This window comes from Cyprinodon tularosa, unplaced genomic scaffold (genome assembly GCF_016077235.1).
Source record: "Cyprinodon tularosa strain WSP-4 unplaced genomic scaffold, ASM1607723v1 ctg1031, whole genome shotgun sequence".
Classification (NCBI taxonomy): Eukaryota; Metazoa; Chordata; class Actinopteri; order Cyprinodontiformes; family Cyprinodontidae; genus Cyprinodon; species Cyprinodon tularosa.
In genome coordinates, this window is record NW_024037818.1 from 1 (window position 1) to 52,190 (window position 52,190).

At 36.2% G+C, this 52,190-nt stretch overlaps 1 protein-coding gene across 1 annotated transcript; it reads left to right on the forward strand.

Annotated features, from left to right (window-relative positions):
* Nucleotides 1–6,548: 6,548 nt before the first annotated feature.
* On the forward strand, nucleotides 6,549–50,575 carry LOC119780981 (tetraspanin-4-like). Its single transcript, XM_038281266.1, has 5 exons — nucleotides 6,549–6,569; nucleotides 17,296–17,397; nucleotides 22,405–22,536; nucleotides 43,504–43,587; nucleotides 50,064–50,575. Exons 1-5 carry the CDS (start codon nucleotides 6,549–6,551, stop codon nucleotides 50,130–50,132), a joined length of 408 nt encoding a protein of 135 aa, XP_038137194.1. The 3' UTR covers nucleotides 50,133–50,575.
* The last annotated feature ends 1,615 nt before the right edge of the window (nucleotides 50,576–52,190 follow it).

Consider the following 52,190-nt stretch of genomic DNA (forward strand, 5'->3'; position numbering starts at 1 on the left):
AGGATCGGGGGCCATCTATTTGATTGTGTATCTGTTTGGTAAAAAAAAAATTTTTTTTCAATATAATATGTTCAAGATAAAATAAACAGATGAAACTAAAGCAAAACCACTAAATAATAAAAAAGAAATATTTGGAAATCTTGAATGGCTGGATTTATCAGAATAACAGACTTTTTTAAACAAAATGTCAACAGTAGTTAAGAAGTAAGAGGTTTGTAAAGATTATGATAAGCTTTTTATGATTAGGGTGTCGTTGATGGCTTTATAATTACTTTTATGATGTTAAATTTTAAGTAATTTTATTAGATATTTATCTTCTTTGCCATTTGAAATTTAATTCGAAGCAGCTATAATTTGTACTTACCCTTTTAGATTTCACTTAAAATACACAGGGTACATGGAGATTATCTGGCTCTGATGCCACAGAAAAAGATAAATGTTAGCAAAATAGTTCTTTAAATTATATTTATGTTTTTAGGTTGTCAGGGTAGGAGTTCCCTTTCAATTTCCCTAGGAAATACATCTAATTTCCAACTTGCATTCAACTTGGAAGAAAGCAGAATGTTCAAATGTTTATTTTCCTCACTCTATGTTGGAACTAAGATCCAGTTTTCATAGTGACTTATAATCAACATTTGTGATTATTTCCTCTACAAAACCAGGATCTATGTCTAGTGTCATTTATGCTTTGACATTGTTTTCTTCACCCCTTGGCTACCTACCACTTCCTACACAAGCTTCAATACAAAATGCTGTGAATTGTTTGCAGGTAAATTTCAAACACTCACGTGTGACTATATGAAAGGCTTCAAGTGAGATTTCTCCACATCATTTATATTCTGGCAGCAGCCATCGAAACATTTCAGGTTGTCACAATACCAAAATGCAGGTCCCCTGTCAGAATATATTTCAAGCCTGGAAAATTTTCATTTCAAGCAGCCTGCAGAAATGCAATTAAGTAAACACCCCTGGATAATCATAATACTAAAACATACCCATGTCAGGGCCATGTTAATACCAGTGACAAATTGAGATTATCAGCAAACAGACAAGACATTTGTTTGTGAGGACCTGGGTAAAAATGTCAAGGGAATTTGAAGTTTGACTGCAGGAGATAATGTCAGAGAGTTGCCAAGGTGGTAATTACACATAATTTAATATGCAATAGGGTTCAGATCCCCATAATGAAGAAAGACACCAGATTGATGCTTTCAGAAAATCTGGAAAACATTTTTTTTGTGTGTGTGTTTCCAGTTTTGCCAATATACTGTATCTCTGGGAATCAAAGTACTAGAGCTAAATGATAATACAACAGCTTTGCTTTCATAAGCAGACCATTACGGTTGTTGCCGTAAGGTTCTACTATGTTCTACTTACTTGTAAAACTTGATTGAAAATGATTTAGGGAATAAACTTGTAAGCAACAGACACCTATGGTGATTACACAGTATTATCCAGAGTTGTATATATCTGTAGCTGCAGCTATATGGTATACCAGGTTTAAAAGAATTAGTTTGACTGTATTCTTTAAAAGCAAGACCAATACCCATAAACGGTAAACGTTCACACTGTGCGAAATATGCTTTTTGTACTCTTTTCATTGTGTAAATGAGCACATCTAAACCATTGCATTATGAATAAAAAGTATCATTGTATTTACCAGTATTTTTATTTTAATCCTTCTCAATATTTTTCCCCTACACTGCCCATCTTGAAAATAAAATATGAAGGGCAATTTTTGTTATCAGCACAAATTAAGTATATTTTATTAACAATTTTGTTTGCTAGTTTGAATTTTTTATGCTGTAAGGTAATAGCTTCAAATGTAACTTCTCGCAGCCATTAAGTGGCTCACCCACTCTCATTCTGTACTGTTTGCCAGCCAGTTACCAAGTTCACTAATGCTAACCAATTGCTTAGCAATTCAGACAAAAAGCGGGTACATCTTGTGCTCATTCTGAGCACCTTTTCTCCTTTAAGTCTACACCAATGTTTAAAAGCTTTACCAATGTTCAACCTCATGGCTTCTTTTTTTGGCTTGGATCTGAGAAATGTAATATCAACTCTCCGATGCCTAACTTACATTGGTATGGCGTACAGATAGTGGACCCGATCAGCCACCTCCTTACCCTGAACGTGTTGAGTTCATGTCAATGATATGGTCCCATCTGAACAAAATGGGTTTATTTCACAGCCTTCCCTGAAACAGATGTTTACTGATATATTTAATGTCACACTTCACTCTAAGATTTTCAAGCATAGCATGGTGTTGTGTTTCTTGAGGTGTTTGGCGTGGTCCCAAACACCCATGAGATCATCAGCAATCTTCTTTCATGTTGAGATTTTATCGTTCCCTTCTTCTTAGACCTTCATCACTGCAGCTACTTGCTGTAGGTCTGGTAGCCAATTCCAGCTATGAGCAGATCTGCTGTATTAACGCTGACTTTGTCCAACAACTCTGTAGTCTTGCCAGAGGCTGCAACACACCAATAGCATAAGACTCCTTCATCAAAAAATTAAAAAGTAGTCCAAGTGTTCTAAAGCTTCATTTGGTGATGTGTAGCCATGAGTAGTCATATTGTTATTCTTCTGTGGGGGAAGCTTCTGAAGATGTGCTTAAATCCTCTTAATACCAAATAGACATTTCTGTTGCTGCAGCAAATGGTTACTATTTCAGTATCTTCTACTGCATACAGGAACATAGCACTAGCCTAAAACAGATCCTCTGTGCAACAGTCAGGGCATGATCTTCTATGGGGTCCTGAATTGTTGGCTCCAGCAGTTTGTATGCATACAGCACCTACCATCTCCAGAAAACTGTAATGCTGATGCGGGTAGTATTGGGGGAAAATTCTGATTGATTGTAAAGAAAGACACGTGTGTTTGGAGCTACTTAATATTCTGGTTTTATGGACAGCATCTTCACTTTCTCATCAGCCATTTATCTAGTCCCCTGAACTCAGAAATAGTATATTGAAGGTATTTTGTTGAAACTTAGAACCACATCCATCTTTGAAAACACAGTTAAACAGTACCACTGTCTAGATAGAAAAGACAGAAAAGTTGATAAAGGTAAAAGCTACCCTAATAATGTTAATAATGAAAGGATTTGACTTTCTTTCTTTTTTTTTTTTTTTTTAACAGTGTCCTGTCTGGCAATAAGAATAATTGTCTTCATGTTAAAAAAGTGCCCAACAGATTTTACTTTCACAAGTGGAGCAGTACGGCTATCGCCATAGTGTTCTTGTCAGGGTCCTGGTCTGATTGTTCCTGTTTTCCTTAGTTATCCATTTGTTGTCCTCTGCTGCCCTCTTGTGTCCTCCCTTGCTCTGTTTCTCTGTCCTGCCAAGCACCTGTTGCCAATTTCCTCGTCAGCTCTCTCTCTGTCTCTGTCCCCTTTAAAAGCCCTCCCTGTTCAGTTCCTGTTTGCTGGATCCTCGTCAAACATCCTGTCTAACTTCTGTCTGTGTACCTCGTCTCTCCCTGGCTCCTAGTTTGGATTTACCACTGATGTCTCCTTGGTTCAGGTTCATTTGCTGTTTTCTTTTGGACTCTGATTCCTGCTCCTGGATCTGTGAACTTTAATAAAACCACTTTAATTCACCTCTGCCTACTGGTCTCTGCGTTTGGGTCCTCCATACAAACACCGATTCCTGACAGTTCTGCTTGATTTATGCATGTAAATTGCTTTATTATAATTATGCAGGGAGTTTTACAGATTATATGGACACTGCAATATAAGTGAAACAGGAAAGGAAAAACAGAAAAAAAAGCAGAAAAGATGAAACAAAGAGGAGATAAAAGGGAGATAACAATAAAAAATGTTCAGTCTGTTTCATCACCTGCAAAGAGAAGTAAAAAGAACAGCACAACCAATGGACATGGTACAAGACATACAATGAAGTAACACCTAGATACTATCGCGGAAGTATAAGTAGTATTATTTAATCTGACATGTATTCTGTGTTACCTAAACATAAGCAGTGTTGGGCACGTTACTTTGAAAAAGTAATTAGTTATAGTTACTAGTTACTTCTCCCAAAAAGTAACTGAGTTACTAACTGAGTTACTCCACAATAAAAGTAACTAGTTACTAGTAAAAGTAACTATTGCGTTACTTTTGCGTTTCTCACCCCCGTAACCCTCCCCACCCAGCCCCCACCTTCTCGCTGTGTGTTTCCAAAGCCAGCTGAATAGAGCGGACGACAAAGACAAGAACCTGCAGAGAGTTTAGCATTTATTGCAAGTCAATGTAAATGACATCAGGGGGGAACGCCATGTGAAGTTTTTTAACAGGGCGTTCAGATCTGGTGAAATTAATGACTGGGGATGTCTAATTCTGAAATCCTGTGTGTTTGGGTTGTTATAGATACTGCAACATCTATCTATCTATCTATCTATCTATCTATCTATCTATCTATCTATCTATCTAGATGTATACTCTGTGTGTGACATAAAATATGGATTTCCATCCCTGCCACAAAGGCCATCAAATAATGTTTAAAATAAAAAATACAGTAGGTTGAAAAGTCAGAGTATCCATCCATCCATCCATGCATGCATTCATCCATCCATTCATCCATCCATCCATCCATCCATCCATCCATCCATCCATCCATCCAAGCATCCAGATTTCTCCCTTTCTCCATATAGGCTATCATTTCTGACTGTTATCAGGTTAATCATTTGATCGTTCACGCTCTCCATAGTTCTCCTGTGGCGCGAGCACAGGGCGACTGTTGCGCGCCTTTAGCGAGCATGCGCGTTTCCTGTCGCTTGCGCTGTGACTCTTGTCGCCTGCGCTGTGCGGAGATGCAGAGGAAACCGTATCTGATGAGGAAACGCAGCTCGACGTAACACCGGTATTTCCATCAGGAAAAAGCTGTTTTGCTGCTGGATTCATCCTCACTCTCCATCTCTCTGTGTGTGCTGTACGTTAACACCCGCCAGCAGAAACACCCACCTACCCAACTGACAGACGGAATCTCACCATACATCAGCCATTCTCATCCTCCCCTCTCTCATGACAAGGCGCGCACCTCTGGATGACCTAAAAAATAATCTCTAATATCTGTTAAACAAAAGTAGCACAAACAATATTTTTTTCTGCACAAATCTGCACTAACGTTGCACTAACCATTCAGTCTATTTGCAGAGTTTTTTGACGTGGGTGGGGTGTCAGCTTCACGCAGCAGCGCACGAGTCCTATCATGAAAAAAGGTTCATAGTGCGACCTGAGTAACGCGCAGTAACGGGGTGTCTGCAATGGTAACTGCATTATAGTTACAGTCAAAGTAATTAGTTAGATTACTCGTTACTAAAACAAGGTAACGGCGTTAGTAACGCCGTTACTTTCAACGCCGTTAGTCCCATCACTGAACATAAGAAGGATTTAACTTTCTAACAATATGTATATGAATAGTTTTTAATGTGGGCTGATACAATAATACTAAAACACAAAGATAAAGTAAGTTATCATAGTAACTGATGTTTTACTGCTTTTGTAAAACCCAGTAGAGTTTTAATTGACCTAGCATATCCAGAAGATCCCAACTTATTTCATTATCTCGGTTTCGTTAAATAGGCCTTGGAATAAACGGTTCAGAGTAATAACTGAGTAGTTGCAAACTTTGTAACTTTGGCATACGGTATGTTATTGTGTATGTACGTATAGTTTGTTTCCTGTCTTTCTGTAATAAACTCCTGTACTAAATTCCCATTAATAATTTGATTTTTGTTATTTATCAATCTTTATTATTTCTCAAAATATAACAAAAATTTTAGAAAATTACTGATGATTTTGGATTTTAGATTATATGTCGGGAAGAGATTGGGAAGGATTTAATTAAAAAATATTGTATGTCTTTTAAGTCAAGTATCTGTAGTAACATCCTATGATTGACCATCCTATGAAACTTGACCATGACCTGGTTGACTGAGAATCTTCACAGATATTATTATTATGGTGATATTTATGGTAAGCAACAGTAAATTCAATTAGGAAAAACTCACAAGGTAAGAAAAAGACAATTAGAAGAATTTTATTGATACAAACACTTTAGTCTTTGGTGCTCAGACCTCGGCATGAAACATTAGCGCTGAGTTTTGCTTTGATATGCAAAATCAGGAGTATGAAAACAAGGATGTTTCCCCCTCCAGGCCTGAAACTGGTGGTGGTGCGGAGATAGATGAAGTAGGATAAGTCCGTAGACTGCTGGTTGGCGAGACGGTGTTCTTGAGCTTAATTGGTGAGATCCAGTTGACTGCGTGAGCTGATACTAGTGCTTCACTCGGGGACGTGGGAAGATGGAAGTCTAGCTTGGATAAACACAGGTCGCATGAACCTGTCCATGCTGAAGTGACAGTGGAGAGGAAAAAATACACCTTTGGGAAGAAACCTCTGGCAGAACCAGGCTCAACATGGCGGTCTTCTGCTGGGCCTGTTGAGATGAGACAGGAAACGCAGTAAGTGTCCGGGACAAATTACACTCCGATAGGGACGAAGTAGAAGAAGCAGCATGGAAAAGTTAGAATGGGCTTTAGCTATGATGGTGGAGAAGGGGATGGAGGTAGGTTGAATCTGAATCGAATTCAGACATAGCGCAACCACTGCAGGTGCTTTGGGTAGCAGACGGATGCTAAGAGATGGATGCTGATTGGGCTTTGTAGAGGTGTGGTTCAAAGCTGATTAGCCTGTGTCGGAGGCGTTTAAGGACATTCAGGGTAATCAGGTTCTTCTATTGAACTTAGGCTTCATATTAACCTATGTGAATTATTCTGATGTTGGTGTCACTGGAACTTACAGGAAAAGTTTTCATGGCAAAGAGCAAAGCTCACTTAAATTTTTGGATGTCGCAAACATCACAGAAGGAAAGTTTGAGTCAGTGGAATGAGAAGACATGATTTAAACTTTGCAATATGTATAGCAGCTTTTTTTACATTTATGGAAATAAAGAGAATATCATGATACAAGAATATTACAAAAAGAATCTCAATTCAACAGACTGATTGTAAAACTCATTCTTCTTCTTTTACTCGGAAAACAAAAGTTCCAGTTTTTTCCAATCTTTTTCAGACATTTTCATTATCTTTCTGAATAGGCAACTAAACATACTTTTATCAATTTGGAAATAATACCAAAAAAAAAATACATCTAAAACAACTTCCTATAAAGTTTATATGTTTACATGATTGTCTGAGAATTAAAAGATTAGTTGTTTTTTTCCTAGCAACCAACCTGTTCTGTCATATAGATAGACTTTTGCCTTTGCAGACTTGCCTTTTTCCATTGGGTGCAAAAGTCGCAAAGAGCAATTTATCTTCAAGAATATTCATTTTATTTCAGAAATAATTATTCTCAATCCTGCAACTTAACAGAAAAGTTCAATTGAATCTGATTACATTTTTTACCTCCTACCTCAGCCAGTAGGTGTTTAATTCAGGCATAAAAAATTATTTTCACTACTTTAGGGAGAACTTAGTTTAATATTTTATGAGTGAAAATAAAAGGAAGGTCACTTCTACACTGTAATTTCTTTAGAAAATGCTGCTATGGTGCGGTAGCAGCTTTTAGACATTTCTGTGTATGAGAAATGTTAAAAGCACAAAAGCTGAATAAAGGAATGGAAGATTGAAAACATAAGAACAGAAGGAAGGACACTAGAAAATAGTCACAGGGAAAGATGGAACAAAAGCGTTTATACAGATCAAACGGTAATAAAGTCTTAAAATATAGGTATATATCCCTGATTATTCAAACCCTGTACCTACAAACAGATATCATTAAAGTTCTATACTTTTCCAGAATGCATAGAACATCAAATGTTTACCTGACTTTTTACTAACCTAAAATGTAGCTGCAGCTTATTCTCAGTATGTCTTAAACACATCAAAATCCTAAGTTAGAAAGAATCTGTTCTCTTATCAGATGTCAACATAATAGATTATGTTAATCGCCCGATAAGGAACTTTATGACCCTTTTATCCCTAAGTTTAGAAGGTAGAAGGGGTTTCATACTGTTATACAGACTTGTCATACTGTTTCAGTATGACAAGTCCTGAGAGATCTGAATGCCAGCATTATGGAGAATTCATTCAATAAAAGTACAAAGATGTGGCTCCTTGAAGCCTCTAGATTAGAGACACTTCTGGACACACTTCTGTCTGCCGACAGAGGTCACTTCTCTCTTATGCTCGAGCTAAAAAAGAATCTGAAGGCTTTAGAAAATGTCTAGAAGAGACGCTTTTGACAAATATATAAATAACAAATATTTATCACAGTGACAGCTCTGACTGGCCAGGGTCTGGGTAGTCAGTTGGTGACATTTCTAGTTTAGGTTGATCTTTTTAGTATTTTCCTTTTAAATGCCTAATTTAGAAAACTGGTTTTAATAAGTCAAAGGAACGTAACCAACTGCAACCAGATTTTCAACTACAGATAGTACTTCAAATAATAGTTATATACATTTATGATCTGGTGTTAAAATGTTAGAATCCCACATTATTCATTGCAAATAGCTGACTGTTTGAGGAAAAAAAATATTTATTATGATTGAAACAAGGATTAACTTTATACCAAGTGATATACTGAAGCAGGTCAGCTAAAGTGACCCACAGTACAAAAATGTTTTGGATATTTCCCAGAATGTAAAGGTTGGTTTAGTCTGCAGCCTTCTTTAGCTTTTTGTCAAAGACTTAAGTCAATCACATCCCAGTTGAATTAAACTATAAACCAAAAGATGCTTTTACTGCATTTAAATGTGGTTCCTTTGGGATACTTTTCAAAGATAACTTATTTTTATAAGACACAACACAACAGAAAGAATGATTATTTACATCATAAATATACATATTTACCCCTGAAGACTTAAAAATCTTTTTTTTTCTTTCATGAATGTCTTGTATGGTCTGTCTTGTTTACTGCTTAATCTAAAACACTTTCACCTGTCATTCCTGGACTCCATTCATAGACTTCCAGATAAAAAAAACCAGCAGACTCAGAGACAGAGTCCCCTGAGGGTTCCGGTTATTTTGTTTCCATCATGCCTCATTCACAGCATCAAGAACTGAAAAAGAGGTGATGAAACGTCAAAGGATAGAAATACATCTGCTTTGATGTTAAACAGCTGACAGACTAAAGCCACTCGATGTCAGTGAGATCCACCTGTTGATACCAATAGCTGGAGGCGAAAAACTTGAAGAGAAATTCTTCTATACATTCAAAACCTTTTTTACAAGACTTGTGCAGTGACAACACTAAGACATTGTAATCTTATGAGCATTTTAGGTTTTACAAAAAAAAAAAAAAAAAAGCAAAAAATGAATCCAAAAGTCTCCCAATGAAATATTATGAATCCTGAACTTTTACAGCTGCCTAACATCGACGATGCTTCCCTGATTAGATCCTTGCAGGTTTCAAGCATTATAGCTCTGACTCTGCTGGCTTACTGCTTCTCTCTGTTAGTGGCATTGATTGTGTACTCAAGTTTACCAAGTTTGCCAAGTGTTAATCAGGCACTGATTAGAAGGAGTAGAAGAAAAAGAGCTTGGATTGCAATTGATTCTCCCCAGATAAGGATGGAGATTAGTCACTGAAAGGGGATTGCCTGGTGCTTTAATAATTAACATATGTTATTGCTATCCCAGAGGAAAGAATTTAAAGTTAGAGAAAGAGGCCCTGAAACCTTGACACTCGTTTGCTTAATTTATTATCTTTGCAAAGATTTCAAGACTGTTTAGAGGATTGTTTAAGAGAGAAGTTGTCTAGATGTATAGATACGGAACAATCTGATGTATAACCCCTGTCCTGCATACCTTTTATGAAGAGTTAAGGTTTTGTCGTAGCCAGAGGAAAACAAAGCTGACCGGTGTTTAGAGTCATAATAAATGCCCTTGAAAAATATTGACTTTGGGTGGAATTAGTTCAATGTTATGGGAGTTTAATCTTGGCTCCCCTATTAGAAAGATAAAGTGGTGCTATTTGCAAGAAATCGGCTCTTGTCAATGGGCATGGACGTTAAGGACAAACAAGGTTGCAGGTATTTCTTTCCCTATTTTTAACACTTTTGTTCTGTAGGATTCAAATAAAGATGGAAATAAGTATTGCTCTCATTAAATATTTCAGCATTATCCCATAAAATTCAAGTAAGGCTGTTGACATTAAATGGGGATTTAATTATGTCATGTTAAATCCGCATACCTAAGGTGCCTTTTTGTCATACACCATATATATATATATATATATATATGTATATATATATATATATATATATATATATGTATATATATATATATATATATATATGTATATATATATATATATATATATATATATATATATATATATATATATGTATATATATATATATATATATATATATATATATATATATATATATATATATATATATATATATATATATATATATATATATATCCATGCAGTTAGATTTGTGTTATTGATAAAATAAATCCAATGCAAATAAACTTACCTTGCCTTGATTTACATTTTTTTTTTGCTCTCATTAAATATTTCAGCATTATCCCATAAAATTCAAGTAAGGCTGTTGACATTAAATGGGGATTTAATTATGTCATGTTAAATCCGCATACCTAAGGTGCCTTTTTCTCATACACCATATATCTATATATATATATATCTATATATATATCTATATATATATATATATATATATATATATATATATATCTATATATATATATATATATATATATATATATATATATATATATATATATATCCACGCACTTAGATTTGTGTTATTGATAAAATAAATCCAATGCAACTAAACTTACCTCGCCTTGATTTACATTTTTGGCAGAAATCGACAAACCAATAAAAACTAAATTGAAAAATGTTCTCGTATGCCCCAGGCAATAAGGTATAGCATGCCAAATGCACAGTTTTTTCTTAGATTAAAACTGGCATTTTTCTCTTATTTCCCGTCATCAGAAGTCAGTGCCATCTAAAGTCATATAATACTGACTTTATGCTCGCTAACACTTATTTTACAATATCTCTCTAAGAAGTTGTTTTACTGTATCATCTGTCCTTCAAAGTGTTTCTAACTTATGCCTCCCTTGAGTCATTCTTGACTCATCTGTCTTTGGACTGTTTATTTTTTCCCCTGCACCCATATCATCCTTCCTTCCCTCTCTCCTCCTAATCTCGTCTCTCCTCTGTTCTTCTCCCCAATGTACATCTCTTATCCTTCCTTCTATCCCTGCCTTATAAATAATTGATAGCCCGTCTTTCCTTAGCCTTGTGTAGCTAAAGGGCGAGTGAAGTCCTGAGGACAACATCGATGCTAAGCCACAAGTGTAGTCATTTCTTGTCTATATCCAGCAGTTTTGCAGGAGTCACTCTTAACTAATGACCAGCTTAGATTTAAAGTGAGAAAGTTTATTCCTGTTTGAAAAGAGTAGGCTAGAACCTGAGAACTTCTAGCTTCATTAAGACTTCTAAAACTTACTAGTTCTTCTTTTAGATTTTACCTTTCAAGGGATAAAAAATCTAGTCATCTGTCACTATTTAACCCTATCTTCTGCCTCTTCTTTTCTCAGTGCAACTACGGTACTAGCCATATTTCAATCCAAATGTGATGTGAATTTTTAACAAACTTTCAAAAATTGTTGAAAAAAATGAAAGTTTTAACAAGATATGTTTCCATCCATTGAAGTGAATTAATGAGGCCATGCAAAGCGTAATATCGTTATATTACGTCACGTTACCCTTGACTGAACTAAACAGGAAGTAGAGTTAGAGGTTTCAATAGACCAGAACCTATTCACAAAAGGTCCCTGAGAAATACCCTTAACCTTGGAATGCTCGCTGTGCACTACAGAGTGTGACAGAAAACTGCTCCCTCAGCAATTGGTCAAATTACAAATTTCCCCATGGTAGGATGGTAAAAGAATATTTTTTTTACTCTGTCCAAATTTGTACTCTATGGTTCTCTTTTTTTCTCTGTTGTCTAGTCATGTTCCTTCACCTTTTTTCCACTCTTATTGCTACTCTGAGTTACTGATCTTACATACTCAAAATCCTCCCTATCCATAAAGCTGTTTCAATAACGTCATGGCTCCACTTGGATCCCTCTCATTCGTTGAAGCTCATGTACTCTGTCTTGCTAAGGCTGTCCATTCCCTTTCTTTAAGGCAAACTTCCAACTCTATAGATTTTCCTCCACCTGTTCCCTTCTCCCACCAGAGATCAGAGTGTCATCTGCAAACACCATTGTCCATTGAAAATCCTGTCTAACCTCATCTGTCAACCTGTCCATCACAACAGAAAACAAGACAGGACTCAGAGCCAAACCTTGATGCAGTCTCACTTCAACCTTAAACTCCTCTGTCACATCTACAGCACACTTCACCACTGTCTTGCCTCTCCCATTCATTTCCTACTCTTCCCTAAAGGAATATCTACATTATCAGATTGACTCACACAAAACTACTAATTCTCTACAGACATCTTGCCATATGCTTTCACAAGATCTATAAAATCACATTGTAGCTATGCTGACCTCCACTGTGGGACACTAAATGCCTTTTCTAACTGCATGTCATCAGGATTGACTATCTTTCAATTCTTCATCTTTTTTAATGACTTCCTTACCTCATTCTTACATATCCCTGCTACTTCCTCATCCACATTGTTCAATCCTTCTGCTTTACGTTCTTTGTAATTTTCTCAACTTTTTAATGACTCCCCATGCCTGTTCTTTGGGTTCAATTTGCATGTTTACTGTCCACAGTCTTTGTTCGGGTTTTTTTCTTTTGAGTATTCAGTTTTACTTTGCTTGATGTTTTCTAGTTTTATTGGTTAAATTTCTATTTTGTTGTGTTTTTGGATATATTTGAGTTCTTATGCATTTATTTGTTGCCCTCTGTTCCCCTTTTGTGCTGGTCTCCTTTTCCCTAGCTCCTCTCTGGATTCCTCTCTTCACACCTGCTCCCAATCTGCTTGTTAGTCCTCTCTTTGTTCAGTCTACCATAAATACTCTCCTTGTGCAGTTCCTCAGTGCTGGTTCCTCGTCTTACTTCGTCTTACCTCATCTTACCCTGGCTCCTCATGATTGTTTTCCCCTGATCTCTCCATGGGTCTAGTTTATTTTACATTTTTCATGTTGGATTTTTGGATTCCTGCCTCAGTTGTTTGTGAACATTCAATCAAACCTTCAAGAAACTCACCTCTGCCTCCCTGCCTCTGCATTTGGGTCCTCTAACCTCAACCAAACCCTGACAGTTTACTAAGCCAAAATAAGGCTTTGTTTGGTTTACTCTATAAAGATTGGAACTCAAGGCTAATTCTGACATTTTTAATTGAAAAAGCTTCCTGGATGGAAAGCAAGATGTCTTCAAACTTGGAAAACAAAGTCCAGAGGATTGTTTTTTAACTTTTTTGGAAATTTGTAAGGAATTTCTTCAAGTTTTCCATCCCAATTATTAGACCTTTCAGTACCTTTCCATCTTCATCCTTAATCGCCTGATGAACATACTTCCAATGTCACTCTATGCCTTGCCAACCTGTACTTTATTTTTTCCCCCCTTAAAACTAAACATAGCAGCTAAAGGTATATTTCTCCACCTTAATTTTTTTCCAAGAATTTTGAAAACTCTTTTTTAAAAGAATTTAAAAAGCTATTGATAAATATAAGCCACTTTCTAAAAAGGAATAAGCAAGGATTTAGATAACAGAGAAAATATCAACACCTCCATAAATAGAAATTGATAAACGAAGGAACAGAATTAATTTATTCCACACAATCCAGTAAAATAGTTCATTACAAATTTCAAACGTATGGAAAATATATTATATAATTAATGATATATATGATTACATGGTATGAACAGTTCAGTGATTTATGTCTTAAAGGGGTATAAAGTAGTGAAACTCATTTAATCATATCCCTTCTTCTCTCCATAGCTCTAAACAACAATCTTCTGATTGAGTCCATAGTTTGCTAAAATGAATGTGTGACGGGGCAGCGCGGTCCCTCCCGCTGATACGCATGCACGCACACATACATACACAGAGAAATGCACGTGCGCACACACCCATTCACCTGCGAGTCCCTTCCCGTGTATGATAGTTACAGATCAATCGCTTTACTCACTTACATTTGCCTCTTGTGTGATGTGGCACGACCAAGGGTGCACACTTGGTGATGCTCATTAATCGGAACTCATACATTTACACTTAAACACATACACACGTTTGCACTTACCCTTGGAGCGTTGTTTGAGAGAAAGTGGGCGGGGCATTTTCAGGGTTTTTCTTTCCTGTTTGTTTTTCCTCATAAAGGAAGTCAGTGATTTCCGCTGGCCAATTTAATTGTATTTTTTTTAAGATAGTAACTTCAGAATGGAAACAGAAAATTATTATTATTTTTTTTTTTCTAGGAATAAATGTTTTTTATTTTTATTTATTTTTTTTCCCTTATTATTATTAAAACCAATACTCAATTGTTTGCTGATCTAATTGTAGGGCGGGGCTTAGGATTTATAAGGAGAGCTGCTGACCTTACTGAGTCAGTCTGGCCTGGTTACAGAGAAGGTAACATTGCTGTGCAGCACAAAAGGTATTTTTGTCTGAAATGATGTAAATACTACACTTGTTTCCATATTATTTGTTTTTTTTGCATTTTCCCCTGCCTCTCTGCTCTTATTTTTGGGAGGTGTGAAATAAATATGATAAACTGAAGACGTCGACATGCCCTCCATGATTTTTTTTCTCATGATTTTGGAGTCAAGTTGACCGTATCGAGGTCTAACACAGAGGCTGTTAGGAAGAACCCACGACAGAATGAAAATGCTAATTCACAAATAACAGAACAAACAAACTACAAAAGCACACATAGAAGAATTAAGTAATACTGCAGCCTCTTTCTTATTAAGTAAATAACTCAAGTGGTTTGAAACACAAATGAACACCTAAACCCAAGCCATCATTTATCATAATAATCATAATTTTTATTATTATCTTTTTGCAGTAGATATCTGTAGATTTAGATAATCAAGTGTAGATATTGAGTATGTTGCTTTCTTATTAGCTTTTTTTTTATCATAAGTTTTAACCTTTAGCAAAATTATGTATCTTAAATGAGGCCAAGACCATCAATAGCTGAAATGATAACATTCCATTAAATACTAACTATTTTATGCCACAAACACTCAAAAGAAATAAAAAAATATCTCTGGAGAATTTAGAAAAACAATAACTTGATTAAAAATTACTCTATTTGGATTGTTAGAATCCATTCCCAGCTGGATCATTCAGCAAGACAGATTACTTAGTCCTTATATAGTGGATCGCATGTGAATGCACCAGACCTAAAAACTGCAGGTATATATATATATATATATGCATACACATGTTGTATCTGAGGAAGAGGGAGGCCAACTCAAGACAGACTAATAGATTTAACAACTTCTTTAATACCTTTCATTCATAAGTATTCTTGTTTTTTTCCTTTTAATTTCTATAGTCACTGATTTATGTTAACTGAAAAGATAAAGCTGATTAAATCTGCATATAAGATGTATCTCTTTCCAATCAAATAAATGAATTAAATGAGCCAGCTGTGTGAAACAACTTTCTAGTCGTTTAATGATTTTTGTAGTAAATTGAGCAAAGTTTCCACCAGAAGGCTCAACATTATTAATGTCATAGAATGTTATGGAATTTAGTTTTCCAAGGTTCATAATGTCCATTTGATTGATCAAAACTTTCACAGCATTATTCAACGTGTCACAGCACAGTGTCAGTTTAAAAGTGCTTCATTTTTACACAGTTTCAGAAGACCATAGTGATATCTGTGCTCTATGATGGAAAGCAAAGCAGTTGCAATTATAGCGGTTTCATTAAACTCAAAGATGAGGGCATGTTATTGAGGGTTATGTTATTGTTGGTTTTTAATTTGTAGTAATTAATAGAATTAAGTCTGTTTGGGAAGTAGTTTGAAATGATATGAAATCTCCTGGAAAATATAATACAGGAGAGGAAACCTTTTCCTAAACCAAACACAAGAAGTTGTAGACACATGATTGCTAAACACTGTGATCTCACACGAGCAAATATATGCAAGTATTTTAATCATTCCTTATTTACATTCTTGTTCTCTTGCTCGCTGTCTGCTTTGCCGTTCCCTGCAGTGACTCGGTGTGTTATTTGGCACATTGTTTTTTATTTGGGGAATCCTGACATAACCATGACCCACTTATGAAAAAACATATTGCTTTCTGAACAGAAACTTCAGCTTTTTTTTACTGAGGATCTGCAGCTAAAAGGCTCGTGTTGTTCAGCGGCATGAGATCCTGTCAGATATAACGATGTATTTTGAAAGCATGAACCTGAATATGAGCTGTGGGGGAGCAGTTATTTATATTATAAAACAGCAAAAACTCTATTATTTTAAACTAGTAGAGGTCAGTTTTGTTGATGCTTGATGATATCACCTTTCAAATTTGCACAAGACCAAGCCTTTTGTGTGTATTTGGAACTTTTTTCCAAACCATTTATGCATGCTGCTAAATCTATCAATTTGAATGAGTGGGTTTTTGAAGAAATTGTCAGGCAGTTTCTGAATGTAATCAGGTTCACCCCGTGACGCTCCTTAAACCTACGATTTGTTTTTGACGACTTAAAAGCTTACAGAAAAATCTGGTTTTGTTAACTGTTATCTTGTTTGTTTAGTTTCACAGGGCCAATTTGTGGGTTTAAACAAAACCCACATTGAGGTGTATTTATTTGCTTTAATCAAACAGCCGCTAAACAACATCCCATAAAATCGAGTTTGGTCCCAGACTTCTAACCTTGATTTATTTGTTCTAACACAACATGAAAATTTGAAATTCTTTACCTGTTAGCATATTGTAGCCAACTGCTATTTTTCTCTCGGGTTACTGGATTAAGCTCAAAATATTAGAGTTAAAGCTCACAAATGTTCCATGTTTTGATGAGAAGCAGCAATGTAATCGGAATTTAACCTTTTTCCATAACAATAAAATGCCTTTATTGCATATTATTTGGCTAAATGCAACTTTATATATATAAATACTAATAGATCTAATACACTGTTTTGGTTAGTTTCTATTAGTTCCCCTTCTAGCAGATGGCACTGTACTTTTTGTCACCACTTTAGTCAAAACCACTTGCTGCCACAAAAAAAAGTCAAATGATAACATCTAATACAACTCAAGCAAATGCAATACAGATGTTTGTTAAGTTTTCTCTCTAAAGCAGCTCTTTCTATCTCACCTTGTTTCCCCCAGATTGATCACTACGCTCAGAGGGATTTGAAGAAGGGCCTGCAGCTTTTTGGGACTGAAGGCAATGTTGGTTTGACCAACGCCTGGATGATCGTACAAACTGATGTAAGATGTGAAATGTCTTTACTGAGTGCATGAGATTGTTGGGTGATAAAACACTTAAGTCATCCTGCATAAAATACTTGCAGACCATTCAATATTAAACTTGGCACCATTTAGCTACATAAACAAGAGACTTGCTGTCACAAGCTGAGATACTTGAAATTTTGTGTGCATTATTCATGTGACAACGGTTGTTTTTACTTCGTGACATTGTTTTAGTTTTGAGTAGTGACACACTGAAAAAACATTTTACAATGCATGTCCACATGGTGTGTATATTTATAGTATAATTTGACTAAACATCTAAAATCACACATCAGTGTTTAAATGCAAGTTTTTGAGTATAAAAAGGAGACTTTGATTAGTCATTTTAAAACTAATCCCACTGCTATTATCACGTCATTAACAATTCAGGTAAAAAAAGAAAATATTGATTTCTGCAACTACAAAAAAACTAGAAACTGTGTTTACATGGTTGCAAGGTGTTCACCACCTTAAACTAATGGAATAAACTGCAATAAAACACCTTTTAATATTGTTTTAATCCTCAGCCTTCATGAGTTCATGGCTGCAAACAGTTATAGTAATTGTGATTATTCTGAAGAAAAAAAAAAATTTGGCCATACTAATAAGAATTGCTTTGCATTTGCATGTTTTAGTTTCTGGGAAGATTGACAACAATTAAAAATTATATTTTATTGATAAAAATATGAATCAAGAGATTTTAAAAATAACACTGCATCATATGTCACTGTCACTAACCAACAGTAAATATGGGACAACAATGAATTAAAGAAACCAGACATTTCTCCATATCAATGAAAACATTTTGAACATGTGACAAGAAGGTCCTATATTAAAATTTCAAATGCATGTATGTTTGGGTCAAAAACAACACTGTGCATTGTCTAAAGGAGTCCATACCTATAGCTACAAATCTTGCCTTTGCTGTTTCAGTAGAAAATTTACAGATAATCTGGGATTTCATTTGTTAGGGTCACAGTGCCCTGATATAACTCAAAATCGATTGCAGAATTTGCTTAGAACAGAAAAATTAAAGCTTTCACTGGAAGGGGAGGGTATCAAGACATGTCTTTTGATCATAATTTGATAGTGCTCGAGAATTTTAGCTAGGTAGACTAACCAAATATTATCAAGTCAAGATAGGAGATGCTGATGGATCCATAATTACAAAGACTGCATCATTAAATTAAGTCAAACTGATTAACTTTTATATTCTTATACCTTTTTTTTTTCTTCCTCATATACTTGTTTGCTTCTTAACTATAATGAGAATGCCATTTTTTTCTTTGAAAAAGTCTAACAGGAGTGCACACTCTGAGAACCTCTGTACACATGTGAAAGTAGTTAGGCTTTTTGTGCTTTCATTATCTAAGAAGCCTGGTGAAAAGCAGGCAGGGAAAAATGACACAAACATTACAAAGCTAATCTCTGTTTCCAGCTCTAACTTTGATGTGCTTTTTCCATTGTGTTTTTTTTTTTTTATTCCTCTGCAATAACACACAATATGAGAAGCCTTGATTGGGAATTAAGGTGGATGCACCATGTAAAAGAAAAAACCCTCAGGGAGAATTCAAATGATAGATTGTGCACCTCAGGGCTCTTGGATACGTTGCTATGGTTTGTAGCTTTATTTCATTAACCAAGCTTCGGCTCTTTATTGTGTTCACACATGCAGTCAAGTCTCTGGTAGGTTTATTGTTTGTATTTTAGTTAGTGTATGCAGCGAATGTACAGACATACATTATGGTAGAGGAATCTATTGCTATGCAAATAAATGCAGGTCTGCATCGCTATGAGCGGATGATAACCTGCAGGGTTCTTCAGGATGAACAGAATTTACATGAACAAGCTATGGTTTGAAAGTGTAGATAACTGTCAGCATGTGCTTTTATCCTTGCAAGATCAGTGCAACTTTCTGCTGGAGAGGAAGACCATTAAAAGGCAGGTCTCATTCTGGTACTCCCTTCCTCCCAGACGTCTTTCATTCATGCTGAGTCACTGAATGAGTAATCAGACACATGTCCTCGGACCAAAGGACACCTTGAATAGCATTTTAAGCCACTCACAGGAAGTGTATTTACAGTTGAACTGATATTTACAAACACAGTATATCAAGTAGATGCATAACCTTTTTAATTTTTTGCTTGCACTCTGATATAAAACCTGACTTACCTTTTTCTGCTATAGGTTAATTAGGATTACCAAAGGTATTGCTTTGAAGCTGGCACTCTGAATTGGCTTAGAAGGAATCCTCTCAGACCGCAGTTTCCCAGCTTCCTTGTCTCCAACACCAGGTTTCGGTCCATTTGGATGAGTTGAAATTCTGCTCATCATCACAATTAGACATCCAGGACAGTAATGTTCTGATAAACAGCAAGACCTGCAGTCACCCTTGTATCCCTGATATTGGTATTGTGTAAGCAGGCTTCACTACACACCATTAGTGACAGAGCCAAGGCTTCCAGTAAAGCGGAGTGCGTGTGGCTGTTTTTACGAGTATTTAGGCCTATTAGAACAGAGACACCACTGCTATTTATATGCACTGCTCAACAGAAATATGACAGCTGTTTATATAAAGATTGTAACAATACCCAAAAGGGTTTTCATTGCAGCACTTTATGTACTGTAGCTCCTAACTCAATAGCAAATGTTGCAGTTAAGCATTTGAAGAGCGATTATTAAATAACATAAATCTCATTCAGATGGGCTTTTTATTGCAGCTGGTGTCTTTAACCACTGGAACTTAGTTTCAAAAGTTTGTGCAGCATGTCAAATGTCCAACTTAAGGGTGAAATGCACTAGATTGAGGATATATCAAAAAGTTAAAATCCATTATCAGAATTTTTAAGACTTGGCAAGCTAGTTCCACTTCTCTAACTGCAAGAGCTTAAAATACAGTATATTAAAAATAAAGACCCAGGGGAATACTCTTAAGCAGTTATCTTTTGTAACAGACAGAAAATGGATGAATGATAATATTTGAAGGAAGGCAACCTATTCTGTAAAACAGACAATAAAGAGGTGAGAAATGCAGCCAGATCAAACCCTAAGTGAGGCATCAAAACAGCAAAAGTGTCCTCCAAAAGGACTGAAGACAACCTTATATCAAGAAGACATAGCATTTGAAATTTTCAGGGGTAGCAAAGGTCCATCAACATCTGCAAATACGTTGCTAGTTTAAAAGCTTAACCAGTCTCTTACCTGATTTAAAAAATCCAAATGGAAACAGCTTTTCCAAAGCAAACCTTGCAGATCAGACATTTAACCTTCAGTCAGAGGAAGTTAAGAACTGTTAATGCCACAAATGCCCCTGGACTAGGTGGGATTGAGTGCTAGGTGCTATGAGATTGTGCTCGACAGCTGGCTACTGTAGGATCCTCAATGACACTTTTAATCTTTCACTATCACACACCATTGTACACCTGCTTCTTTTTAATCCTCAACCCTTATCCCAGTGCCAAAGCAGACAAACATCACTTCACTCAATGACTACAGCCTCTTACATCTGGAGTGCTCAAGTGTTTTGAAAGGCTGGTTCCAGGTCACCTTAAATCATCTCTGCCCCTCACTTGACCCTCACAAGTATTCATGCAATAAAGATACAGAGGATGCCAAAAACAAAGTCCTACACTTTGCGCTGACAAAAGAACTAAACACACTGTATGTGTTTCTCTGGTGTGAATAAGAAATGTAGAGATTTAAATGTGATTGGTTGGTGTTCTTTGAAGGAAATTTATTGAAAATCTTTTCATATGCGATATATATATATAATAAATCATTGATGATTCTTTGGATTTCGGTTTGGATGATGAATTCAAAATGGTTGATCATTTTGTTGTATGTTCAAATTTTTAAAAGTTAAGATACAAGTATATCATCTTTCTTCTATTTAACAGTACGGAGATTTTGCCCATGTAGAGGATGAACAGTCTAAATGGGTGTATAAGTTTAACTGTTTCAAAAAATTAACCATTCAAATCCTAATTTTAATCTGTTGGGCCAAAAAGTTTCTACCATCTGATTACAAAACGCGAAGATGAACTGTAATATTTTGTGACTGTGTAGAGCTGTCAGTTACTTTAAGCATGGAAGTTGGTAAACTAGCGACCCTATCGGCTAAAAGTTACACATTGTTGCCTTAAGTTATTTCAATATTTTTTATTATGCAACAGAAATTAGGTGTGTGATGTATAAAGGCTTTATGGACATATTTCCCCCTAATAAACTCAAATGTTGTGAATTAACCAGGAGTTTCCAACATCATGAAACCATCATCTGGGTCTTCCCCAAATTACATTTAGGCAAATAATACAAAGAGCTTCTGTCTTTAAAGTATAAAATTCTGTCTTTAAAGTATAAAAATCTCATTTAATCTTCTGCCATTTAGCAAATAATTATATGATTCTTCTGTAGGTTTTAAATAAATATCTGGGCTGTTGCCCTTGGTTTTTAAAGTTGGTTAAATCTAAATAACTTTATAAAGAGTCAGAATCCCAATATTTATTTTCAAGCTCAGCAGGGAACTTATGAATTTTAGCTCTGTTTTTTTGATAAATTGCTGAGCAATTCACCAAGTGGGTAAGCAAGTTCTAAATGAACACATCGTTGCAATTCTGTGCACGCTGTGCATTTGGGAATGGCTCTGACAGCAATACTCCTGGATCAGGGACACTTTATCATTTCACTGATGAAGTGCATTTTGTAGAAAGTCATGTCTTCTTATCAAAAATCTATAGTAATTACAAAGAGGAAGGATGTGGGAATAAGCAGGAGACAAGAAGGTTTTGAAAAATAATGCGGCAGCAGTAGGGGACTATGTCAGACGTGTTTTGCAAATAAATACATTAAAACAATTGTTTCATATTGTAGATAGGAGTTTAAAAATGTTGGAACCCACTCATTTTTCAGCTTGTTTGTTAAGATTCAGGAGGAATTTAGAGTAGTTATAATGATATCTCATACATCTTGATGCTGTTTATTCTGCAGTTTCGCTGCTGTGGAGTCACCAACCATACAGACTGGTTTGAGGTTTATAATGCCACTCGAGTGCCAGACTCTTGCTGCCTGGAGTACAGTGACAACTGTGGACTGGACAACCCAGGAACTTGGTGGACTGCTGTAAGTTGGGACAAAAAAATCTAAGTACTTATTTAAAATAAAATGCATTTTTTTTCTGTAACAGTATATAACGATTATAGTTTAGTTTTTTAGTTTTAACGATTATAGTTTTCTAATCTTAACCACATATGCCTCAGAGATATTCCCAGAAGGTCTATGTGCTTTTTTTCATCTGGGTCTTTATATACAAATTAACAGTAAGATAATGCAGTTTGAATTTTGAAATTAATTATGTTTAGGAATTGAGGTCACTGCTTAGTGGAGCAGCGGGTAGCACTGCTGCCTTACAGCAAGAAGATTCTTTCTGCATGGAATTTGCATGTTCTCCCTGGGCATGCATTAGTTCTCTCTGGGTACTCTGGCTTCCTCCCACAGTCCAAAAACATGACTCTCGGGTTAATTGGCTTCTCTAAATTCTTCTCAAGTGTGAGTGCGTGTGTTTGAATGGTTGTTTGTCCTGTTTGTCTTGCCCTGCGATGGACTGACGACCTGTCCAGGGTATACCCTGCCTCTCGCCCTGTAGACAGCTGGAGATGGGCACCAGCAGCTCTCGCGGTCCCCCTTGGGATAAGTATGACAGAAAATGGATGGATGGACTGTATAGGTATTGCTTTGGTAGAAATTTAATAAAGTTTAAACCAACTTTCGAGAGTTAGAAGAAATAAAATCCTCAAAGCTGGACAAAATATGCTTCGTGCTGTTTTTCGGCCACATATAGTTTATTAAGTTGGGAGTATCGACTCCACAAAGTTAGATTCCAGAGCAGTTTTTCAAAGTTTCATCACACACCTATTGAAAACCATGTGAGAGGTTTAAACACAGCACAACTGTCTCACAGCAATCTCATTGGTGTGTTGAAGTTGGTGTAACTAAACAACAGGCAGCAGTTCTTCCTGGTACTACATGCCACCCAATATTTGCAGGTTCACAGGACCAGACGATAATTTCATCCCTTACCAAAAAGGATTTTAAAATGTGTCTTCTACTTCTACATATTGAGCTTGGTCCATTCCACATGAGACCCCCTAGAGTTAACCAGGTCAAAGTCGCTTGAGGCAGAGTTGCGGGGAAGGATGGGGGATCTCAAGCTGCACCTGACCAGAGGCCACTCTCTATCCACCATCATAGAGTTCTTCAAACCAACTCACCACTGGATTTACTACAAATGTGCATGGATGGGGGTTCACCTAAAGGATATCAAGCTTGATATCATGTTGTCCACATGAATGAGCTTCCAGGATATTCACATAATTTTGAAAACAAAATGACTTTTTTGTTTACCTGTTCAATGGTGGCTCTTTCTGCCCACTGCCAGCTAACTCAGAAACAACTAATTTTCCTTATTTCTTGAATAAGCAAAATCCCTCATGTGAAACTCTAAATAGTATCAGGGCTGAAAGCCAATAAAACATACATGAGTTCTGCTTCCAGACAAACTTCTCTTTGATTGGTCATAGCATCATGCCCATGTTGCATTTACCAAAGCTGGGAGATTATACTACTTTGTATAATTTAATATCATAGGACGGATCAATAAATTTCTTATTTCCCAAGAGACAAAAAAAGATTGATTGATTATAATCATTATTGGCTAGAGCTGGTAATAATCATGCCAGGTTACGCCACTGGCTGAATCCCATTTTACCCTGTAATTCATGGACTCCAAAACTGGACTCCTACTTATTAGTGTACTTTTAATAGAATTGCTAGATGGAAGTGCAAAAAGTAAAAAAAAAAAAACTGTTTTTATGACATTCTGTTGTTACTTTAATATGAAAGCAATTATATGCTGTTTTCCTGACAAGATAATTTAACCTCGGTCCTATGGACCAAATAGAGAGATTATGTAAAAAGTATATGATGAAAAGCAGCAGCAGCCTATTTGAGTTGAAGAAGGAAAACAAAGTAAGACTGTAATGGATCTATATTGGTGGCTGGAGTCTAGCCAAAATAACAGTGACGTGTTTAAATTACTAAGCAATGAGTGTGGTCACAAGGATATAGTGGGTCAGTAGAAAAACCTGAAACTAAGCAGTCGACATGAATACCAGCATGGACGGGAATTAGGCTTTTTGTTCTCACTAAGCAAGGAGATTGACTTTCTCCCTGCTTTTCTTTATTCTATATTAATACAATACAGGAGCAATACTCCCAAAAAAAAAACTATTCCCAGCCTGCCTGACAGTGTTTGGCTAGGTCTGAAAATCTCTGTCTGAAAGAAAACTGAAGGTGTGAATTTTCTCATTCTACCAGTATATAGAGCAGCGCCACAATAGTAGCTGATATGCTCATTAAAATAGTTGAGACTGAGTATGTTAAACTAAAAGAAAAAAAAACTATCTGTCACAAGAAAAGCCTGGTGTTTTAAACAGCATGGTACATGGAGAGCATCTGCTTTCCCACCTATGAAACTCAGCTCATCCTCCCATTACCATTATGCCTCATATAAAGCAATACAAAACAATAACAATGAAACAATTGCACCATCAACTAGCAAACAGCACAAAGTTATGTAGCAGTAGCAAAACTCAAAAGAAGATAATCTAGTGCAGTGGTTTTAAATCCTGGTCCTCAAAGCTCAATGTTCTGCATTTTTTAGATTTTTCCCAGTTTTAACAGGCCGGATCCAGATGACTGCACTTCAGCAAAACCTGATAACATGCTTTCAATAGATATCAGCTGTGTGAAAGCTGGAAAACATCAAGCAGGGCAATGTGCGCTGAGGACAAGGGTTAGTTGTAGTATAATGAGACCGAAAGCTAAATGTTTTCACCTATATGTGGTTCTGCTCAAAGAGAAAAAAAGAGGACTGCACCACGAAGCAGGATTACTGGGTTAGCGAGGTCAATTCAGGTTTAACCCTGTCGTTCCGGTATATAGAAGTTGAATTCTTTTGTAGGGATATATATATATATATATATATATATATATATATATATATATATATATATATATATATATATATATATATATATATATATATATATATATATATAATAAATATATATATATATATATATTTATTTATTTTTCTTCTTGTTTGCTGTAACATCATATCATAAAAAATAAATAAATAAATAAATCCTATAATGAAATGGTTTGATCAACCTTATCTATCTGCTTCAATAACCCCAGCAAATTTCAAAGCTTAGTCAAAATGAAGAACTTCTTTAAGGTATGCATTCAAAAAAGTTTTCCACTGAGGTTTCAGTTATTTTTCAAATAACACGTTTCTCTAGATTAATGTAAAATAACACTTTATGTGCATTCACACCAAGTGCGTTTTGGGCATCAGAAATGCTTTAATCACGAAGCACTGGGTCAAACGCTGGTCAAGGTGCTTCGATGCTTCTATGCTGTGGTTGCTCTGCTCTCTGGTTGTTTATCTGCTCTGTTATGTGGCTACAAGCTCTAGAGCAGCTTGGCTTTATTTATTTTGATGAGTTATAAAACATATTTTTAACACATTTGAAGAGAGAAAGTTCACCTCCACACATCATCTGTGAAGTCAGTTTATCAGGATTATGATGTTATGGTGTCATATGCAGTTCTTGTTGGATGCAGTATACCCCATATAGCAACGGGCGAAAGCGCTGGGAATCCCCAAATGAAAGTGCTCTTAAGCCAGCCAGGCTGCCAGCTTATGTTTGGAGTGAATGGAAGTGAATATAATGTGTTTTGTAAGGTTTGTGGTTAGAAACTGCAATCACCAAAATATACAATAAAATTTTTGCCAGCAGGTTTTAAACATTTTTAGTTAATTTAGGTATTTATGAGTTATTTGCCAGAGTTCATTAAAGGGCATTCATAATGATCAGTGCTCATCTCTTTTCCTTGTACATAACAATCCATTCTTCTGTTTAAAAAACCTTTTTCATATGCAGACAGCTTTGCACAAGTGATCACAGATTGCATGTAGAGTCTGTCTCCTAAAAAAATCCTTAATAGCTTTACTGACTGGTTGCCGCTCAGTCTCAAGCTGCAAAAATTCAGATTTCTAAACAGCGTTAAACACTCGGACACCAGGATGCTCTGATGGTGAGACACCCAGATGGTTGGATGCACCACTCCCGATACTCAGATGCGCTGCAAGACCTCTCAACGCGGCTGTATGCCGTCCCCCACAGACTTTGCATGTAAATCATATGCTTTGACATCCAGAGCGAGTTTGAAGTGAACACACCTTTAAAATAATTGAAAATAAATGTGTGCTATATTTTTATGAAAAAGATTCAAAACCAGGAATTGTCTTCATCATCCATAATAATCTGTGATTTGTTCACAAAAAATATATCAGCTTAATATATTATGTGGCATTTAATGTGCAACATGTGTAGAATGGTCCAAAGTAATCCATTGAAGCTTAAATTCAGATTCATTATCATAAAGTGTTTATAACTGAAATAATTAATTTCAATATATTATATACTTTCAAAGTTTAATTTTTTTGTTTAAGACTAAATCAATTCATGAAACTGCTAACGTAAAAATAAAGAGAATGTTGGACATTCACTACACATTTTTTAAAACATTTTAGAGCCCCAGAAGCAAACAGCTGACCAGGAAATTCATATTCATTAATACTAATACTAATTTTGCTCAAAGTTCCCAGAAGGCCTGCTGCTGCTGCTGCAACAAGTGTTTTATTAAATAGACAATTAGCTTTAGCGATAATTCGTTTTAGGTAGTTTAACTGCACAGAGCGTTGTTCCACTTTTGATTCTTGTACAGTATGTTTAAAGAAACCCTAGAACACAAAGTGAGACACAAACACATGTAAAGGTCTTTGGACTGTTTCGCCTCTCTCTTCGATCGCTCATCAAGGGATCACAGTGATAATTAATTCTGGCCCGATACTGTGAGCCACTTTTCTACAGTAAAACCAGAGGAGGGAGATTAAAAAGTGACTGATCTAAAAAGGAGAGTTCCACAGTAGGATGCAGCAGCACAACTGTTTGAACAGAGGGTTCAGAGGATTAGAGCAAGCCCTGTCGTTTTTTCGCCCAATTAACATGCAGTTTTAGTACAACCGTGTGGATAGGATGGTTTAACTGTGCAGGCTAAATGCATGATTATAGTTCAGGTTTGGACAAACTAAGAGAACATACGTTCCTTTGGGCTTTTTAATCCAGCCTATGGCATAAAATTGTACAATACATACTTAAGATTGCTGTTACAAATCTCATTGCCACAACTTCTTCTGCTGGCCATGACGTACTGTGGAACACATTAGTAGTTTTCTTCTGTTCTTTAGTCACACTTTGAGCTACCATCTGGTGGCAAAGATGAATGCAAGCACTGTTGTCCAGATGAGATGATCAATCAGCTGGGTTATGACAGTTACAATTCAGCCAGGAAGGTCACTGACGTGAAAAAAGTTGACAGTGAGTGCAGCAAGATTAACAAGGTATGGACAGTGCTTTGACAGAGGGCTGGTATCCTGCAACTTTTAGATGTGTCCTTGGTCCAACACACTTGAATCAAGTAATTAGATGATTAAGAGGACTCTGAAGAAATTGGCTGAAACCTAAGGAGGTAATTTAGCAATTTGACTCAGGTGTGTTGGACAAGAAACAAATCTAGGGGTGGGCATCCCTTGTTTAGAGATTGGCACCATTTTACAGGTTCAATAAAACTCCTTTGTCAGGCAAGCTACCATCCAAGAGTCCAGAATGAGGGCAAGTTATGTGCTTGCAAAGAGAAAAGAGCAGCAAGTGATTTTCTAAAGTACAGTTTTTAAATGAGTACTGTTTATGAAAGGGGCAGCAGGTATCTCATATCTTAGGAGCAGGAACAAGTTTGAAAACAAGCTTGTTGAGCCAATAACTACCTTGACTAGGAAGCTATGCAAATTAATTCACTCATCCACTTCATATTCATTGGCACAGGACAAAAGCAATAGCAAAATAGCAAAAAGGATGCTACCCACATTTAATTTTAATGTGAAGAATTAATTACATTTATGAGATCATTGAGGAGTTTGGGCATTGAAATCCATCCATCCATTTTTCGTCACACTTATCCCACATGAGGTCACGAGGGGTGCTGGTGCCTATCTCCAGCTGTCTATGGGTGAGAGGCGGGGTACACCCTGGACAGGTCACCAGTCTATCGCAAACAAGAGATAATTTCATTTTTGGAGTTATTTGAGAAAGCTGACAATTTTCCTGCTCTTAGTTAATGGACCGGTTGTGTGATTTAGATTTAACTGTGGACATTTTTAAACACCAATGATCTGAACCTGAAAATACAAGGCAAAGATCAATTTGTACATGAAATATAACACAAATGACAGCCTTCAAATCCAAGTTGACTCTATTTTCAAATGTCACCCATGTCAACATGTGAGAAAATACATAAAATTCCAGGAAATCCTACAGAGTTCTGTCATTGCTTTTATGATTTAGAAAAAAATTAAGATGTCTCCTAAGCTGGTGTCATGTCAATTGCAGCTTCAAGAGATTGATTTTAATAAGAGAGGTTTGGGTTACTTAAACTGGACAAATTTTATGCTTCATTAAATGAAGCAACATTTCCAAACATGCAGAAAATGTAATTTGGAAGACTTTTAGCGTTATGCATATCAACAAAGCAACATACAGATCCCAACTGACTGAAGAACTCTGTTCTTAGAATTGCTAAAAACTGACGCCAGATTTGTATGAGCTGGCAAAAAGGGTGTTTTCATTTAATGTGAATGTAAGTGACATTTAAATCCTTTGAAGGGGATCTGTTAAGCCACATAATGCAGGCAGAACATAATCTGAAGGTCCACTCATCTTTCTCCCTGTTTTAGTCCCATGTCCTGAGTCAGTCTGCTACATAAAATTTAATTTTGTTTATGTCATTGTAACAATTAAGGCTCTTTTCTCTGGTTAAGAAATACAATTACCAGTAGTAAAAGGAAAAGGGAACCAATAGTATGAGTGATATATGAGAATTTCCCCTAAGTGTGGATAATAAAAACAAAATCCTTTTTGAACTAACATTTGTCTAGCTTCTATCCATCCAGTCCTGGCCCATCTGAACAAACTACTTTCGCCTCCGATTCAAATTTTTCCTCACCTCTAGTATAGAGGCTGCTAATCAGAAAATGTTGCATGTTTAGATAACATTTTGGGACACACACAATGTATTTTCCTAATATCATGTAGACCTGTTAATTAAAGCTCTAATCGCTGTTTGTCGGTTTGTTTATCTAGTGTAATTTAACATGATTCTCACATGAGAGTATCCAGCTGCCCCCTGCAATTTCCTTTCAAACTTGACAGGTAAATGAAGAAGCTCAGCTTCAATTCAAGTTCAATCCAGAAAACTGGCAAATTTTAGCTTCAGATTTCTTCATACTAAATCTTATAGCCAAGGAAAAAATTGCATTCATTTTCATAGAAACCCTTCCAATATTCCCCTTTCTACTCAAGCCTTAAGATAAGATTTTTTGAAAACCTTGTTTTCCATCTGATCATCGTCTCGGAATAGCCTACTCTGGTCTCAGAGGTCTAATCACAGATTTCAACAATGATCTTCTCCTGCCAGCTGAGACTTTGCATTAGGCTGATTTGCTCTAGGCGCCATGTCTGCTCTGACACAGTAACCCTGGGGCTTCCAGCTGTTTTAGGTGCCTTTAAAACACATTTATACACAACATTAGAGTGTCAGTTGAAATGAAAAGGTTTCTACAGATTTAAATTATACATTTGAGGGTAAAATTTAAGATGTTGATCATAATGGGGAGAGAAGTCTAGAAAAACAACCCCTTGCTATTTGGTGAGATATTTTAACTTAAAAACCAGTCAAAAATAGGAAGAAATAAAAAAAATTGCTTACAGTTTTCTTTCCAAACGTCCACTAGATCACCGAGTCTTCCCTCTTTATTTTTTATGGTAGATCTTATGCATTCCCAGGGAGATATTTCAGGCGGGATCTAAATATTGTTGGATCATAGACAGTCAGGTAAATGGAAAGCTATAGACATTTTTGCTTTGTATGTGTTTTATTTATTAGAATTATTTATGTTTTTGCTGGCCTAATTTTTTTTTTTGCTAGTCTAATTTTTTTGTGTTTGCATTAGTTTTATGATTTAGCATGAATTAATTTTTTGACCCCTCAGCCACCATAAGAATATGAATTATCCTTGTACATGGCACAAAAAAACTGTAATTGGCCTAATCTCTGTTTAACGTTAGCCAATGTTTATACAAAGTCTGTTAACATATCAGGACAAAGCATTGCTTGGTAGTCCACCTATTGGACCAGGAGGTAGCAGCATGTGTCTGTGTTTGGGGAGGGAGGTGTTTGTGTGCGTAGAAAGAGAAATTACAAAGAAAGTCCAGTTAATCTAAATTTTAGCAGAAAAAAAAAAATGAGTCAGATGTGTTATAACTGGTGGGCAGACAACAGACAATGATTATTGTGAAATTTTACCATAACCATCATTATATCAGATGAATATGTTTTGAGAGCAGGAGCTATGAAATTAAAAAATGTGATTAAAGTTGATTATCATCATTAGGGACTAAAGACTATGACACACATAAGCCTTTTACAGTCCAGCAGTGCAAATACTATCAGAGAACATCATAATGAGTTTAGATGATGAGGGATAATGGAAATGATATCCGAGCAGCATCTGATAATGTTGTTGCTACAAAATGGTAAATGGGCTCTTTCGCAAAACACATCAAGTATGCCAGATGCTGCCTCTAGCATCCCAGTTTGTCAAACTCCAGATCAAGTGGGTGGAACACCACTTTTTTTAAATGTCTCACCTCATTGTTTGTTTTGTATTTTATAGTCCATAGAGTATAGGATATAAACAAAAAACCATATTTGAATGTACACTTTACTGTTTTCTACCTGTAAGATAGATTTGAACCCATGTTTCTAATAGTCTTACTGTTCTTTTATAAGTAAATCATGATTGGTTGTGTGAATTTACTTTCACCAAATAATTTATATTTTATAGAATAATTTTAATAATTTAATTTCTCAAATAAAGAATCAGGACATTGACATGACCCTGGAGAACTTAACAGCATATTTCTGAGTTAATTAAATATCTTGATTCAGGTGTGTGGAAGCAGAGACAGATCTAAAGGTCACAGGACACCAGTCGTCAATGACTGAAATGGAGACCACTAACAGGTTGCTTTTAAAGAATTTTAAGAAAATTCCAAAAGCTTCAAAATCACTTCCCAATTCAAGCAAACACACAACTTGCAAAACAGATTTTTTTTTTTGTTTTTTTTGGAATTGGTTTTTACTTAGGCTTATATTTTTGTTGGCACATAGATATTGTAGATATTGAAAAACTGTTCTTTAGCTTTCAGTCTTTAGCATGAGTTGTTTGTTTTGCATTTTTTGGCTAGGGTTAGTAAAATTTTAAAGCTTTTGGATCAGAAAATATTTCATTCCATTTCAGAAATTCTTCTGTCGATGCAACAGGGATTTTATAAATGCACCTTATGTCAGGTTTGATGGATGTTTTAGAGGACCCAAAAGCAGAGATGGAAACAGAGATAAATTCTTGTAGGTTTAAAGAAAAAGTTGGTGGAAACAGAAGCATAAACCCAAACTGAACATCAGGGAATTTAGGAACCAAACAAGGAGACACTTGGTAGGAACATACATAAAAATGAAGAGAATCCTGTAACAAGGCAACAAAGAATAAACAGGGCTGAACTAAAACTAAAAAATAACTTAAATGAAGCAAAATGGAAATACGATCAATGACTAGAAAAAAAAAGAATGACCAAGGGGAAAACTAGATGATAGGGGACTGCAGATAACTGAAAACCCCCCAAACAGGAATAGTAAAACTAAGTTGTTATTAAAAAAATGATATAATTCTTAATAGTAAAAGCAGAATCACATAATTCACAAAGTGAAAACTTAAACAGAACCAAAAAGTCCAGAATGGCAGATAACCCCATAGAAAATATACATTGGGATACGTGGAATTAATCTAGATTAATCCAGATTAAAACTGATTATTTAAATTATTTTAATTTGGTTTGATCCAAACTTTGAGACAGTTCTAGTAAACTTCCTTAGCTCTGTGAATAGAATAGAATAGAATAGAATAAAATAGAATAGAATAGAATAGAATAGAATAGAATAGAATAGAATAGAAGAGAATACAATAGAAAATCCCTTTATTGTCCCACAACGGGGAAATTCTTGTGTTTACACTTGCAAAAAGATTATAGAAAAAATGGTCACACCAATGTGGACCTTAGAAATCAATAAGAATAACAGAAAAGTGAAGAGTTAAAAGATAAACGATAAGATACTATGCTGTAAAGTGTTTAACAATATAAAACTGTGCACCTGGAGATTAAATAACCATTATACAGCTATGGAAATGTTTACAGTATATAGTAGATATTTGAAAATAGAAGCAACATCATAGATGTGCAAAATGACAGCAGTATGTTTTTTTAACTAACTTAGAAACTTTTAAAAAAATCACCATGCATGGTCTTATTGTCTATGAGTTAAAGGAATAGTACACCCAAAACATGATTAGCCTTCATTTTCTACTCACCCCCATGCTGAACAACACTCTGGAGTACTTTTTTGATATCTCAAATGCATCTGGAGATCTGGGAGGCTTCTTGCTGTCTGCTGACATTCAAATAATGGAGGTCTACGGTGCCCGAGACAGAAAGGTCCATAAAAGTCCGCAAAAACGTGTCAATATTCCTCCATACTGCTCGTCCAATGTATTCCAAGTGTCCTGAGTGGGTAGCATCCAGAATTTACTCGAAACGAAGTAATTTAGAATGTTTTTAGAGCATAAACAGTAGTGTATGGGATTTCCTGAAAGCGCGCGCCGGCGCGTTCATGACGCTACGGAAGCCGGCAGACCAAACCAGATGAAAGTGCGCATTCAGCGTCTGCTCTGCCGATAATGCAAGCGTAGCAGAAGAAATGTGCTGTTTACCTGTGCAAAGAAAGAAACAACGAAAGAAAAATGTCTGAGGACTTCAGTGTTGAGGAAGAGCATGAGTTCTTTGCCGAGCTGAATGCGCACTTTCATCTGGTTTGGTCTGCCGGCCTTCCGTAGCGTCAGGATCGCGCATGTGCGCGCTTTCAGGAAATCCTATACACTACTGTTTATGCTCTAAAAACATTCTAAATGACTTAGTTTCGAGTAAATTCTGGATGCTACCCACTCAGGACACTTGGAATACATTGGACGAGCAGTATGGAGGAATATTGACACGTTTTTGTGGACTTTTATGGACATTTCTGTCTCGGGCACCATAGACCTCCATTATTTGAATGTCAGCAGACAGCAAGAAGCCTCCCAGATCTCCAGATGCATTTGAGATATCAAAAAAGTACTCCAGAGTGTTGTTCAGCATGGAGGTGAGTAGAAAATGAAGGCTAATCATGTTTTGGGTGTACTATTCCTTTAAGTATATGCTCATGTTATATATATGAATATGCTCAGAAAAGCAGAAAGTACTTAGAGTATGTGTAAAAGAAAATTCAACCTGCAAATCCTGAAGATATACTAAGGATCAATGGGAACTAAGGAACTAAAAAATGCAATGCCACGTTACAAACAGAATCAAATCCCTCAGATCAAGAAACATTATTGGTCTGAAAAGGTTTGTTCATCTTGAATGTTGCACATTTGTTCAGCTGTGAACCACTGAATCAAAGCCTTTGAGAATCCAAACTGCAGCTGCTTTCTTATTATAAAGCACCTTTTAAAGGTTAATTCATTGCAATTATTAGAAAAAATATATGTGTTTTGATTTCTTCATGGAATGAAATGTAGACCTCTGAATTTCAGGGATATAACTAATATGAATAATTATTTCTGCTTGTTGCTTTAGTTCATATGATATCCTCATTCCAAAAAATACCTGCACTGACGTTTTGCAAGCACCTCCTAATATGAAAATCTTTTTATATTTAAATTCACAGTCCCATGCTGCTTGTACTTTGTCAGTAAAATCCGATTAAATTCAGCTTGTCAAGCGCCACGGATTGAAATCAAATCCACGTTCACTCCAGTGATTTCTAAATTGAGTTTAATGCTGACGAAGAAAAGTCAGCCATGCAATTCAAGGCCACTGACTTAATGTTACTGAAGTGTCTCAAGGCAGATATGAGTGTTTCCTTTTCCTGGTATGAATTTAATAAACACTCATTACAACTTTTCAGTTTTATGATGAACATGGTAGAAATGAATGTCGAAGTATTGCAGTTAAATTAAAGGAGACAAAGGCAAGATTCTCCTACGATGATGTGAGCAGTTTAAAAGCTGGATGCACTGTTGGTGCACACACAAATAAGCAGGTGGTAGCAACAAAGAGTGTGCTGTGGCAACTGGCACAATTAAGTCGATGAAAGAAAAGGATCTGTATTTAGAGGCAGAAAAAAAAATTAAAGGTGCTAAAATGAGTTTCAGTTTGGTGGCAGATAAAATCCACAGAAGCTGAACACCTGTACATACATCTCAAGGGGATTAAAGGACAAGGATGTAAAAAAAAATCTCAAGAGCATAGATAGATCTCAGCTCTTTTGTAGCCTTTTCTCAGGGTTGTTGTGTATTCTGCTCTTTTGAGGGTCACAAGAGTGTAAATATTTTTAAAGTGAAACCAAAATGCATGTATGTAGTCGGCATTTAATTGAAGTTGATTTATCAACTCTGGTGGTTTATTATTTATTTTAAGCCTGGCAACTTTGCTTTTGTCCATCTATGTTTTGTTATTTTTTCATTTTACTGCTGTTCAAATTGGCAGTAATTATACCTAGTGTGGTTGTGGTCTGTTCTGGGTTTATTGGTAGTCATTTTAAAATCTTTCATTTCTAATTAGTCTGTTTTTTCTGTGCTCCCTGGGTTTTCTAAACCATCTCATATGTCCCTATTCAAAGCAAATACTCACATATTTTGTCTTCAGTGCTCAGACCTGATTCATGTACTCCTTGGTTCTAGTGCTCCATGTGAGATCCGTGTGGCTTTACCCTGCTGCGGTTGGCCCTTTTTGTTTAAAAAAAATATATATCTTTTTCATTTATTGAAAGGAAAACCCACAGTGGTCACAGAAATAACTCAAGTCTGACAAAAGTAATAATGAATTAAAATTCTATCAAAATTAACAAATGAAAGTCAGACTTTACTTTTCAATCATGCTTCAAAAGAATGATTTTAATATTAATCTAATAAAACAGGCCTGGGCAACAATGATCATACTCTTAACTAGTGTTGCACCGATACCGATATCAGTATCGGGAAGGGCCCTGATCCAGCCTTAAAATGGTGGTATCAGTATCGGTGAGTACCAACAAATAGGGCACTAATACCATTTGTAGAGCCAAGAGTGTATTCAACTAATGTCACTCATTCCAGTTAGGCAATAAAATGTTCTACTGGATTCAATTTGTATTAGTCTTTTTCCTGCATTACAAAGGTAGGCAGCAGCTTGACAAAGCCATGATGGCAATTGTTACGACCCGTCTAGGGTTGCCAGACCATAACATATTAAAGAGTGGATCCATCCTCTTCTCATCTCGAGCAGCTCACACATACAAAGTTAAACATCTTTAGAAAGTGATTTATTTACAAAAAGAAAAATAGTTCTAAAGTTACATCATAAATGGAGGAAATGACTTCAGAGAGAGCTATATGCCAAAAATAACAAACAAAAAGCAACTGTCTAAAACAAAGAAATGTAGCAACTTACCTACTGCAGTATAAGTAAACAAATGACAGTCACCTTACCTCCCTAACTAAGAAAACAGAAGAAAACTTAAGACACAGAAATGGCAGCTCACTCTTACAAGCTCCAGAATATTCAGATGTTAACAGTACGGCCAGTTGGGAAGAGTGGAGGACGGAACCAGGAAGTCCACATCAGCAGCCTTTTTATAGTTGTCACTTCCGGGAAGCCACCAATGGGATGTCATGTCGTCATCGTCCTGGAACCAATCAGCAACTGGCACCTGCACACTTACATTTACATACAAATTTACAACGCCAGCTGTAACAGCAATTATTTGACATCAAAGTATTATGCAGTTCTTCATATCTAAGCACAAACATCAAATTCAAACAGATGGTATCAGGATCGGTATTGGAAAATTTTGCACAGCCAGGTATTGGGTATCGTATCGGCGCAACACTACTCTTAACTTAATATTTCGTTGCCCAACCTTTTGAGGCAACCACTGCAGTCAACATTTACTGTAACTGTCAAGGAGATTTCTGCTCCTCTCAGCAGTAATTTGGCCCACTTCTTATGAGACAGCTGCTCTAGTTGTCTCAGTTTTGAAGGCTGTGTTTTCCAGCTGCCATGATTCAGCTTCTTCCAAAGATGCTCAATAGGAGTTAGGTGAGGGCTCATAGAAGACCACTTCAGGATTGTCCAATGTTTTCCTCTCAGCCATTCTTGTCCTTGACCAATGACCTGCAACTAAGACCAAGCGTTTTGATACTGAACAACAGTTTTCTCTCCAGAATCCTTTAATAGTCTTATGATTCCATTGTATGATGCACAGAGATGGGAAGTATCGAAGTACAAATACTTCCTTACTGTACTCAAGTAGATTTTTCTGATATTTTTACTTTACTTTACTACTTATTTTTATGGCGACTTTTTACTTCTACTCCTTACATTTTTACACAAATATCTGTACTTTCTACTCCTTACATTTTAAAAAATTGGCTAGTTACTTTAGTTTTGAATCATTTCAGTGGAGTTACCGTTATTATTTTTCACGTCATCAATACCAAATTTAATCTAATTGGATGAGAATCTACGTTGCATTTGACGCACCACTACAAGATGAATCGACAGATTCGGCGGTATTCATTGGCGGCAAATCATTGCAGCTTGGTGGCGGTGGCGTTAGCATAGTAGCATGGACGAGGAGATGATTGAAAATGAACACAACGGAGATCTAGTCCTATTGGCAGACATCCATTTAAAATGTAGGCAACGGCATGAAAAAAGTGGTTTCTACTTTTACTTTTATACTTTAAGTAAATTTACAAGCCTGTATTTTGTTACTTTTACTTGAGTAAAGAAGTTTAATCAGTACTTCCACTTTTACCAGAGTATTTTTTAACACAAGTATCTGTACTTTTACTCAAGTACGGAAAGTGAGTACTTTTGCCATCTCTGATGATGCAGAGATTATGCCAGATGAAAAACGCAACCCCAGAACATAACAGAGCCTCCTCCATGTTTCACAATAGGAACAAAGTTCAATTCAATTCTGTTAATTCATATAATGCCAATGCATAATACATCTCAAGGCACTTAAGTGAGGTAATTCAACTAAATCAAATCATACAGATGGTGATAAGTCTCCTTCGGAGAAACATATGCTGCCATATCAGCAAAAGAAGGACTGAGAGGATCAGCAGGATTGTTGGAAGAATTCCTAGAAGTCAACTCCAACCATGACTTTAAACCTTTGAAAAGAGTTGGACACATATTTTCTCTGTTTTTATGCCTGAACGTTGATTTAATTTAGAAAGTCAACTAATTCATGGTTTCAGCAACCATTCTCAACACTCATTATGGGGGTTTTTCCAGGGTTTTCCATTAGTGCTCCTCAAATTCATGATATTTTTTTTCACTTAGTTTCTTAAAATTCAGGCTTAAATCCCATCTCAAGCATCTGCTTTTTGACTGGATAGGTCCTTACTGTAACACATTAGGTCCACCACTTCCAAGCTTTAAGATCCGGCCACAGTTCAGACATGTTTTCACTCATAGGATCTTACTGCTTTCCAAAAATGTAAAATGAGCTGGTGGTATTTTTTTATTTTTTTTATTTTTTATTTTTGGTTTCATGTAAATATACCTATAATATCAATTTAATCCAGAACTATAAAAAAGTTGCGCATAAGACCTAGAGTAACCTTTCACCACTTCTGCAAGAGTGTAAGTGGTGATACAAGTTATCTTTATTTTTATTCATTCAGGGCTCAGTTGACAAATGTGCTTATGCTTGCAGCTTTAAGGGCCATCTTTGAAATGTTAGTATGCCCACTTTGTCGTGTTTTGTCACCAAAAGTCAAATCTGGAGCTTAATCAATACCTGTGATTGCATACAGTTATTTCACCTTCGACCAAAAGCTCAATGTGTCTTTAAAGCTGATTGTCGGTCTTTTCTAAATAGAAGGGTTAGTCTGGAATTATTGTTGGGGTAGTATTATGCCAATTTTCTGCTGATTACTTTTCTAAACTGAATGAAAGACAAGTTCTTTCTCTGGAAATTTGAACTTGGTGACAATATTTCGAAAATGGTAAATGCTAAATGGACAAAACATTAGGGGACCAATTTAAGAAAAAAAGGGCCTCAATTATCTTAGAAAAGAGAAGCTAAGACCTTCCAACAATTGTTAAATGACATTCAACAATATTTTTGGATGGTTATTTTATTTTAGACTGGAGATCACAAAGGGCTGAACCGGAGAATAATTACACTAGTTCTGAGTGCCATGATGTACAACCACGGAGATGTGGACTGCTCCCTACTGGGGAGGAGATCAATTATATAGGTCTCTTCTTTAAGAAAGATAAAAGGATTGTGCAGGAGAGGGGCAGTTGGCAAAAGTTAGTATCTCCACAAAGGGTGCTTTTACCCCTAAATCCAGTCTGTTGTGGTGAATAAAAACCTATGCCAGAAAGCAAAAGTCTGGTTCCTTATCTGAAACTTATTTCCTCATATGAATTAGAATGGAAGAAGTTCTGAAATGTTCTTAGTTGAAAAGATCATCAAATGTTGGGCAACACTCTTTAGAGAAAGGGTTGTGAAGGTTTGTCACTTCCGGAAACCTAGAGTAGAACCACTGTAAGTGACAGCTTTGTCTGATTAATAGATAAATTATCAATTCAAGGTCTGAGCTGCTCAAGATGTTGCCAACTTGACGTGTGATGTCATAAGGTGTGCTGTTGCTAAGATACAGATGCAACAGCCAAATACATTTGTGGCAATAACTCATGATTTTTAAATATGTCTCAGTCTCTGCTACACTTGCAACAGTTTATCAGCTACTGCAGTGATTACCAACAGGGTGTGCTGGGATCTGTTTTGGTTTATGAGGACAAAACTGAAAAATTAAACAAGCTTTTATCAACCAAAGAGTAAGATTTTCTTTGAGTTCACCTTCAGCTTTGACACACATCAAAACCAAGCAGAGGAACAGACTGGATGTAGAGAACAGCCTGGGATCAGCTGTTTTGCTGAGCTGTTTTTGAGCTCATCAAAGCAGCTCGGGTGTCTTGATGAAAATTAATAAAACTAATTAGGGCAGTCTGACCATAAATTTTGTTCAGTATTTTGTTCCCAATTCATCCAGTTTATATGTGATTATAGGGGAGTTACTCAGAGGAGCTCCAGTTTTATAAATACAGGTTGATAATATGATGTTATGTTTAGGTTTTTTTTCTGAGATGATTCGAATAAAAGATCTAAGAATTAAATGCTCTAGTTAAAAGATTAAGTAAAACATTTTTTATTTTATAATCAGTTATTGTAGGTTCCACTTTTGGACAATCACCAATACTTTTGACTGAAAGGGTTATTAATGCTAAGAAAAAATGCCCAGAGGGGTACACAATTCAAGAAAATGTTGGGAAACACTGGGCTACTGTATCAGAGAAAACAAAAATCTAGGCTCATTGTGAGGCACCTGGGGAGCAATCAGGGGTTGAGGGTTTTGCTCAGCAACCCAGACTGCAGGTCATGGGGATCAAACTGGGTACTGGAAACCTTCTCAGAGCCCAAGCACTCTGCTCTAGCCACAGTCCCCTAAAGTTAGACATCCTTTTGGGAAATCACATCACAATCTTATATTTTTTTTAAAGCCCCTTTATCAGGTAATCTGTAATGAAGAGCACCATAAGATGAATGGTCACAGGAGACTGAAGAAGTACACAAGGTTTTATTGCAGTTACATACCAGGATGCACTTCTCCAGCCAAATTGAGATCTCATCAGTGCAATGACTGTGTGTGTTAGTACTATATACCAACTGTGTAGATAACACCATCCCCACCAAAACAGTGAGACACTTACCCAACACTATACCCTGGATAGCTGGTGATGGAAATAGGTATTTACTGAGAAGTATAAAGAAGCAACTTATTATTTAGCTAGGAAAAAACAAGAGGCATAGAGGAAGAAGCTTGAGAGTCAGCTCCAGCAAAATTTAATGAACAATTCAGTTAGTCATTTACTCTGACGCTGCTACCCCAGCAGATGTTAGCAGAAGAGAGAAGACTCTCAGACATATTAAGAATATGGAGCATATTGCTGCAAACACCGAAAGAACTAACTTTCTTCAAACTTTCTGGTAAGGTTGTCTCCAATCCAGTCTGTTGTCCAGGTAAAGACTGAGGTATTCAAGCTCCACCTCTTCTCCCATGATGGTAACATTGACTTGCAGAAGCAGATTGACTTGCCTCTGTTTGTTCTGGAATCCCAAATCATCTCCCTTTATTCACTTATATTTAGGAACAGATAATTGTTTCCAGATCCTACCACAAACCAATCCAGCAGTTCCCCGTACTCAGCTTCTTGTCCATTTCTGATGCACCCCACAACTGCAGAGTCATCTGATAATTTCTGCAGATGATTGGACTCTCTCTTGTACTGGAAGGTGGAGGTGAACAGAGTACACTCCTGTGCTTCTGTCTACCTGCTTTGACAGTTGTATCTTCAGTCTAAAAAACTGTGGTCTGTTTGCCAGGTTGTCTTTGAGCCAGGTGACTGTTGAAGTATCTGCATCAGGCCTCTTGAGTTTGTGACAAAGTAAATAAGGCTAAATCCTTTTAAATGCACTGGAAAAATCAAAGAACTTAATCCATATTATGCTATGTACCTGGCCTAATGACAGTGTGTTTGTTAATTTGTCATAACAAATTATTTGGTACCCAGAAACACTGATTAAAAATAGTTTTAGGTTGTTAACATTTTGATAAAGAGCTTGATGGCAGTAAAGGCACTTAATTTCTGAGCTGGAAGTCACCATGAAAGGTCACAAATCTGTTTTATAGAAGCTTGCAGTGGAAGTATAACCATAAAAATATAAATTTATATAACTTCCATTGCAGCTCCGGGATCCAAGAGACTTGCTGTAGGACAACAGTGTGATAAATACCCCCAAACCTGTCTTAAATTTAGGTCCACTGCATTACTTTCCATATTGATCCAGCCCAGAAGCATTTTTCAGGTGTATATATTTTCTGGTTCACTGACATTTCAAGCAGCAGTAAAAAGCTGAAAAGATTGTTTGGTTTCCTGGCTCTGACTCAGCTTCCTGAGGTGCTAAGATTAAAAAAATACAGCATAACACTATGACTAGAACACGTTAAAATTAATTATTTAATTAGATAAGTGCCGTAGCCTATTTTGATAACACTTGTATAGCAGGAAGTCTCTCCTGCAGTGTATTAATCATAAGTCAACACATAGTTTAAGACGAAACTAAGTGGAAGGTCTTTCAAGCCATATACTTCTGGTTTTTGCTTTCATTTAGACTTAAAAAATCACTAACTTTGCTTAGATAATAGATATCGTTTTCCCTTGCGCATATCATTGATCTGGTGGAAAAAGCTCTCTAATTACTTCTATCCTCTATTTGCATACAGCTTATATAATTTCTAAGGAAAAGGATCTTAAGTTTTTACACTGTAATCAATTATCTTAATTTTGCTTTTTTGACAGTTTTGAATATTTCAAATCATAAAAAATATACCAGTCAAAGACAATCCAAGGTAGTATGAAAAGCAGCTCTGAAAAGATGATTCCATTATTAAAGTAAAATGCTATTTTGAAGCAGGCAATCAGCACATGACCACCAACCTGTCACCAACATGTTTGACTGTATGATTTTTTTTTTTTTTGTTCTATGCCAGAATAGGATATACACCTTCATAAACTGTTCACTTGTATGTTGTCCACCCACTGAATATTCCCTCTAAAAGTGTTGTTCCTCTTTTCAACCAGCATCACTGAAAAAAATAATGCAACTATTTTTGGTATTTACTTAATCATATTTAGTTCTTTTAACACAGTTGTTTCATGTTAGCAGGGTAGGACATAAAATAATTGCATTAAAGTAACTAAATCTGATTAGGTAAATGCCAAAAGCAGTTGCATTATTTCTTTTTAGTGACTCAACCAAGGTTCAATGACTGTTTATATTTTTAGGACTTTGTCTGTGTTTGTCTGTCTGTGTACAGGGAAACTTATTAATGGATTTTAATTAAATTTTTACCAGAGTGTGCTTCATGCCAAGAAACAATCCATAAATTGTTGGTGATGATCCAGATCATAATCCAGATACAGGATTTTCTTTAAAGGATTCTTTAAGATTGTAAGATTGTGATTTATGATCAGAGGGTGGCAGCAGTTTTTAGCTATAGGTGTAGGTCACAAATATGAGGCAAAACTTGTTGTATGTTTGATTGAGGTGTTTTTTTTTTTTTTGTGTGCTTTTTATCTCATTTTATAGTTCTGACAGGATTTAAGCCTAATTCTGACTACAGAAACTGAACCTGGATTTCCAAAAATCAATTAGTGCTCATAGATCTGGATTTTGCACTTCATATTCCCTCAGGTTATTATGGTTTAATTTAAAAAATATTAATTTTAATATTAGAAATATTTAGGTAAGAGAACAAAAAATAACAATAAATATGCAAGGGGTAAAACTCTTTTGGAGCATTCAATGTTCATAGCAATGGGATATTGCTAGATGGTAATGAATCACAATGTTTTCCAAAGATAATATTTTGTGTATTTTCTTTGGTGTTAATGTAACTTGTATATATATAATCTCAGGATGTCTCATTTTAAAGTGCAACCTTCATGCTGAAGATGTAGTTATAGATGCCCCTTTAACAGGTGTATATTACTAAACACATTCATGGTAGTCTCTCTTCATGTGCTAAGGTTTGCTTAGTATCTCTGGTTATGTGTTTCTTCACAGCCATGTTACGAGCGAGTAAAGGACTGGCTAAACGAGAACCTGGTGGCCCTTTGGATCTTTGCTCTATGCACAGCTCTCACTCAGGTAATGACAGCTCAAAAATGAAATTTCCTTCACATAAACTCCCTCTTTCATGTATTTAACATTAAAAGAGCTCAAGTCTATGACATTAATAAGTCTTACGCTGTTACAATGTTAAGACCTGAACACAGGGGGTTTGAGGACTTCCTCTGAGGACCACATGGAGAGCTTAGCTCTGCGTAATATTCTCTTATCTCCCCTGCAGCTGAGTGATTCGTGATGTGCTTCCCTAATCTTAGAGGGTAGATACTCCATGTTGCCTGAAAACATCAAGCTCAGAACACTCCCCTGATGCTGCAGGCTGATTTTCTGTCAATACCCTTTTGAGAAATAATGAAAACCGGAAAAGAACATGTAATTACTGGCAGATTTATCTCAAAGATCTGTGGTGTTTGTTAGCAGAGACACAGCCTTATATTAGTGTGTTCTCATTTCCAGGGTGTCAAATGCCATTTAGTGTAGAAGAATCTGTACCATGCGGTTTAACCTGATATAATTCTGCTAATGCAACATCTGATGGTAGCATTACATCCTGCCTTGTTAATCAGAAATATTAAAACCAAACAAATGAAAAATAACATCCCAGGTTTCCATTTCTGCACCGTAAATACTTGATCATTTAAAACAAGAATGAGCTGTTTAGACACAAAAAAAGTCTCTATAGTATTGAAAAGATCAGTAAAACTTTAGTAATCGTGTACAATACACATTAACACAGGTAAATTACATGATTATAATGCAAAACCGGCCCAATTAACCACTGAAACTACATTATAACATTATGAAATATATAATATGGCTCATGTTCCCTGTAAAGGTGAAGTATTTTATCCAAATTAAACATGAACACTTGGAACAAATGGATTGCTTTCCAAAATCTCCAAAACAGCTTGTAAGGAGGTAGCCTGTGAAGTTTATACCTTTCTTTTCTTAAAACTGACAAGTTTCAGAAATACTTGGGTATCTTCTTCAAATGTATGATTTTTTTCTGCAGAATGCTTTATATAGTTTACTTTTCAGGGATGTATAGGTTGGTTTTATTGATGACTCCTTTTAATTTGCTCAGTTGTAGCCCAGTACTAATTCAGTTGTAACCTGATTTTTAGAAAAATGTATGCAAGTAATTGAGTCTAGATTGTACAATTTTCTTACTTTTCAAATTGTGCAACTTTTTACCAAGTACTTTCAGGTTCATTACCTATAATATACGGGCTTCTTTTGAGGAAAAGATAGCTGTTAGCAAATTAGTTGGTGACATGAAAAAGATGTGTTATCCTAAAAAGTACAAAATAGTACTTTCTGGTTAAGTAACATGTATTTTTACAATATGTCATTTTTATAATATATCGTCATATTGTAAAAAAAGAGGAACCTAAGGGAGTCGCAGCCTAGTTAGGGCAGTGTGCTAAGAATTCTGAGGTTCTGAGTTCAAGCCCCACTTCCACTGACTGCCACTCTGGGTCCCTGAACAAAGACCCTTAACGCCCACGCTGCTCCCTGGGCACCGCAACAACGGCAACCCACTGCTCCCCAAGGGGATGGGTTAAATGCAGAAAGTGAATTTTGTTGGTTTGTACTTGTGACAGTGTGATGATAATAAAAAAACACTAGAAAAAAAATCCTCTCAAAAAGCAGGAAATTAAGCTGTAGACTTTAGAGAGCTGCTAGAGATGCAGGTAAATAGTCTGTAGGTTTTTGGAAAAGCTTTTGCACTGAGGAAGGACAGTTCGTTAAATCATTGAAAGTGTCAGGGCTGTCTAAGTGACCTTTTGGTTCCTTAAAAACAACAAGGGAATTTAAAAAAGGGAAATATAAACCCAAGTGAGCTGCCAAAAATAGCTGCAGGGGCTCTATGTACAATAGGTTATTTATATGTCAACTGTTTATATAGTGCTGCATTTATCTGATATTTTATGCTTAAATGTCTCAACAATCAATTTTTCTGCTTTCTGTTTTCAGAATATGCACAGACTGTATGCGTTTTTAAATATATATATAACTAAATTTCTAAACATACTGTAGGACCTACTGTAGGTATTTTGTCTTTAAGAACATTCTATCAGCTCCAGTTTATTAATCAAGTACAAAAACCCCTGATATGTCTATATGTGACAAAGTTTGCTTTAATGAGTGACGTTATGATTTATAACATACAGTGGAGCAATCATTGTTCCAAGTGTTTTATTATAATTCCCAGAGCATCTACGGCGGAACATTTTAAAAACCCTTTTAGAGATCCTGTTTAAGCCATGAACTTTTAAATATATGGTTTGTGTGTAAGTCCCTGCTGGGAGAAAAATGTAAAATGAAATGCTCAGAAACATTTTAGTAAAAAAAATATGAGTGAAAATTTTACTTTTCCTGAAAGGATTTCATTTGATTTATTTAATTACGCACTGAAAAACATCAACATACTCATATCTGAGCACACTGCAGTGTAATATTTCAGTTTTGTCTTTATTTCACAGTTTAAGAGCCATATAATACAATTTTGCTAAAACAGTTTAGCACTGCACTCAGTTAAACGGCAGACGAATATTTCTCAGTTTATTCATAATGGAGTCCCATTTCCATCACCTACATAAAAATCTAAACATTTGTGTAATTGTAATGAGAACCTTTACTGGTCATGCATGTGCAAACTTAACTATTGAGGTGAATAACAGAACTGCTCCTGTAACAATGCAAGACTCTGTAGGGGAAATTTCAAGTCCCAAGCATTCATGTGGCTGTTACGTTGACAACCCACTGACAAATGGAAACAGCACTTCCTGACAGCAGGGGCTTCCCACAGCGGGACAACACGGCCCTCCACACTGCTAAAACCGCTCAAACAGCTTGAGGAACAAGACAAGGAGCTTAAAGTATTGACCCAGCTTCCAAAATCCCCAGGTCTCAATCCAAACCAGCTTCTCACAGGATGCTCTAAAAAAAAAATTAAAAAGAAGGTCTCTGAGTATTAACTATTGACATCCTGCTGCTTAACTGTTTCTTTCACCCTCAGAGATCAGTTTAACCCCCACAACCAAGAGATGTTTAAGCAGCATGTGGATATCTATCTATCTATCTATCTATCTATCTATCTATCTATCTATCTATCTATCTATCTATCTATCTATCTATCTATCTATCTATCTATCTATCTATCTATCTTTCATCCATCCATCCATCCATCCATCCATCCATCCATCCATCCATCCATCCATCCATCCAATCTTTAACTCTTCTACACCTTACAGGGAACTGGTAAACATTGAGGTTTAAGCACTTCAATGAAAGAATATATATTAGAGTATAGTGTAAAAATAGACAAAAAATTGTTTTTGACATACTTTTTATGATTTAATACTTTAACTGGAGTACATTGAGGGGTTATGAAAGTGATTTTTAAGAATCAGGAATCTTCAATGTCTTTTTATACCCAATAAGAAAAGTTTGAAGAAAGGGGGACATACTGCCGCTGTTGCTTAGACTCCAGGCTGCATCAGTCTACCTGATTCGCTGAGGATCGTCCTTTTGTTTTTACACACCTTTAAGTTCACCAAAAACTGAGAAAATGTATGGTATCTAGTTTGAACCATTTATCTTTTCATTCCACTTACTTTGTAAAATGAGAGATTACCCTCAAAATTTAGAATTTAGCAACAAATTTAGCCCTGCTTTGTTGCTAAACATTAATTCCCTAGTGTTCCCTGCTTGTTGGGTGTTCCTGCTGGATAGACCATTAAGTCTAGACATTGTCACATTCCACTCACAGCAGAACTGGAGGTCAGAGTAGTGGCAGAGTATGGTTATCTCATCCAGATGATAATCTTCTCTAGAAAGTTTCTGTTTTCTGTTCTGTATTTTTTCCTCTTTCTGTTTGACAGTTATATCTGAATTTTTTGGCTAAAACAAATACCTTTCTACTTATCTCTGGCAAAAATAAAATAAATCTTTACTGTTGTCACTTGTTGTGGCTTTTTAAATAACACATAATAAAATGGCCCATTTTGGCTGATTCAGTTGGTGGAAACATTAAATTACAAATTGACTAACAAACACCATCAGTGTGCATCAGCCAAAAAGAACGTCTGTTTCTAATAAAACTGAACTACTGAGTAAAATATATCTTATTTTAAGTATTTCAAACGTGTACATTAGGTTGTTGTTATGGATTTAAGGGAAACTAAGGTCATATTTACGATTATTAAGAACAGATTAAAAAAGAAACATCAAATTCTTAAATCCAAGCATTGTTTGTTTGCCACAGAGATTCAGCGATTGTGAATTTTCCCCAAAATATGGAAACAAAGTAGTTGCACCCCTGTCTTCAAAAATTTATATAAAAACATGCATCTAAATAATTTATTTATATACTGCCAAATTAAAGCTCTGTGATAGAATATGTCCTGTCCAGGGTTTACTCTGCATTCCATCAATAGACTGCTGGAGATTGGTGATGGATGGATGGATGGATGGATGGATGGATGGATGGATGGATGGATGGATGGATGGATGGATGGATGGATGGATGGATGGATGGATGGATGGATGGATGGATGGATGGATGGATGGATGGATGCATGGATGGATGGATGGATGGATGGATGGATGGATGGATGGATGGATGGATGATGGATGGATTTAATTAACACAGTACTGTTAATCATCAAATAATTATTTATTCAAGGAAGTCCACCTGATTGAGTCACATCGGCCTTAAATCCCTTCAACTTCTTCAATATAGAAAGTCATTGTCTGTTCAAATTGATTACTTGAATAGACAATGCTTCACATCCAGAGATTAATGAACTGAGCTGCAATAAATGAAGTGTGTCCTTTTGTTGGCAACTCTCATGCACCGAGGAGACTGTGTCCCAGTTGGGAGTTAAATTGAATTAGCTCTGCCACTCCTAGCAGGTAGAGAGCAAACAGTGTACAGCTGTACCTCTGTAACAGCAACTAAAACTATTTTCTATTTGTTATTCAAAAAAAACCTTTGGCAGTAGGCCAAGCACACACACCCTTCATATGTAGATATACTTTATAATCCTTAGCTTAAGTCAAGCTGAAATATTTAGGTGGTAACTTCACAGCTAAGAAGTTTTTTTAATGAAACAAGGCTGCATATTAGTCTGAAGCATGTATAATGTTCTTCCTGCAATAAAAAAATAGCATTTCTACTCTAATTATTGGAACTTTTATTCTCTGTAATGGCAGGTTTCCTTAAATAAGGGCTGTTTGGTGTTTTTCATCTCTTTAATAAAAAGTAATCTACCCCGCTTTGTAAATTGTGTTCTCATGTAAGAACACAGTCAACAAAACCCAGAACCTAAACATCCATCCATCAATCATCCCAGACCAAAAGTCCTTTAACTGACCCCTTGCATCATAACCAAAGGACTTTGAAATACTTCTGTCATGCAATAAATCACTGAATGGATCAGTACCAAAATACACTACAGACTTGTCAGTGTCAACCACCGGGATGCCTCAGGTCTTCTTGCTCAAACTGAATCAGCTTAACCAGAACCAAACATGGAGAAGCAGCATTTAGTTATCATGCCCCACTTATCTGGTAGTTTCCTTGGTTCTATTGAGAGGTTGGTTACACTGCTGAGCTAAATAACATAATGAGGGAATTCAGGTGTTAAGGGGAGGGAATGCATCTAGAAGTGGCAGGGTTGTGGCCCTGGAGGGCTGGACTTAAACTCCCAGGTATAAACTATTACCTAAAACATCATTAGATTAAGTATTTAGTGCAACTTTTCTTTTTATGAGACATTATTCTTTTCTCAGTGTTGTTTTTCTGGACTTCTACAGTTAGAATAAGATTATTGAAAGCCTTATAGTCAATACCATAGTCAATAACCATTTTCCCCTTCCAGCACCATGACACACCCACCACCAGAAAGCTCCATAGAACCAGTTCAGACCTGTAAGAGACCACCTGCCCAGAGTTGCCTGTGCCTCTCTGCACCAGAACATTATTTTCTATCTAAACCATCTTTTTAAAATACAAACCTAAGGGCAGTTTTAGGTAGACATTAACCAGCCCTTGCTTGGACTGTAGGAGGAATCCAGAGAGAACAAAGGGAGAGCATGCAAGCTGAAAACAGGATTTAGACTGAGAGGCTTCTTGCTGAAAGGCAAAAGCAATACTAACTGCTGCATCGTGCGAAACAGAAGAATAATTCAATAAAAAAAAATGCAATAAATAGAAGATAAACGTTCTCTGGAGATACTGGAACACAAATAGAGTTTGTGATAAAAATCAGTGGGAAATATAATCAGCAAATGCTTCAGAGATTTGAGTGGACGGATTCTCCTTTTGTTGTTATCTAAGAAATGAGTTTTGGATGCAGCACTTTGAGAGAAATACATATATATTTTTTGTTAGTTATAGCTAACAAGTAACATTGTGATTATCTGAAAAGCTTTTGTTTCCACTGCAGCTGTCTTCATGAATCTCTGTTTTTTTGTGTGTTTTTCCACAGATCCTGGGTCTGGTCTTCTCTATGACAATGTTCTGCCAGACAGTGAAAGTAGAGACTTTCTATGCCTAGTGATCGACCCGTCTGCCCTTCTGCGTACTCGGATTGTTTCTCATCTGATAGGGACTCCAAACCCCAAACAATCCCCACCCCCAGCGTCCTCCCTCTTCTTTGAAAAACTTTTTTTTTTTCCCAAGCTTGTCCTCTGTGTGACATTTGCTCCAGGATGTCACCAGTTCACAGTATTCCTGCTATCAACCAGCTCAGTGTTATCCCTTAGTCATGTTTTGCTCTGTGTTAAAAGCTAATTTTTGTGATATATTTTACTGAAAAGTATAACAAACCTGTATAAAACAATGTAACCCCTTTTTTAAATATGTGTATTGCTTAAATTATTTTAAGATTTGTTTGTGTTTTGAAAATAGGAGCTCCAGCTGAGAAAGGCGCACTGGGTTTAGTGCTGCAAATGCATGTCTCCTGCAATGATGTGAATTAAATGTTTTGAGTCGACGAATCGGCACACGTCATGTTTTAATTTCTAATGCAGGAGAAGCTGAACGTCTTTAATGTTCTGTTAAACCAGCGGCTGATAAACAAGAAGAATCTCATACATTTCTCAGGAAGCAGTGCTTAAAATACTACATTCAGTCCCTCAGCTAAGACACTCCAGATTCATCAAAACATTTTGTAATTATCAGACTAATCAGGCATCAATTTGATACGTTTAGTACACTTGCTCTGAATCCTTTGGTTTATTTATTAGCTGCATTTATATGGAGCATTAGGACTGCACCAAGTCTTAAGTCAAAGAATTTCAATGAGCCATGCAGTGGCAGGAGCCTTGGGACTGGCCTGGGGCAAATCTCCCCTCAGCACCAGTCACAGCCAAAATGACAGAGCCTCATCTGCAGTCTTTGAAGTCTCCTCCGGTCCTTTTTGTGACTTCTTAAGGTTCTTTTTTTATTTCCTATCTTAGGCCGTCAAGCATAATCCAGCAGCTGAAAACACCAGAGACGCTATTTGATTAAATTGGCCCATAGGAGAGAAAATGCTTTAGTGTTTTCTACTTCAGTTGAAAGTGTAGGTACTGCAGGTACTGGAACTCTTTCTGCATTTGTTAAGAGCTATCTTCGATTGCTTCTATATTTGAATGCCTCTAACTATATGGAGCTCAAAGAGCAGAAATTCATATTCAATCAAAATATGGAAACTTTACTAATTTCACCCTAAAGTCAAGCAGAATATTTTTAGTCTTTTGGCAGAAATTATATAAGGAACATTCAAAAACTTTTACCACATTTAAAATAGTCAAATATGCACAAAAGTAAGGAAAAAAAAGAAACTGTTTTGGGAGGGTAAATTCCTTCAGAATAGGTTGCTGAACCCCCAGAGGGGAACCAAAGGCAACTAAGGAGGCAAAACATACAGCAAAGTAATATTGAGTGCAGCAATAGAGCAGATCTATGAATCCAGGAGGCAGAACAAAATTAAGACTCAGACATGACTCCAAACCCCACTCTGTTAGAAAAGAAGTTCTAGTAGAAAACAACAAAAGTGTTGTTTCCTTTCAGCTTGCTAAATCATATTCCACCAAAAATTGGATTCTGGTAAAAAGTAACATGAAAGAAAAAGGTGAATTTTGGGCTTTTTAAACTACTTTGAACTTGTAATTAATTTTAACAATGTTTGAAGAGTTTAAACAATAGACGGCATCCATACAGAATTTGAATTCAACACTGCATTGTATGGAAAACAGTTTGTAACCGCAGAACTGTCCCGGTAAGTTACCCTTGAACACAGATCACAGGATGCTGAAAAAAAATACCCAAAAACCCCTAAAATGTGATCAAACATTTGATAACCTTGTGAAGTTGAACAGAGGGCACCGGCTGTTAAGCACAGAGGTGGGAGTGTCATTGTTTGGGGCAGTGGTTCCCAAACTTTTTATTTCTGGGCCCTTGAAAGCTCATTATTTTTACATTTTACTTTAGGTTACACGTTTATTTTCTATATACTCTTAAAGCATAAAATTTGACATGGTTATTTACTGTGTGCTACAATCAGGCATAAGTGATATTTTCTTACTCAGATTTTATTGTCGTTGTAATCAAAATATTGATTGTAACTTTT

Excerpts from the sequence above, each read along its gene's own strand:
- LOC119780981 (XM_038281266.1), top strand. The coding sequence starts at position 6,549 with ATGGTGGAGAAGGGGATGGAG. Across the intron at positions 17,398-22,404 it reads GGATGATCGTACAAACTGAT|TTTCGCTGCTGTGGAGTCAC; the intron begins GTAAGATGTGAA and ends TTTATTCTGCAG. Across the intron at positions 22,537-43,503 it reads CAGGAACTTGGTGGACTGCT|CCATGTTACGAGCGAGTAAA; the intron begins GTAAGTTGGGAC and ends GTTTCTTCACAG.